This window comes from Pipistrellus hanaki (genome assembly GCF_964339955.1).
Source record: "Pipistrellus hanaki genome assembly, chromosome: 17".
Taxonomy (NCBI): Eukaryota; Metazoa; Chordata; class Mammalia; order Chiroptera; family Vespertilionidae; genus Pipistrellus; species Pipistrellus hanaki.
Genome location: NC_140519.1, coordinates 12,408,507 through 12,480,595, shown reverse-complemented (window position 1 = coordinate 12,480,595; position 72,089 = coordinate 12,408,507).

Sequence of the window (72,089 nt, the reverse complement as noted above, 5' to 3'; positions counted from 1 at the left end):
GGATAAAAAGAAAGAAAGAAAGAAAGAACCTGTTACTTTTGATTCAAAATTTGAGGAGGAGTGTGGAGTGAGATGAAGCAGGCACAGTAATTTGGGACCAACCGTACAGAGTTGCTAAACCAATCTAAGGTTTGGTCTCTGTCTTAATAATGATTAGATGCCAGTGAAGCACTTTAAGCAGAATCGGGTTCTGAGCAGATTTATGTTTCTCTTTTAAAATACATATATATATATTTTATTATTGATTTCAGAGATGAAGGGAGAGAAGTAGAAACATCAGTGATGAGAGAGAGAGAATTATTGATCTTCTGCCTCCTGCAGGCCCCCTACTAGAGAGTAAACCTGCAACCCAGGCATGTGCCCTGCTTGAGAACCAAATTGTGACCTCCTGGTTCAAAGGTCTACACTCAACCACTGAATCACAGGCGCAGGGCCAGATTTGTGTTTCTTAATAGATCTCTCTGTCTCCAGTTAGGAAAATGAATTTACATAGCAATAAAGCGAAGGAAGGACAAATAAGAAGCAACCACCATAACCTGGTAGAGAGAAGAAGATAGCTTCAGCCAACTTGTGATGAAAGCAGAGAAGTGCACACATACTGAAGACATTCGGGAGGTAAAATTGACAGGATTTTGTGAAGGATTAGATAAGAGGAATAGGAATAGGGAGAGATTGAGAATAATAATAATATTGTACATTAGCATGGCAATTTGCTAGTCACAAAACCTTTAATATTTCACTCAATTTTGATGCTCAGGAAGAACTGACAATTATTATTACTATCAGTTTTATGGAGGAGTAAACAGTGATCGAGAGATGCTAACTGATCTAACCAGGGTCCTTAAGCAGCTGTTAAAATTTGGAACTTGTACTTGAACTCAGGAATTCTCTCTTCAAGTTCAGGAAACTTTCTATTGAAAATGCATCCATCTGCCCTTTTATGAGAAGCTAGTCCCTGAAAAGGCCCTTGGATCACAACTGCATCCTAATTTATCTACTTACCTCTCAATTCTAATCTCTCTGGGCAAAGAGCCCAATTGATTTGGCAGGAACTTCAAAGCAAAGAAAGACAAGGCCACAAGCCACACAGCATTCAAAAATGAGAGGAAAGCAATACAAAGAAGAAAAAGAAAACAGAAAACCCTTCTGCTCCATGGTCAACTTTACAAGGAATCATAACTAGACGTGGTTAAATGGTACCAAAATGTCACCAAAGTTGTGGACTGATAACAACAGAAGTTTAACCCTCTCTAAGGCAGCAAGCTCAAACTCCTCTTACCCAAAGCATTAGCCTCAGGCATATGTGCCACTGAGTTTCTTATGCAGTGAAGGATACTATACATTATACACATGTTTACTATTTACTAGCACAATCGGCAGTAATTATTTTTGAAACAGTGAGAGAAAATTGGTGCACCTGGAGCTTGCATTTTTTTTAATTGAGGTAAAATTGTAGAATTGTACCTGTTAAACCTGGGTACATAGTCTCAAAGCCTCTGTGTTGTCTTATATGGAGTGATAGGGATAAATAAGTTTCAATTTAGGATTAGGCAGAGAAGGAAGGAGTTACTTGAGGTAATTTCAGCAATTCTGGGAATTTCTCCACCTAAAACACTTACAATCTAAGTTAATAAAGAAAATATTACCAGTGTGGTTGAAGTTACCACTAAATTCTCCCTTGATTTGATCCACCTGCCATCAAACACCTGCCTCTGTCTCTTGAACTTTTTTTTATTCTTTTGTGGGGGTTTTTAAATACTCATATCACATTCCTAAGCAATGCTATTTTATTTTTTTCTGAATTTTATTTTTTAAATTGTATATAATATACATAGTTTTCTATGATATGCTTTCTGAATTCAAAAGTAGTTTAAAATTACTTTGTTTATTTAAAAATATAAATCGTTGGAAAACTTCAGCATTGGCTGACTTTGGAATTGGTTAGTTATTGCTTCCAAAGCACCTCAGAACAGATCCTAACAAATCTGTGCCCTGTGACATTGGCCTTGAGAATCCACCAACCTAAAGGAATAAGACAACCCCTAGAATTATGATGAAGCTTAAGAAACTCTTACCCAGCCAGAAAGAAGCCTACACACTTTGTCCCCATCTAGTACAGGTCCTAGCCCAGTCATCTTGTCATCACCGAGGCTCTGGGTAGAGGAAGGACTAGACTCAGTCTTCATCCAGACATGTGAGAAGCTGCTGGACAAGGAACCACGTCTCCGAAAGCCTGCGCAGAACTGGGAGAAGAAACAGGAGTGGAAACAGGAGGGCTCCTGGGAGCTATCCTTGGTGCTGCCTCAATCAACTTGACTAACACTGACTTTGTCTTGGAGGGGCCCAGTAAGACTTCACTCTTGAGCTGACACAGGGGAAGTCTCAGGTCAAGCTGCTGGATCCAGTCCACCCCCAGCTCCAGCTCGGCAGGGGCTTGCACTGTGTTCTGAGCTCTGCATCCATCCCTGCCACCATGCCCTACCACTGCCTTACCGCACCACCTCTTCCCAGCACCCCCACGGATACCACAAAGCATGTCTCCAGGCACTGGCTAGTTATTTCCATTTGCATCTCTCCCTTCACTGCTAAAAAGAAAAGCTGTGTGATAGAATTCATTGTACACACGAGCAGGCCATGGATCAGATAACTCAGAGGTACACATCTCATGAGAGGCTACATCTGGCAGTATGCTTGTCTGACTTCAACGCTGTCACTATTCCTCTTATTTCTTTCCCTATAAACTGTGCTTCTTTCCAGAACCCCTGCACCTCGCTTAGGACAAGACACGTTACACTGAATTGTGCTATGACACCATTCAAGTGTTATCTTTGTTTAAAAAGTAGCTAAGATGGCCAGGACCGGTTTGGCTCAGTGGATAGAGCACCGGCTTGGGGACTGAAGGGTCCCAGGTTCGATTCCGGTCAAGGGCATGTGCCTTGGTTGCGGGCATATCCCCAGTCAAGGGCATGTGCCTTGGTTGCGGGCATATCCCTGGTGGGGTGTGTGCAAGAGGCAGCTGATCGATGACTCTCTCTCATCGATGTTTCTAACTCTCTGTCTCTCTCCCTTCCTCTCTGTACAAAATCAATAAAATATATTTTAAAAAATAAATAAATAAAAAGTAGCTAAGATGTACTGAGTGCTTTACATTTGCCCGGCACTGTTCTAAGCGTTTGCCTGTGATCTTCACAACAGCTTTATGAAGTAGGATGTTGCACTTCCCACAGTTTCAGAGGTCAGAACACTGGAGCGGACGGGGGTTTCAGACGTTAGGGTTTGGCCCTACACATTGAACCCCACGGACCATGTGTGCTACCCAGCCTTTCCTTGTCTTTACCCATTATCTTCAGTGACTGCTTCAGACAGGGCCCTTCTTCAGCACTCTTCATTTTATATTTTTAAAAGAATAGGGATGTGTTATAACTATGATATTGCTTTTTTTAAATTAACGTAGAAAGTAAAATAGCACCATCCATTTTCCTAATGGCCCCTTAAATGAAAAATTAATTATTAAATCAAATATTTTAATATTATAAATTAGCATAGGCAAAACGGTGAGACACCCAACCTCTGGTGATTAAAGTAAATTGAAATATGATAAGTATCAGATATGAAAGCACACTGAAAAATAGAAATGACAAATAATGTCGCAGTTGAAGATATTTCGCATACTCTTTCTGATCGTTTCCTTTTTCTTTTTTTAAATTGTTGTATTATTTTTAATGACTTAGAAGTAAATGAGAAAACGTCAGTCTTTTAAAAAGTCAGTTCACACGCACAATACCTACCTGGTAGGCTTCCTTCAGGCAGCGGGCACTCCTCAGGTTGTGCTCTTCCCTCCCTCCCTCCCTCTTTAGGCCCTCCATCACTGCCACATCCGTCTCAGCTTCCACAACACTCTCCAGGCAGCTGAATGGAAGGGCAGGAGCTCCCTCTGAAACTCCAGTTATTTCAGCTCTGAAATCAGCTGGAGAGAATGCTCTTCTCTGAGGTGGGAAACGCATCCCCTCCCCATGAGCCTGAAAAGCCCTCAGGTTGTGGCCAGGGCAGAGTTCAGCAGTTGAGCCTCAATAATGCTCTTTTGTCTTGTTTTTTTTTTTAAACCAGAGTGTACCTTTCACTTCCTTCACTGCCTGTGGCACAACTTATTCAAAAACAATATGGTGTATTAGAGAAGGCAAATAATAAGTATTATTATTAATATTAATAATTGAGTCACAGTGTACCCATACATAATCTGGGGGAGCACATGGCCTAGGTACCTTCAGGAAATGGGACTTCAATAAACATACTTCTTACACAGCTTCCTATATGACTTCATTTCTACGGTTTGCACTTCACTGCTCTGTTGTGTCTCTCCACCAAGAAACCTATACATCACACAGAGCGAAATATGCTCACAGTCCCTTTACTTGACAAAAAAAAAAAAAAAAAAAAAAAAAAAAAAAAAGGCAGCTGGTTTAAAAGAAAAAGTACTGAACCGAGATCCAAAGCTTAGAACCTGAGGCTCAGCCCTGCTCCTTTCTGGACTCAGATGCTGGGTGAGTTGCGCTTCCTCTCTGAAATTGTTTCCCACTAACGGGACCCCTCTGTCCACATCCCAAAGTCCTCCAGGTAACTAATTGAGCTAATTCATGAGAAAGCATTCTGGAAAATGGCTGTACAAAAAAGGGTTTTTTGTTTTGTTTTTTTTTTGCAACAAAAGGCTCAGAACTGTCCAAATAAATGTGCAGTTTTAATTTTTTTTTTTTTTACTGTGCAAAGCTACAGATTTTTACTTATCCTAAATTTACTTACCAGTAAATTATTTCATGACTGGCATTTCTTTGTATTTTATTGCCATTTAAAGCAGAGGTTTATCTGCAAATTACAAAGATTCCTAGAGTATCTTTAGACTTGTTATATTTGAGGAGTAGATAAAAACTAAAAAGTATGTGCTTAAGCTTGAAGTATGTCTTCCTTTTCTCCAGTGAATTATAATTTCAGTTTTAAGTACAGGCATTTTTTTTTTGTATGGAAAATATTAGCAAAGTGAAAATGCAAAGGCATGCTAAGTGGCATTGGTAGTTTTTAATCATACCACATCTTATCTGTTTGACTGTGGGTGTTAATCTAATTCAGAAAATCATTATCTAACCTGTTCTCTGTTCCCAATAATTCTGCCTTTTAAATAATTTAGCCCTTGTGCATTTTCTGGTAAGCTTTTGAATGCGTGACTACACAATTACAATGATATTATTTAAATCATAGCACATTTTTAAATTGATGGGTATATTTTACTTAGATATTTCACTTCAGTGCCTTTGGGACATACCTTTTCTAATAATTTTTTTTCCCTAAAACTCATGATATATACTGGTAAAAACATAAAGAACCTGCATGGAATTGGAGGCATCTAAGTATTTTCTGAGCACCCGTGATCCATGTGCTACATTAGAGTTGTAAATTAAGGTCTAGTGTGTTACACAGATCAACCTCCCATATCACAGCCTCCCTGCCCGAGTGAGGTGGGAGTCAGCCAGTAAATATATGTGGTCAGCCTCGGATTTGCCTCGCTGGGAGTTCACATGTATTCTTAACTGCCTTCAATTGTTCACGGATTCCTCAAATGAGAGGCATCAGCTTGAAGAATTATTCTTCGCCCCCCCCCCCCCCCCCCCGGGAATAGGCCAAACAACTATTTCATTCACTATGATAATCAGCTCTACCTTCAGCAACATAGAAGCCCAAATTTAATAGGCACCCGTGATTAGGTCTTAAGTCAGAGAGTCATCACTGTCCACTGTGGAAAATAATAAGAAAAAAATACGAATTGTAACGAATTTGCCTTCAGGAGGCCTTGTTAGACATAATGGGACCATAACTATTTCGGGATATGGTGAATAAATATTTTTCCTTCTCATTAGAGACATTTGTTGAGCCACCAATTTTCAGTGATAAGAAAGATTTCCTTTAACTCTTGCTGAAGCTGTCTTAGGTCATTTGTTTTGTCCATTTAGAGTATAATAGTCTCGAATGAAAAAAAGAACCACTTACCATAAAACACTTATTTAAATCTTTTTAAATGCTCAAAACCATCTAGAACTATTCAAAGCCATAGATAAATTTCATCTTATTCAAACCATCCACTGTCGAAATTACCTAAGGCTTTTCTCCAACCTAAACTTTTGCATTGAAATAAAGAATTGTGCGGGACATTATGGAAAATAACAAATCAACCCTTAAATCAGCAGCTGTGGTTGTGGACAGTAAATGATACAGTGGTTCCACTTTCTTGGAACTGAGCAGCAGAAGAAAATGAAGAAAGATACTACTGACAGGGCAAGGATGATGGCAGCAGGCGAGCGTTATGAATGATATGTTAAGTGATTGGCTCGGATGGAATCATGGGATTGCTGCTGCCTTTTGCAGAAGCTGATTTTCATTCTTATTGTTCACCTCCTAAGACTCCAACATACGGGAGAGGGGAGGGAGAGGAGGAGCTATATGCACTTGCATTCCCCATCCAGGTCCATACTTAGAAGTGGTCTGAATAGTGGCCCAGACTGAGAAAGTGATAGGAATAAATACCTACTGCCAAAAATATATATCTTGTTCCCAAGGTTATTAGTTTTAATATTCATGCATGCCCTCTGCATTCTTCTCTGTGAATTGAAGTGCCCTATTCCTTCTTATTTGATAAAACCAAAGACATATATATTCCTAACACCAAAATGAGTGAAATAATAATTCAGTGCTCAGTAATAATATATTGAAGATAATAACAAAGACGTGGTATAGTCTCTTTTGATGTGCCTAGAGATGCAGTCTATATATTTCTCTCTTCAGACCAGTAGACACTGCCTGAGTGATTCATTTGGTCTCCATGGTGTGGTGTGTGTGTGTGTGTGTGTGTGTGTGTGTGTGTGTCGGCAGGGTGAAGGTAAGCATAGGGGGGAGGGGCTAAAGATGGACCAGCAGTCAGAAAAAAAATGACTGGTACGTGATGCAGGGTGTCTGAAATGCTCGCATAAATTAAATACAAAGCTGGTGTCAAAGGGCTCATTTACTGAGATTTCCTTTAAACTAATTTTATTTCTGCATAAATGTCATTAACCCAGGGCTTTTTTAAACACCAATTCTTTTTTGCACCAATGCTGAAATTAATAGCATGAATAGTGTTATAATTTTTGTTATGAATTTTGAAAAATAAATACATAACCACCAATTCATATTATTCACTTTTTTTTCTTTGTAAAATCCAAATTAGGAAACTGGCAAAACCTATTTACTTAAAAATCATTTTTTTCCAGAGGGAAAATAGAACAATAGGCATCGCTGATGGAAAAAAGTCCGAGCAACTCAAAGTATGGCATTGCTGGCTCAGCAGCTGCTGTTCACAGGCTTGGATAGATAGCTGAGGATGGCCATGCTGACTGGGGAGAGGAAAATGTGGTCAATGGTTAATTAGTTTGCCAAATCTTAGACAAAAAGCCATCCTCTTTTAAATAAATAATTCAGCAGTTACCTTGGAAGGAGCATGGATAATTTTTGTAGTCAACCCATAATGTAAACATGAAAAGTAATTTTTTACTTGAAGCTGGACAAAAATTCTAGTTATAACATTGCCTTTAGAATCTGGACAAAAAGCCAGAAGAGGGTGATTTGAGGGAGATAGGGAAATGAGCAATCAGCAGACTGCGGTAATTACGATCCTTCTAAATTGACGACAGAGTTATATGCCTGTTAGTATTAGGGGGTCCCACAGATTTCATTTTCTAAGCCAGAGCCCAGCAGGCACGTTCGGTTAAAGGGGTGCCTGTGAATCCCCCTGTACCACTCAGCTCGCCCCCTGAGGGGAAACGCCACGTGCATTCAAATCAAACGTTTTCCTATCAAGTCCTCAACTAATGGCTTTCCTAGGAGACCCACGCCTGTCAGTCACCGACTTCCTATTTAGACATGTTAAAGCAGAATTTGTTGTTTATTTGTATTTCATTGAAGTGAGTCTGTTTTCTCACAGTGAATTTGTATTCCAACCCCAGGTTGTCAATACTGCTTAGCCAGGGCTTCTGTTTGGTTTGTTTTTCTCTGCGTGGAATGCAGAGACATGGTGCCGTTCTCGCCTGTTTCAACCCTTGTATAAATTTATGGGCAGCGAATTAACTAATTGTTTAAAGTCACCCATTCTAATGGCAGAAGCTCAAAAACACATTTCTTTCCCTGAAAGCTGCTGTGTCAAATCCACCACTCATGAATACACTGGAGCCACAGCCCAGCCTAAGTCCCCATGTGCATGGATAGGAAAGAAAAGGGTATCTACCTTTCATAATCAAAAGCAGGGCAGCCTTTTTAATTTAATTATTTTCAGTGTGATTTAAAGCCTATCTGGTCTCCTTAGAGAAAAACCCAGTGATGTCATGTCACTCATTGGACCAGTCACGCTCACTTTCTCTTGGTAGGGAGAAGAAAAAAAAGTGCCTGTATGTGTGTGTGTGTGTGTGTGTGTGTGTGTGTGCGCGCATGTGTATCTATATTCCTGTACTCACAACCTTCAAGTTAGTTTACTTGTGTTTAAGACTAAATGTAAGTATTACCCATTCCATAAAACAAGAGCAGTTATGTTTGATATGCACTTCAAAAGCCTAAAAGGCCAAAGAAAGCCCTTCCTTAATTATTGAAGAAGTGTCTGTAAAGGAAACATGAGCAAATAGCATTCATGCTTTCATCCTCAGTAACCTTTTATTGTCCTTTCCTTCAGATGGCCGAGTCCGTATATTTAATAAAGGCAGCAGCAACCATCAAAGAAGGCAGGGCTCTAATAAATGGTCCTGATTAAAGGCCCTGACAGGGTATGAACTTTGCATAAATTTTCTTATGGTGTCAGGCTAGGATACTGATTGAAAACTCATTAACATAATCACACATTTAGAGGAAATGCTGTAATGTATCAAAAACATTTCCCTTAGTGTAATAATTTTAAGGACATTAAAATGCAAATGATAATAAGGAGCTGTGTTTAGTGGTGTTCTGAAAGCCTGATTATTCAAATATTTAGGATGAAGTATGGGACCACGTTCAGTAATGTGTCTACATGAATTCAAAAATGTAATCTATAGATGGGCTCAAAAGTCTTGGGTCTAACCAACTATTTTTCCAGTTCAGAGACACACAGAATTAAACAAGAAAATAGGGCTTAAGGATTACAGAGAAATAATGAATATATATATATATATATATATATATATATATATATGCCATTATTTTCTTTAAATGCAAGCTGCCAGGATCATTTTTCACCAATGTTTAAAAAAAAAATATTGAAAAGCAGTTAGCATTTTTGTTTCAGTACGATGGTGCTTAGAAAAATATGCTGAAGCCTTCTCAGTGTCCCTTTCCCTGCTTTTACTAAAATGTGGATAAAGCAGGAGAGACTGTTGTGGGTTAGAGCAGTACCAACCCTTAATGCTAATCCTCAACAATAAGAGAAACACTGCCCTCCCCCCACCCAAATAGCCGTAATTATGTAAAGAATGACTGCTCCAGACTGATGACTTTCAATATGCTCCGGCCTAGCATCCTGGTATAAGAGGCCAGAAAGGTCAACAGTAATTCATAACTGCTATAAAATTGTGTCTCATCCTGGGGCCCCGGCAGGATGCTGACATTATCATGCGTCTTCTGCTGGTTTGTATATGTAAATTTGTGATAGGAAGTGCACTGCTTTTCCGTATCACACGCAGAGCATCAATCAGGCGGCGGAATACATCAGAGTATTTTCATTATGCCTAGTTATTTACTGCATCAGGAGAAATTACCCTGGCAAGCCAAGCAGCCTTCCCCGGGTAGCATGAGGCGACCAACCAGGTTGCAGCTCAGAAGTCTTGTAAACATCACAGGATTAATCTCGCAATCACAACCATCAATCTTTCCCAGTCCTGCCTGGGTGCGACTGTGGAGATTGGTAACCAGGCCGTGTAGATTTACATTTAACCCTGAGCCTCAAAAACTAGACGTCAGACCTAAGCTATGTATTGTGAAACACCTGCTTTTCTCTCCCTGCCCCCCCCCCCCAATCCCGGTTGAAGACAATAGATGAAAGTGTACTGTGAAGTACTTTTCAAATAGTGCTTAATTTGCCCCTTTTATGTGTAGAACATGCTTGGGAAACCAGAAGTTCCTTCTTTGTCAGGGGACTTTTTGTTTTCATTAACATCAGCTCTGGGGGGACAGAGCGATGGCTTTCTAGCCATCAAAACAGATGTGCTGGGTGGTGATGTGGACGCAGCAGGAGGCTCTGCAGAGCTGGGAGGTGGGACTCTGGCCAGGGGCTGGGGGACCTGCTCACATCCCTTGGGCCCTGGGCCCTGGGCCAGAAGAGGTTAAAGTCCTGGAGAGATATAGCTCCCCCTCTCCACGATGGTGATGAAGGGGCCTTGCTCACTCATAAGATGACACTGGGTTTGAAACAATAGCTTGCTTACCTGCCTGCCAAAGGAAGGAGACTGTCCCCCCGCCCTTTTCTCCCCTCCCAGCAGAAAGAGGGGGAGAAGGGGAAGACAGCGGGGCTAAATGAACATTCTATCATTTTAAGTTTAGCCACTGCACGGAACAGAGCCTGTTCTATTTAGATAATGCAAAAGATAATGTGCATTCATTTTTGAAAGTCAGGTGAAAACCACGGTGATAATGATCATTTTTCCATAGTCAAGAAACAATAAATATATAATGAGCAGGCCACGTATAGACTGCCTGGCAGTTTAATTTGAACTGTGACCTTTTATTATTATTATTTTTTTTTTTTGTTCAAAGCAGTTTTGCTGAACACATGGCAGTCTCGATTCTTTTTTTTTCCCCCTCTCAATGTCTCACTGGCTTGAATCGTTGTACAAAAGATGTAGTAACCGCAAAGGTAGGCCTTTCCTTCTCTTCTAATACCATTTTCAAATCTAGCAGTTTATGTCCATTCTGTATTTAAAAAATAGGTATTTCTTCTATATGCATTTATCCCTGGTGGTTTTAATCATCATCAAGTGTACTTGGCTAGGATTGTATGACTTCAGTAAAAAAACAAAAAACAAAAAACAAACAACAACAAAACAACAACAAGTGTCATATACTGAGAATTTCATAAGAGCTGTTCATCCCAACCCAAATGATCATTTCCTGTGACTTACTTGGTCTTATGACGTTTTGCTTAATAAAAAAATCCTGAAAAAAAAAAACTATGAATAAAATTATTTTTCTAAATAAATCATATGACCATGGGTGAGAAATTCATCTTCAAGGATTGCAATGACCTAAATATTAAGCCTCTTTGCTTCTCCATTGCGTTTCCTGGTGTGTGTGTCTGTGTGTGTGTGTGTGTGTGTGTGTTTTCTGGTTTTGTTGCTGTTGGTGGTAGTGGGGCATTCTGTTATCATTGTTGTTGATTTTTTTAAAAATATATTTTATTGATTTTTTACAGAGAGGAAGGGAGAGAGATAGAGAGCTAGAGACGTCGATGAGAGAGAAACATCGACTAGCTGTCTCTTGCACACCCCCTACTGGGGACGTGCCCGCAACCAAGGTACATGCCCTTGACCGGAATGGAACCTGGGACCTTTCAGTCCGCAGACTGACGCTCTACCACTGAGCCAAACCGGTTTTGGCTGTTGCTGATTTTTGTCTGTGCCCTGCTGAGGGTGACTGGCTGTAAGGTCGCTCATATCGCGTTGACGCTGACAGAGTTGCAGCTCTCCGGATTCTCCCTAAGGTTTGGGGTTCTGCATACGGGGTTCCAGACACAGGTGGGTGATGAACCTTAAGCTTTTCACACATTGTGAAGTGCGTGCATGGTTCTGGCTCTTGTGGTTTTTAACAAAATAGAGATGCTGCTCTCTTGTTCTTTAAGAGCGTGAGGTGTTGTTACGTGAAAAACAGTTATTTTGAAAAATCCTTCTAACACCTGTGTGATTGGCTGGGTTGTTCAGTGCAGGTCAGCTGGAGATGGAGTTGGTGGCGTGTGCAGCGGTTGGACCAATTTCTCGGACTACTTGCTTGAGTGTCTTGACAGATTTTGCTGGAGATTTGAAACAAGAAATAACTAGGATATGCCCATGGGAAAGAGGCTGGGGCCTCACAAAGATTAGGGCGGTGATGGGTGGGTTGGGAAATAGGAGGGCAGCAGTGGTTACTTCCTCAGCACGGGCATCATCAGGGAAATTGTGGACTTTAGGGTCAGGAAATATACACTTGATTCTACAGTGCTACTACTTCCCAGTCCACACCCTTAAACAAGTCGGTTCATTCATTCACTCAACAAACATCTGCTGGACTCTTCAGTACTCTACTAAGCTCTAGACAATAAGCTGGGAAGACAGAGTTAAAAATACATGGGTCTGCCCAGCATCAATCTATGACCCAGGAGGTCATGGTTTGATTGAGCCCAGGTTACAGGCTCAATCACCTAGGGGTGTGCAGGTGGTGGCCAATCCATGACTCTCTCTCATCATTGATGTTGCTATCTCTCTCTCCCTCTCTCTTCCTGTCTGAAATCAATCAATATATATATTTTAAAAAACACAGGGTCCTGGTCTTCAGAGAATGATAGCAGCTGGCTGTGTGCCAGGCACTACACAAATGTCTTATAGGCTTACTACATCTCACCCCGGGAGTGTCTATCCAGAGTGTGAAGGATGGGACTCCACCTTTGAGAAGTTAAACAAAGCGATGAGAGAGGCAAGACCTAAACACCGGTCTATCAGACACTGAAGTTACTGTTGAGGATGTTGTAGGGCACCTCGAAGAATTTTAACCTTTAACAAAGTTTTAGTGAGGCTCAACTGAAAAAGTGTATGTGACAGTGATATACACTGTAACATGCTTTACACATACCTGTTAACATAAAAATAACATATTTTTTCTCACATCACTTTCAGTTTTAATAATCCCCACTTGGATAACTAGGACCACCCTAAGTAAATGGTACCTACAGGCAGAAAAAGAAGATTCTATCTATATAAACAGAGACACTGCCTGGGACTCCCTATCGGTGTTTCTAAGCCAGTTGCACATGGCTCCTTAGTGATTATTAAACAAATACAAACCCTGGAAAGACATTTTTCTACATATGACAATCTTTGAAAAGAACAAGTCTACTATTTACATTAGACCTGGAACATCTTCAGTAGTTCCTTAGGCAATGTAGGGTTATACACCATATCAATAGCATTGATATATTATAGCACCTGCAGACCTTATAAATGTAAAACACTTCGCCTTCAACCAGAATCTCTGATTTAACATAAGGATGCCATTTTACATAGAATTCGCTTTCTACAATTTTTAGACTTTTATCCCTGACCAGGGCTTGAAAATCAAAACATATATGATTAATGAACCAAAATTAAAACAAATGAAGAAACCGTCCATTTCTCGGCTTTGCCTACTTTATATCACTCCTGCCATTTGCATTCGGCATACCTGTAACAGAACAATGGGATGTCATGGTCAAAGTAATCGAGTAAAATAAGAAGAACTGATCATATTCATTGTTAATGCAACAAATTTTGGTGTCTCATTTTTCAGTGTTTGTATGTAATTAGTAAATGCATGTCCCTAAAGTTTTTTATATGAGGAATGATATTAAATGAAAGAATTTTTAACTTAGATATTAACAACATAGCTAGTTAAAAGAAATAAAATGAAATACATAATTGTAGTTTTGTTATTTGATATGCATTCTCACAAGATAAAATTTGATTATTGGGAGCTTGCTAAAGGAACTTATTAAAGATTTAAGAATGAATGGTAGGTGAGAAATTCCATTCAAAATTAAAGAGAAAATATTTCAAAATTAAATAAAATATATTTTTATTGAGAAAAATAAAAATGACACTTGGAAAAAATTGAGAGTAATTTAACAGTTTCTAAAAGCATTTATGCCATAAAGGAATATCCCTGTTTTTTTAATGTCATATCAGATTTACCTCCAAAAAAGAATTTTTTTACTCTTTAATGCTGAAAAGTACATAAGTCCCCTGATTTCCTCCATTGACCTCTCTAAGAAATATTTTTATTAGAATACATTCTTCCAGTTAGCAAACTTTCATTTCTTCCTAGCGTTTCCAAATGATCAATCAGTAAATTGTATGCAAATATTGAAATAAAATTTTCACACTTATTTTCTAGATAGTATAAGTATGTGAAATGGGCCTTTATGTGTGTAATATTTAAAACTGTGTAATCAATAAAGTTCCCTATAGTGCAAATTGGAAAATTTTCATCAAAGTATAGGATATTTGTAAATGTCTTTCTTTAATTCAGTTCAATGTTAATTTCCTTTATTTTTTAGAAGCAAAATTGCAAAATTTGAGCCAGTTTTTCTCATGTTGATTGTAGGACCAGACATGCTTAAATACTTACCATGAACCATTCTTGTTCTGAAATTAGAGACTTGGTATTATATGCTACTGTTCTCACTTTGAGACACAGCCCCCGTACAGACATCTTAGAAGTGCGTAATGACAATGTTTTCAGAGATTGTATCATTCCAAATTAGTGACAAACATGAGATCTATTTTTCCTAACAAACTTGCTCAGGCATCATTTAAAGATTGATTAAGAACAAATCAGATTATGATTTAAGCTAATAATATTTAGTGACTTTTTAAATGAATACATGGGAGTTGCTCAAGTCATAGGAGGACATCAGAGTTTTGTCTAGAAATCTTCCTGTTTTGGCAACAACAATAACAAAACAACACAGTGTCACCGTACAGAAATGATGCTACCCACCCCAGAACAGAGTGCTGACCAAAACAAAAGCGGTTCAGTACCGGCTCTGAGAACTTATTTTTTAATCAAGTACAGCCACTTATTGTGTACATTTACTAAAATCATTACATCAGTCAGATACCACAAGACAAACGAAACAATGAACTAAATCCGCAACAGCTTTGCCGTTTGTGTGAGTTTTTACTACACAGCAAATACTTAATGTCAGTATGCTTTCAAAATTAAAAACACACCCGTACCCTTCTCTCACACTGAAAATCAGCCGTTTTAGTATGCATGTATTTGTTTAACGTTGCATCTTTTTTTCGAAAAAACTGATGTGTTAAGCGTGGCAAAATTCTATCTATAGGTGAAATGCATAAAAAATGTACAGATTACCTAAAACGCTGGAAGTTAATTATAGCCTGCTTTCCCTGACATGTCGGCTTGATTAAATTTGGAGTTTGGAGATGAATTGGCCCAAATTCATTAGTGTTCCCTGGGTGCAAATGTTGGTCAAGGTCAAGCAGAGCCAGCGGACTGTAATGTTAGAGGCGGGGGGTGGGGAAGGGCGTCCGAGGAAGGTAGATTTTTAAAAGGTCTGGGGCTGCAGCGAGAAACTTTGATACTTTTTAACTTAATAAATCTTGACAGCCTAATCATGGCTAAGCCTTTGCAGTGTTATTGGTACAGATGGCAAAGCTAGACGTATTTAAAGAGATCTCGGCATCCAGGGATAGGAGAGCACTGGATCCAAATGCGGAGCTGGGCTCCGGGAGAAAGTGAAAGAAAGCAGGATAAAGAGCTACACGGCATTTCCATCTCCTGACATCTCCAGCAGCCTCAGATACAAAATATGATAAGGCTCCCGCTGAGCTAATAAGCCCAACAAATGTCTGTGTCCGTGAAGTAGATGAAGTGGGATCAAGCAGAGGGGGCCGCTTTATGAAAATAAGCCAGCGCCCAGGGTCTAATGGCACTAGAGAAAGCTACAAGGTCAGGCTGATGACAGAGACACCAGTTAAGTGGAGACCCCATCAGTAAGAAAGGTTTGCCTGCTGGATCCCAGACAGGACCATTAAAATGAAATGAACTCTCTATTTAAAGAAGGGAAGAAAAAAAAAAATAAGAGAGTCAAACAAAAACCCTCTGGACAGATTTCATTTGTTTTCTTTAAAATATGTTAGCTGCTTTCTTTTGTTTACTCACGGGCTATGGACCCAGTGCAGAAACTAGAATATTGGGCTGGGATGGGGACTTGAGCCTGGACACACACACACACACACACACACACACACACACACACGCACCCCCGCCCTTGAAAAAGCTGTTGAATGTGTTGTTGGTTCTGCTCTGTAAGGTTAGTAGGTTGACAACCTACGCTTGGCATTGTTTGTTTCATCCCATTCCACATAAAGATGAACCCAGTAGAGACTACTTGCCGCCCCATGATCCCAAAGTTTTCCAAGGGTGAAAGATTGTAGATGACACAGATTCCTCGCCGAAACCGGTTTGGCTCAGTGGATAGAGCATCGGCCTGTGGACTGAAAGTAGATTCTTAAGTATTATCCAATATCCTTGGTTGCGGGCACATCCCCAGTGAGGGGTGTGCAGGAGGCAGCTGATCGATGTTTCTCTCTCATAGATGTTTCTAACTCTCTATCCCTTTCCCTTCCTCTCTGTAAAAAAAAAATCAATATTATTGATTTTTTTTTTTTTTTTAAGAAACAGATTCCTGCCGGGACCGGTTTGGCTCAATGGATAGGGCATCAGCTTGGGGACTGAAGGGTCCCGGGTTCGATTCCGGTCAAGGGCATGTACCTTGGTTGCGGGTATATCGCCAGTGGGGGGTGTGCAAGAGGCAGCTGATCGATGACTCTCTCTCATCGATGTTTCTGGCTCTCTATCTCTCTCCCTTCCTCTCTGTATAAAATCAATAAAATATATTAAAAAAAAAAAAAAGAAAAGAAACAGATTCCTCCTCAGCCTTTCCCTTTCTCTGTTTTCCTTTCAGTTGTCAGGTAATATATTTTTCAGAAAAATAAAGCCTTAATAGCAGTTGAAATTATAGAGCAATAGACCTGAGGCAGGTATCCTAAGAGGCCGCGGACGTGCCTGGCTTCCAGCAGCATGCAAACTGTACCTGGGCTGACAAACCTCCCAGTTTTTCTAAAGCTAACTCATTTTAGTTCTGGAATTCCTGAGTCCACAAACCCTCTTAGTGGTCACTGCAGTATCATCATGGCTGAGCTAGTATTTTGGCGGGCAAAGCTAGAGCCCACTGTTCGCGAGTCTGGCTGGGTCTGGTAGGCCAAGTATGAAAGGAGGAGGATTCGTCATTAGACAGACACGCCAAATAATCCAGGGCAAGAAACACTGCTAGGAGACTAGGTCATCCGATTGTCACTGATCTAATTAGCTTTATCATTCCCATCTCTTTGCATCGCATCTTGAAGCCACTACTACTACTACCACTCTCTCTCTCTCTCTCTCTCTCTCTCTCTCTCTCTCTCTCTCTCTCTCACACACACACACACACACACACACACACACGCACACACACACACTATAGAACAACTAAAATAATATCCATATACTGCAGTTTTTTATTGTTTGTTTGTTTTTTCCTGATGGTTCCAATGATCCACAGGGACTTTAAAACAAACCCTGAAAGGCCCACATAGCAGCTACTTCATATTTTTCAAGCCATTGTGCAGGCCAGCAGAAACACAGAGATCAGAAGTCAGCAACAGTGCTGTTCTTCAGGTTTATGGAAATGAAAACTAGCATATTGGATAATACTTAAGAATCCACCTTTTCAGCTTTAGGAATAGTTTTGCATAATCTTCAGGTGTCTCTTTTTTTTCTTGCGTAATAATTAGACTATGCTTGAAATTTCAAGAGTATGTCAAGTTGCTACATTAATTCTTAACAGATCATGTCAATTTCTTAATACCTGTGAAGTCTTGTTAAAAAGGTGAAAAACGTTTAAACATCATGTGAGGAGGTCCATTAAACATGTGAGAAAGCTTTGAAAATTCTGACAGCATTATCATGGAAGTTTGGATAGGATACACCTCTAGTATTTTTTTTTAATCCATCTTTAGTTTTAATTTTATACACATAGGTATATAATACTAGAGCTATCTCATCACATTTTTTTGTGTATGGCCCCTGAAATAGCATGCCATTGGTGTTAGAAATAAAACTTTATGACTGAGATAATTATGATGAAGGTGATGACTAGATGACAAATTTTCAATAGTTGCTTTTGACAGTTGTGAACGTTTTTCTCAAGCTATAATTAATATCTCTTAAAACATTTTCCCTGAGAGGAAAAAAAATCAAAGGAGGTAACTATTGCATTTCCTGTGTTTTTACTTTAGTTATTACTTTAAAAGGTTAAGCATCAGTGAAGCTGATTTCCAATTATGTCAGAAACACGTTCAAATAAATATTAAACTTCAAAAGCGGTGGCTGCTTACTTATGCTTCTAGAAATGAATTTCCAGTTCCAATTGTTCTTGCTGAAGCTGATGTCAGGATTGCTGACGAAGGACTTCCTGTGTTAGTGTGACATTGACTGGAGGATCTGTCAGTTTCCTACCAGCTGTGTGGTTGTGTGATAGGAGATCAGCCATGCAGGTTATCCAAGGAAGTAGGTAAGATCTGCAGGTCAGAGAAGGTGTAGACCCCTTAACCTTCCTCTTGACATTCTTATACCTTCCCCCTAACTCGTTCTGTGCAAAATAATTTTTTTTTCTTTTAAGAAAACAAATGTAGTAACTTCTACCTGGGATAAAGGGAGATTACTACCGACATCTCCACCAGTAGTATTAAGAAAGATAAAGAAAGACTTTAATAATTCAAGTGTTTAATAAGTAGAAAGCACCATGCAGATAGTACTATTAGCTTAGTTCAAAGAGATGCTATGAGTAGAAGTGATAAGCAAAAGTAATAACATTAAGAATTTGTTTGGTACACAGATCAGGGAGAATGTATAGTATTTAGAGTGCACTGGAAGTACACAGACTTTTCTGATATAATTTCCAGCTAGAAAACTGTACTCATCTTGTAGCTAGTATTGATTGAATGTATTCTTATTTAAAGATATATTTTACTGATGACAACTATAGGTATCCTTAATTTGGCTTTTATAGATACATATGAAATGAAACTTTAAGTTTATTTCTTCATTTCAAGACAATATGGACAAACAATGTAGCCCATTATTAGTTTGGCCAATTGTATTAAGTTCAAATCTGTAGTCTTAGAAACTTAGGATTCTCCTGTAGTATATTTTTTCCATTCAGCAGATGTGGGGAACATGTAATTAAATGTGCATCGCAGAGAATGCAGGAAATAACATGAGAGTGTTCAGGTGCTTACCCACAGGGATACATTCTGAGAAATGTGTTATTAGGTGATTTTGTTGTCGTTGTGCGAACATCCTGTATGTGCTTACACATATCTTGATGGTGTAGCCTACTGCATAATTAGGTATATGGTATAGCCGATTGCTCTGTAGGGGAGGAAAAATAATTTTCCTTTACCCTTCTAGGTTGTTGGCTGAGACATCCCTATAATAAAAGGCAGATTAACAGGAGAAAAACAAAGAAAAGTTTTAACATGTAGACCTTCTGTATGCATGGGAGAGATCCAGGAAAACTGAGTAACTCTTCAAAATGGCTGAAGCCCCCATCTTAAATCATACCTTCTGTTGAAAACAAAGGAAGCCATTGGAGATGGGGGTCAGTTATGGGAGGTTAGCAAAAAGAGCACAGGAAACCAGGGTAAGGTTGTTATGCTGATTTAAGTCACTGTCATCTGCACTGATAAGAGTTTCTAGAGATAAAGTCAAGCCCCACTTCCTTATACATGGAGATGTCCCTTACAAATGTAAATGTCTTTTACCAAGGGTAACTTCTACTTGGTTTTCAAAGCTTCTCTGAAGTCTGCTGTTTCTTAAAATGATCCTTATGTCAAAGAGTCATATTTTGGGGTGACAAATTCGATTCCCCTAGTTTACAAACTTAGGCAGCATGTTACAGTATGGAATACTTTAGACCAGCAGTCACCGACCTGTGGTCCGTGGACCACTGGTGACCCATGAGCTCCAAAAGGTTGGCCACCACTGCTTTAGACAGCTGCAAAACTGGTATGTATTTGTGTAATGCATTGTGCTAAGACATTAGCAGGGCTGTAACAGGGCAATAGAAATTTTTCAGCTCCATTTTAATCTTCTGAGACCACCCTCCTATTGTGGTCCATTGATGGAAATGTCTTGAGCAGAACAGGACTGTACACTAAAATCAAGCAAGAAAGGATAAACTTATACCTTATTGTTTGAATAAGTTTAAACACACCAATCTTCAGATTCCCCATATAGAAGAATTGTGGAAATACAAAATATAAATATTAGCAAGCTCCTTTAATGAAGGAGCTATTCGGTTTATAACTTCACATCACTAGCACCATAAGCATAAGTAAGCAAGATGAGCTCCTTGAAAAAAAATATCTCCCTCTCAAAATTAATTTTTTTTTAAATATCAGATTAACCATTTCTCCAGTTCCACAAACTTGTTAGCTTTTCCAACCCTCTCATCTTTGCCTGGTTAGACTCAGCCTTTTCATCCATTCTTATTTATCCCTAGTCCTCCTCCATCTTCTCTTCCTCTACTACCACCATCAATAATAATAATAATAATAATAATAATAATAATAATAATAATGTGTTTAATAATTGGCCTACTTTATATATATATATATATATATATATATATATATATATATATTGATTTTTTTACAGAGAGGAAGAGAGAGGAATAGAGAGTTAGAAACGTTGATAAGAGAGAAACATCGATCAGCTGCCTCCTGCACACTCCCCACTGGGGATGTGCCCGCAACCCAGGTACATGCCCTTGGCCGGAATCGAACCTGGGACCTTTCAGTCCGCAGGCTGATGCTCTAGCCATTGAGCCAAACCAGTTTTGGCTGGCCCACTTTATTATAAAGTTTATGGATATCTCTCCTCAGGATCAAAGAAGACAAAGAAAATCATCAGGCACACAATTTCTCTCTCTTGACTTAATTTCTTAGGAGGCCCTCCACATATGTCAGTAAAATGGTCAACACAGGCTCCTTGCATGCTATTAGCCCAATCTTCTTTTTCTGCTCACTTCCTAGCTGATTTCTTTAACTCCAGCCATTTTTCTCTTTAATTCATATTTCATATTGATAACATTTATCTCTTTTTAATATTTCTGGACTATAAAATGACTGTTCTTTCTATTGGGTTTAGCAAAATTAAATTTTTCAACTGAGGAAGGTCAGCTTTCAAGACTCAAGACATAAAAGACATAAACCAATGATAAGATTTTTTAAGAGGAAGGGGAGAGAGAAGGAGAGAGAGAGAGACAGAGAGAGAGACTGGTTTCTTGTTCCACTCTCTGCATTCATTGGTTGCCTCTTGTATGTGCCCTGACCACGGATCACACCTGCCACGCTGGTGTATGGAGATGATACTCTAACCAACTGAGCTACCCAGCCAAGGTGATAACAATATTTCCTAAAATACCTGTGGAATTTGCTTTTGGATTTTCTTTGGGGATTTTTAGCCTGATCAATAAGAAATATAATCTTACCTTTGATAATCAAACTTCATACTTTATTCATAACCCTATGACTCATGTTGCTCACTCACCTTCATAAGACTTTATTCCACTTTTTTTTTGGCTGTCTCCAAAAATGATTGATTTTTCAAAACATATATTCAATAATATTTGGTAAAATGTATTATCAAAAGAAACAATTTTTAAAAAAGCAGATAGAAAGACTTCTAAATTTAGGGAGAACATTAAGATAGGTATAAAGCTTTCCAAAATCACTATTGTCCAAAGGACAGCATGTAGTTAGATATATAAATTGTGGTATGTTAAGATAAAAAAAATAAGTCACAACTTTTTACATATTCATATTTTAAATATAAGTGTATCATACATATGCATGGGCATGCTTATATATAGATACACTTATACAAGGAGGCAAACCTTCTCTGTAAGTTAGAAAACATAAACTTCATTGTGACATATTTTCATTTTATCATCTGTCAACTAAAAATAGATGCCTTTAGCTAGAGATCCCTCTTTCCTCCATCTTTTTTAGTTTGGTCAGGCAGGAGACCCCTGCTTTGCCTGTCACATTCATACTGTGATTCAGGAAAGACTTGTCTTTTCCTGGTCTTATAATTTCAGCCCTCAAGAAATCCACTCATCGGTTCATCATTAGTTATACCTAAACTCCAGAAATACCTAGTGAAGTTTGGCACCCTAATGAAGGAAGAGAGATTACCAGTATGGGAGGATTTCTGGGCAGATGATGACCAGGATTTCTTACAGCCTTACTACAGGTCTCCACATTTAACCTGTGCTGACTTTTCACCTGAATCCAAATTCTGCAGCAGAAAACAGCAGGCTTTTAAGCAACAAGCAGTAGTTAAAACAAATACTGGCCACAGACTAAGAACTGAGCTTTTCACTCAGCAACATAAGAGTACTCTTCCTAGAGACATAATAGCCCTTCACTTTTTTGAAATCTTAATAGATGCAAAATATTCCAAATTGTTATAATATGCAAACAGAAAGAGCAAGACAAAAACATGCATAGCTCCCAAAAGCCTAACATAACATGCAGCATATTTATGGAGTGGCCTCATTAAACTTTCTGAAGTTATCTCTATTTTCATCTTGTTTATCATTTTACTACATGAACATAGTAAATCAAGTAGCAATAAAAGCTTATCAAGAAGTCAGGCCCTACTCCTGGACCCTCCACTCCCAGTATAAGTCCTCACTTCCATTCTGTGTGTGTGTGTGTGTGTGTGTGTGTGTGTGTGTGTGTGTTTTGAGTGGATTCTTTTAGGAATTACCTGGAATTACCTGTGAACTTTTAAATAATATGCTACTACCATTGCCTCTTGGTGCGTTTATTTTAGCCAATGTCTTCTAAAACCCTGTCATCAAAATTTACCTATTTTAGTTAAGTCAGTGGCCAGGGCTTGCATTATTCTAGTTATGTAAAAACTATTCACTTCAGAGCCAAGTAGGATACTCTGATTAAGTGTCCTTTCTGGGATAACCTTCCTTTTCCTGGAATAAATTAAACTTTGCTGTTTGCAGCTTCTGGCAGATGTTGCTTCATTCTGGAGCTGTGGGGAAATCACGGGCTTTGGAATTAGCAAAGTCCCATTTAATGTTGGCTGTGTTATTGTTTGTGACCTTTGGTAGGGCAGGTGGCTTTCAGGGCCTCACTAATCATTTTGTGGGGTGGGAAGGGTATGTGTAAATCAATAATTTCCTTGAAGAATATCTATGAGGAATAAAAATAAATAATGTCTGTGCACACATCTATTCATAGCCCCGTCCACAAAACATACCATGAGGTGGGTGAGCCTGGAACTATTGCCCCTGCTCAGAAGGAACTAGGGCTCAAGAGGTGCCAGCAGGAAAGGACTCAACCCCAGTTTTCTAATTCCCAGTCATGGGCTCTTAACACCAAGGCATGATGAGGCTTTGTTCAGCCAAATCATGAGAAGTAAATCTCTGCCACAAAATGATGCAACAACCCCTTTTTCTTAGGTAATTTGGATTACTGGTGGAGTGATCGTAAATTGTTTCTCTCTCTGTTTTCTCAAGTCCAGGAAGACCAACAGAGACAGTGTAAGAGATGTTAAAGATTGGTACAGAAAGTCACGTATTATCGAAGTCACCAGGATGGCATAGGTTGGCTACTTCATTTTCTCCCATCATCTACATATTTAAAAGCCCCCCTGTGGCCCTGAACTTGAAGTTGTAACCAAGCTGTTGTCCAAGCTTTGGTACTTCTCATCTTGTAAATTGTCATCAAATCAACATATTTTCAGTCTACATATCTTACCTAAAATAATAATTATTACAGACACTGGGAATATAAAAGAAGCAATTATTTATAAGTTGGGTAATGAGGTTATTAGTTTTGCTATAATCCTTTTTTGTTGTTGTTGTCGTTGTTTTCACCTTACCCTTGTCAATGGAATTATCAGAAGAAAAAAGAAAAAAAAAAACTTAGAGAGCTTTTATAAGCTACTAGAACCTCATTAGGCCATTCTGAAAATCTAATATGCACCAACCACTTTTTGAGAATTTACTAATCTATATAAACTTTAATAACTTTTTCTTGGCCTTAATAACTTTTTTTGGCCTGCTTCCCCCAAAAATATTTTCATAGCTTTCTTAACCAAGTAGTTATTCTCATGTTATATTTGTGTAAAAGTGAAATTAAGGAACTAATAAATAGTATAGCTGGAGTTCAAATATGGCACCTTTAATTCTAGGTTTGATAATTTCTGGATTCTACCACACGCACTTCGTCAGTGATATTTGAAATAGTGAGAAATAAGTTAAATTGCTTCACGCAAACAAATATATAGACCAGGAAGAATTCATCACCACATTAAAAACAGTAGTTTTGATGCTAGAATATTCTAGACTTTGATGCCTTTATAGAGAATTGCAAAATAAAAAACATTGACCTCTGATTCTTGAAGGTATTTGTGGATATGCCAACTAGACTGAACACATCCAATGATGAGCCACCAGTGTCTTCCAGAAAAATAGGTTGTGTCTTTGGACTTTGACTGTAAGAAAGTTCTTTTTTTTTTTTTTTTTAACATTGTAATGAAAGATGTCTTCCTGTCACATCCGGTATTTTATCAGTTTTCCCTCAGAAACAAAACATAATGAATCTAGTTGTTGACCACCCCCCCCCCCACCCAAGACAGCACTTTAAATATTCGAAAACATCTCTCATGTTTCCCCTAAAGTTTTCTCTTTTCCAGCCTAACTTCCCTCAATGTCTTCATCTGATGCTCTTATGATACATTTTACATTTTCTCACTCTTCTTTTCCCTTGTTCTGGATTGTTTTCCCGTTTGGCATTTAATCTGTTTTAAAATGTGTCACACTTAATGGAATCTGAAACTAAAAGGAAAGGCTTGCCAGTGTTACATAGAACATAACTATCATCTCCCTTGTTTTACACATTATGCCCACTCTATCATCACTAGTGTGTCCTAAGATAGCACGTGCATTTAGGAAAAGCAATCACGTACACAGTGTTGACCCATCGTCCTTACATCCATGTCCTCAAACACCTGCATTCTGGCCTCTTCATTTTTGACCTCCCCAGCTCCAGTGATCATTTCCTTCTTTCCATCACTGTCACTCATGGCCATGGCCACATCCTAGATGCTACCATCGCTGGAAAATGTAGCACAGTTGAAACCTCGGTATTAAACATTACATTCCATCACTGCACACAACCTTCATGTTAATGTGCTCTAAAGATCCTGCTGTTGCATTTTTTCAAAGTCCACCCATTTATCTTACCTCTTTTTTATACCCAGAAATCCACACCTTTCTTAACTCCCTTCACTGCCCAATTAGACCTCATGCTCTGTCATTTAGTCATTCCCTCCAAGAATCTTCAACTCCCTTCCTCTTCTCATCTTCTTTCACAATGTTCCCCTGGCCAATCCCAGCACTAGGAAAACCTACCATTTTCTTGAGCGTTGGTAACAGAGTAGCTGAAGTTCTCTGGGGAAAACCACCCAAGCTGAGGAGTTTACTTTAGGTTCATTTCCAAAGACCTCCGTTGGAGGCCAGGTTCTTCCACACAGTCATGCTGTGTTTCTTTATGAGGCTAGCTTTTAAACTGCCCATGAAGACTATTTCATGCCTTATCTTTTTTCTCAAACCTCACATAATATTTTTTTTTACCCCTTCAGACTATTGACATCATCTCATACTGTTTTAAGAAAATAGAAAAATCTGAAAACCCCTCGCTGTCCTACATCAAGCTACAAACCACAGTTTGTCTGGACTCCTCGTCTCTTTCTGACTATCTTCTAGCATTATGAATAATTTTCAGCATGCAGTTATCGCAACTTTCTCCATTTCTGCTGCGTTCATATAGAAATACTTTCGTGCTCTCAGTTTTTCCTTAAAAATCAGCAGTTCTTTTGACATCGTATTTTTTTCTCATCAGCACTCCAGTATGCCATGGTCCCCCTCGCAGAAACTTCTAGAAATATTTGACTAAATAGAATGTCTCCATTTCCTTTCCTTTCATTTTCTCTTCTATCTCTTACCTAATCTATTATCACACCTGATCTATACTTTATCTATTTTTACTTACTAATCTTATTTGCCCCTGAGTTTACTAAAACTACTTTTGTCAAGATCTTCCATCCTGTCCAAATTGTCCAATCCAACAGCATTTTGGTTCTTACCTGAATTCATCTGACTTCACTGACTTTTCCCTTTTTTATAAAAATGCTTTCTTCCCTGAACTTCTGGGACCCCAAACTCTTAGTCTTCACCATCCTCATTGGCAACTTTTTGGTTTTCATCACATCCTCTTTCCTTTTCCCAACCCGAAATAAGTTCCTACCTGCTTATCCCAAACCCATTTTTATCCTTTGACCAGACTCTCTCCTAAGATAGATCATATATTTGCAAGGCTTCAGATGTTATTTCTGTTGTGACTCTCATTTTGATGTTTCAAACTTTAACCCTTTCTCATGTGTAACAGACTCTTATGAAAATCTTGAATCTTTCCTAAGTCTTTTTCAGCCTAACTTATCTCTAGGAAAAGGCCCAACAATTTTTATAGTTTTTACAAACCATAACTTTGAAAAGACATTCTTAATCCTTCCTGTTACTCATTCTTACTTTCCACATGTAGTCCATTAGCCAATTTTGCCTGTGCGTCGTTTATCTTTTACTTGATTTTCCCTTCTTTGCCCTCCATCTCCAGCACTTTTGAAATCATGGATTATTTTGCTTATGTAATTACTAGAGGCCCTTTGCACGAAGAGATTTGTGCAATAGGCCTTCCTTCCCTTGGCTTCTACCATGGGTTATCCTGTGGCACCCAGGACCCAGGCCTTCACTCCGGCCGGAGTCCGCCTTCTTTGTCTTTGCTGCAGACTTAGGCCAGAGTCTGCCATCTTCCTCTTGGCTGCTTCCCTGCAGACTCCAATGGGAGTCTGCCATCTTCATCTTTGCTGCAGACTCCGAAGTCTGCAATCTTCATCTTCGCTGCAGCTGGAGTGCTGCTCCTATAGATCCTTTTACCCCCAGCCCTCCTTCTCATAGCAGGTGTCCTGCCCTGCCTGGCCACTCCTTGCCTGGAGCATCTTAGGAACTGCCATCTTTGTCCTTCGAATTTGCATATTCCCTCCTGATTGGCTGGTGGGTATAGTGAAGTGATGGTCAATTTGCATGTTTCTCTTTTATTACTATAAATTTACTTGTTAATTTTTTATCGCACCATTTAGGTAGATTATAAACTCAATGAAGGTAGAGAATGTGTTCTCTTCTTCATTGTTTCATCTGCAGCTCTTAACACAGTACCTGGCACATAAATAGTCCATGTTCAGTGAAACATGTCTAAAGAATATAATTTTCACTTAATACTTTTAAATTACCTTATTAACTATACACATTACCTTATTGCCTTCAAATTACCTTGTTTCCCATTATACATATTATTACAATAGCTTTTTTGATCTTTCTAAAGTAAAGTATATATAAATTTATATAAATTATTAAATTTTTTTGTTTATTTGGTCTGTCAGAAATTTTTTTTTAATATATTTTATTGATTTTTTACAGAGAGGAAGGGAAAGGGATAGAGAGCTAGAAACGTTGATGAGAGAGAAACATCGACCAGCCACCTCCTGCACAACCCCCACTGGGAATGTGCCCGCAGCTAATGTACATGCCCTTGACCGAAATCGAACCTGGGACCCTTCAGTCCACAGACCAACGTTCTAAGCCAAACCGGTTTCGGCTGGTCTGTCAAAATTTTGATGGTATCATAAAAAGATATTTGCTGTTTGATTTTCCACAATTGTGATCAGAATTCTACAATTTTCCCCTTCAAAATAAATAAAGTTTTTGATTTGGGAAGTCACATAGAAAGAACCTTTTAAACAAAGTCTGCCCATTAAAATACTTACCTCAAATGTGCCACAAGGTGTGTCTCTCAAGCTTGTCCACCAGGGCCTCTGTGAGAGATTTGACAGACATCTCATGCTGCAGTCATTTGATTTCCCAACGAACTCACTTGTTTCTGTTTTTTTTTTAATATACAAAATAAATCTATTACCAGATTATAGATACAAAATAATTAGCCATTTACATGCAATGAACATTAATACTTAAAAAAACGATTTTAACTATAATATTACATGCAATAAAAATTAATATTTCAAGAAAAAAAAGATTTTAAACATAATAATATTACCAAAATGGTACTAACATATAATAATCACAAAAGTTGTTGGAAATATTAAAAATATGCAAATAATAGGATTACTTCTATTATATTCTAAAATATTTTTTCCCTCTGGCTCTATTTTTGTTCATCAATTTATGTTTTTCATTATATTTCACAAATGAGTGAGATCATGTGATATTTATCTTTCTCTGACTGCCTTATTTCATTTAGCACAATGCTCTCCAGGTCCATCCATGCTGTTGCCATTGATAAGAGTTCCTTCTTTTTTATGGCAGCATAATATTCCATTGAATTTACTTGTTCTTAATAAATGTGTACTATGTACTATTGCTTTACAACTTTCTTTTCTTTCAGAGGGGACCCAATAATTTTGTGTGTGTGTGTGTGTGTGTGTGTGTTATTGTTGTTGTTGTTGTTGTTATTATTTTACTAATCTTTTCAGAATACTGCTAGAGATTACCACCAAAATAACCAATCACACACACCCACAAAAAAAAAAAAAACAAAGCACATCTTTTCATTTATCAAAATTCAAACATTCAATGGGAAAACTAAAAAGATATCAAAGATCGGTTCACACTGTAATTGAATTGTCACTTATGAAAATAGAAGGGTCCTTCCTACATTATCCATGCTACTTCTTGCCTTTCTAACACAGAGCTTCAAAAGTCCAGGTAGGTCAACAAATGTTGTAATATATTTTTGAAAAATTTTACAGTCCCTTTTACCAGTTCATTTTCATTCTTAATAAACATCACAGTCCTATTTTATATCAAGCTCAACTTCCTTGTGCTGACACGAATTGTAAGTCCAATTTCATTTGACTTTTTTCCTCTGTCATGTCACGGTTAGTGTGCTGCTAAGTGGGCTTAGAACAAATTGAAGTGTAGCTTAAATCTATAGCACAGAACCATTCCAAATAAATAAATACTCATAGGCTTGGCAACTATTATTGTTGTATTTCAGTCTTTTCTATGTCTAGACTAGACAACCCCACTTCATTAAACTTTCTATTAGTTTTTATTTCAAATTTGAATCATATCTTCTTCTCTGTCATTCCATCAGGAAGCACTGTTAATAAGGTAGAACTGGGAATAAGTAAATATTAGAACTTTTAAAACTTGAACAATCAAATTATACTGCCACGTATAAAATTCACAACTGTTAAAACTCTTTCTTAATCCTTGGACCACAACAGAGAAGTGGTGGCTCTCTCTCCCTTTTCCAGCCAAATAGCAATTTGAATTCTATGAAAGCACTGACCCTCCATAGTTTCTCTGACCCATAACTACTTGCCAGAGATGTTCAAGCTAATGAGCTTTGTGCACTCCCTCATTCATTACATCTGTCCTCTAATACTTCTTTCAGAGCACTTCGAAATCACTGGCATTATGGAAATGGGCATTATGGAAAAACCTAGACATATTTGTCAGATGTAGAAATACTCAAGAAATTACTAATAACTTAGAGTTGGTGGTAGAAGAAGAAGCACTGTGGTTTTTAAAGATTGTGTTGCATTTTATAAAACCTGAATTCTGTCTACAAAGATACTCTAGGACTTAGGGGTTTACTGATGAAAGTATCCTACAAAAGGAACTTGATAGTAAGGTTTTTATGGGGAGTTAGTCACATTTTACATGCTCTTATGTTAATGTGCATGAATCATGAAATAATTTTTTGTAATCTTATTTAAAATTAGAGGTCCAGTGCATTAAATTTGTGCATGGGGGGGGGAGGGGGTTTCCTCAGCGTAGCCTGCATCCTCTCCAATCTGGGACCCTTTGGAGATGTTCCTCTAACAATGAGGGACTGCTGGCTCCTAACCACTCACCTGCCTGGCTGCCTGATTACCCCTAACCACTCTGTCTGCCAGCCCTATAGCCCCCTAACCACTCCCCTGCCAGTCTGGTTGACACTAACTGCTCCCCTGCTGGCCCAATTACCCCCACCTACCCTCCCCTGTAGGCCTGGTCCCCCAAACTGCCCTCCCCTGCAGGACCGGTTACCCCCAACTCCCCTCCCTTGCCCCCAACTGCCTTCCCTGCAGGCCTGGTCCCCCACCCTGCCCTCCCCTACAGGCCTGGTCACCTCTGACTACTCTCTCTGCAGGCCTGGTCACCCCCAACTGCCTTCCCCTTCTGGCCATCTTGTGACAATGTGGAGGCAGCCATCTTGTGGTGGCCATCTTGTGATGATGCAGGGCAGCCATATTTTGATAATGTGGGGGTGACCATCTTGTGGTGGCCCTCTTATGATGAAGTGGGGGTGGCCATCTTCTGATGTGAGGGTATGAGGATCAATTTGCATATTACCTCTTTATTATATAGGATAATGTAGCAAAAAGTAAGGCAATTTTATTTTAATAACAATTTGGTGAGACTAGAAGTTTTCATTTAGAATCTATTGCTCCTGATGGAAAATTGCAGTAATAAGTATTTTAAAATTTAGTTTTTGGATTTTTTTTTTTTTTCATTTGCCATCATTAGAAAGTCTGTGTGAGGAAAAACTTGCAGGCATTCTAGGTTTTCCCCACAAAACTGCTAATGCCTCACCAGGAAAATGAGATGTTGGCTCATCAGATACCTTTCTGAGATTTTTTGGTACTTGGTTGATAAATATCACATACATGTGTGTAAATGTATATATGCATAAATCAGCAGTTTTATAAAACAGAAACAGTTAGATGTATTCCAGAAATAGGATGTAAGCTGAATATTTGTTTCAAAGCTTATAACAAAACTCTTGTGCAGATTTTATTTAAAACAAATTTTACATTTTCTCTTTAGAGTACCTATTCTTGATACAGTATTTGAAAAACACAAAGTAGATCCTTTTCATTGAAATGTGCAGCCTTAGATTACTGTCAGAAAATACCTAGTAAAGCATACCCTATGACAGTGGTAGGCAAACTCATTAGTCAACAGAGCCAAATATCAACAGTACAAAGATTGAAATTTATTTTGATAGTCAAATTTTTTAAACTTAAACTTCTTCTAACGCCACTTCTTCAAAATAAACTTGCCTAGGCCATGGTATTTTTTGGAAGAGCCACACTCAAGGAGCCAAAGAGCGCATGTGGGTTGAGAGTCACAGTTTGCTGACCATGGCCCTATGAGAACCTTTGTCAGCAACTGATGGTTTGGTAGAAAGAGTTTGCTTGTTTTTAATAGCATTTGTCTATTAAAGAGTCGCCTGAAAGTGACTCATACCTGTGTTACTGTGCAATAAAATAAACTTTCATAGGCTACCGTAGGGTTTTTGTGAAGCTGTCTCAGTTATTAGAGTTAGGGTGCTAGAGATGTAGTAATAATAGCCAGTGTTTATTGAGCAACTAGTATGCACCAGTCATTGTGCTTGGCATGCTGCTTACTTTGCCTCTGTTTAATCCCTACAACAATCTTGCAGGGTAGATACTATTTCTACATTTCACAGATGAAGGAATTGGGCCCCTGAGGACTTTGGTAATTGGCTAAGTTGGCATTAAGGGTCAGTTTCAGAGGCAAGATGCAAACACAGGTCTGTTGGATAGTAAAGAGTGTGCGTTTAAACACTGTGCTATGCATTCTTCCATTAAACAAGAGTCAAGGACTCACTGTCCACCTCAGCTTTGGAGGCAAGACCCATGTGTTACACATCTTTGTAACTCTAGGGTCAAGCACACAGACTAGCCAATAAAAGGTGCTTATGAGTGAATAATAAAGTGAATAGGACAACTACATAAACAGCTAAAAGTACAATTGTCTTCTCCCTCTCAGTCCAGAAGGACATGGTTGTATTTAAAATAGATGGCAGTGAACCTCACTCTTAATTTGCTCTATTCCTAGATGGGTTCCAACCTTCTTTATTGTAAACACTAGAAGTCCGATGCATGAAATTCGTGCAAGAGTAGGCCCTCCTTCCCCTGGCTGCCAGCACGGGCTTCCCTCTGGCACCTGAGACCCAGGAACTGGGCTTTCTTTACAGCCCTGGCTGCGTCTGGAAGGACGTCTGGTCTAATTAGCATATTATGCTTCTATTATTATAGATCTAATTAGCATATTATGCTTTTATTATTATAGATGTAAGGAAATGTTACCATGCACGTTATCAGCTGTTTTATCCTGGGGACCTTTGGATGCCATTGGAATAGGAATGAGATCTGAACTTTAAAAAAAATGATTATAAGACACTTAATTTATAAGGTTAGATCCCGAACCTGTATACATATTAATCAATGTATAAAATTGCAATTATGAGTTAAAAGCCTACAGGGACAAAGTTTTAGATGCAGAAATTCCCTATTTGAGACTCAGTTAAGAAATTCTCCTTCATTTTCCCCAGAAAGAACTTAGAACTTTTACCACAAGCTTGAGTCAACATTGATTGCTATTTACATAAACACACTAACACTTAGAGGCCCAATGCATGAAATTCATACAAGGGGCTTGGCTCTCACAATCCCAGCTTCGTCCAGAGGGTCATCTGGAAAGATGTCCGGAAGGACATCCAGAAGGGGTTTCGGCTGTATGACCTAATTAGCATACTATGCTTTTTTTATTATAGATAGTGAGAAATAAAAATTAGCAAAAATCCATAGTTCAAAGGGAAAAGTTCAAAAAAATAATTTCTTTTGTATAATTTTAATTCAGATCACTCATTATTGTTATCTTGATGTAGGCAGGAATTAATGTCCTACCAGAAAGTGATGGGATGGATTGTTTTCAATGATTTGATGTTTACTAAAGGACTTCCCTATGCTAGGATATTACCAAATTCTCTAATCCTCAACAACTCAGAAATGAATATTGTTGATCATGTTTTACAGAAGAATCAATGTCAACTCAGGGAATGTTGTCTATTTTGGAAACACACAGTCAAAATCAGGACTTGTTCTCAGTTGTACTTACAAAGTCATCATTTTTTTTTCTTTGCACAGGAGAAGTTTTAACTGAGGTCCCAGGCCACCTGGGCCAATGTAATAGATTCACACAAGGCTTCAGGGTAAACCTCCTAACATATAAGAAAGATGATATGTATGTATATGTACTTTCTTCCTTAAGAGTTCATAATCATTTTAAATAGATTACAAAGGGTTCTGGGACCCAAACCATTACCAGAACCCTTGTCTTTCCACGGCCATCTCCCTGTTTGCGAAGCTGGTGAGTGAATGAAAGAAAGGAATTTCAGAATCACCCCACCCACAGGCTGCAGTCTTAGCTGGGATTCAGAAGGCCGCACTAGCAGAGGTGAAAGCTTCACTGTGCAGAGTGAGAGGAGAGGATTTGCATTTATGGTGAGAGCAGAAGAAAGAGACTAGAGAGAGCCAGAGCCGGGAGGGAGCTATAGATGCCGGCAAAGACTCAGCTTCCTTCTGGCAGCAGGAGCGAGGAGGCAGTCAGAAAAGAGATGCAGGAGTGAGTGTTGTGAAAGGTACAAATCAAAGCACACAATGAGAAAGGAGTGTTGGGGAGCCAAGGCTCCTGTTGATGAGAACTTCCAGGAAAATTAGCAAAACCCTCAGGGACACATTAGAGCACTCACAATTTTACAGGTTGCAAGGAGATGTCAAGGGATGTAGACTTGAGGTATTGATCTGGCTTTTTCTTAATCAAATGAGAAGGGAAATGAATAGGATATCAAAGTTAAATTGCTGGGAGAGGAATTGAGGAAGTGTATATTGCAATTTGTGTATATTCGTCAATCATGAATATACACTTTTGTTTATTAAATTCATTGTCCTAAGTTACTGGAGTTAGTAGAAGTATTAGGGCAATAGGTATCAATAAGCTCTCAAGAAAAATATGATTCCTGCCCTAGCTGGTTTGCCTCAGTGGATAGAGCATCAGCCTGCAACTGAAAGGCCCCAGGTTCCATTCCGGTCAAGGGCACATGCCACGGTTGTGGGATCGAACCCCATTAGGTGGCATACAGAGGGCAGCCAATCAATGATCCTCTCTCATCATTGATGTTTCTATCTATCTCTCCTTCTCTCCCTTCCACTCTGAAATAAATGAAAATATATTTTAAAAAACACAATGATTCATAATAGACAAAGTGATTTTTCCAATATCACCGCATTGGACTCTTACAGCAAACCCTGAATGTCAGCCTTCATCTTATTATCACCCAAATAGGTACCATAGTCTTCCAGATCCAGGGCCGCATTAATAAATCTATTTCCTCTCAAGAGGAGATGCACTACACCAGTTTTCAGATCGATCCTAATTTGAGATGTAAAGTTCTTTCATGTTTCAGCTCCTTTGCCCACTGGCCTGACCGGTAAATCAACAATAAAACACCCTCGGACAACACTGGGGGATGCTTCAGTTCTCCCTAAGGCATTCGCCCTAAGGGGCATCGTTGGGATGAGGGTCTTGTGCTCAAGGTCCCTGCAGATGTACTAGTTTCATGTAACTCAGTCGTCTTCTGCATCGTCTCTAGTACACAAGGATTTATTAATTGTCTAGGTCCTGAATGACACTGCTTTACTCTTGTGAGCCCCCAGTTGGTTATGGGAAACCTGACTCTACCCTAAACCAGTATTGGGAATCCGGCTTCCTAGTTGTGGCTTTCTCTGCTGCTCACTGCCTACCTGTCTGGCCTCCTTGTTGCGCTTCTCCTGGAACCTCTTTCTTCAGTGGTCTGTTGCAGACCATTCGATAGACCAACTCTAGTAACTGTCCCCACACTTTTGCCCAGCAGCCTGGACTCTCCACTGGGCGTCAGTATCTTTATCCGTTTTTCCAACGCTCAGGCTGCTGGGCAGCTAACAATTGAAAAGGAAGATGGGAAAGTGAGTTGGGGAGATGGTGCTGAAGTGTAGTCCAGCCAAAGTTAAAGAAGAGAGGCTTGCCCGGCCATCATGGCTAAGTGGTAGAGTGTCCACTGTGAACCATGAGGTCACAGATTTCCAGATTGCAGGCTCAATCCCCAATAGGGGGCGTGCAGAAGGCAGGCCAGCCATGATTCTCTCTCATCATTGATGTTTCTCTCTCTTTCCCTTCCTCTTTCTCTCTGAAATCAATAAAAATATATTAAAAGAAAAAAAAAAAGAAGAAAAGAAAAAGGAAGAGAGGCTTAAAATGAATATTTGGAAATATACCCTGCTGAGCATAACTTCCTGATGGCATTGGCACAATTAATTTGCTTGTTGAACTCCCTTTTCATAGAACACTAGAGGCACAGCGCATGATTAAATCATGTCTGTGTAGGGTCCCCTAGGCCGCGCCTGAAATCAGGGCCACGTCTGCCATCATGACACCTGGCACACTCTGCCAAAGCTGCTGGTGCCCCAGGGAGAGGGGAGGGCAGGACCCCATATTCTACCGCACACGCGGGCAGGACCCCAGACCCATTGCGCTGGTGGAACCCCAAACCCCGCCTCGGCTGCCTCAGCCTCTCCAGCTCATTTGTGCCTGGCTGGTCCCCATTCCTCTCTCCCCAGGGTTGAGTGTCTGAGGTGTTGGCTTCTCCTAACCATTTGGCTCTTAAATGGTTCAGCTTTTATCTTCTGCCTCAATTCCTCTCCCAGCTTGTGCCCTTCCCCCCTGCACCGCCTCTCCCCCCCTCCTCCCCACCCCCCCACCCCCCCCTCCCGCCGCCAGCCCCCTGCCCTCCCTCCATGGCAATAGCACCTCCGCTGGGCACCTGGGCACCTGTGCCATGCTCCCCACCCCCATCTCCCTGGTGCCTGCCTTGCTGCTATCTGAGCCTGTGGACCATGAGACCAAGAGGTGCTCCCGTGGTGACCGGTCTTTGGTCGTTACACTGTTATGACCACTGGCTTTTTATATGTATAGATAATAGGAAACTTGACCATGGTCAGTGTCTAAGTTAATACAAACTGCGAAGGTTGAACAAGTCATTATTTGTATTATTTATTTGCATATTTTATTTTATTTTTGGACAAACAGCTTGTTCATGAAATGTACAAAAGTAATGTTATGTGTTGTTGTTTTTTTTAATAGAAAAACAATTTTTTCTTTGCGTAAATTTTCTCCTTCAGCCTAGAGATAGTCCCATGACTGCCATCTCCTCCCTTCATTTCTCTGTCGGTGCTGGAGCCCCGAGGCCGGCCGTCTCTAGGTCAGACGGAGAAAATAGGGAAAAAACTGCTGTTTCCTGACAACATCTACTGTCGGAACACAGGAATTTGTAACCCTGGTAGTTAAGGATTTATAGAATAGTTCATAAAACATATTATAAGTTATGCTTCAACTGGGACTGTAGCCAGAAGTGAGTTGTTGTCTACCTAATTAGTTAGCCTAAGTCATTTTTAATACTTGCGCCAAATTATTGCACATACTATTCAACTATTAATATGACTAAACTCGAGTGGTCTATAAATTCTTCTCTAAAATTGTTCATGGACTTCATAGCTTTTTTCTCCCTGTGGACTGAGAGGTTTTATTCCGTGGTTTCCATTTGCCAAAATTCAGAGGGCTAACATTATGTTAGGGCTTATTGTTGTTTGGTTGTTTACCCACTTTTAACTTTGAAAGAAAAGCAAGATTTTTTTTCCTATCGATCATCAAGAACACCAGTGTAAGTATCCAAAGTTATATTTTTGGAGGCAATTTTTTAAATTGTACTTACAATTGAACTTACTTCCATTTACTTTCCTTACCTGAGGTGAAATGAAATTGTTATTCCCACTTGGAATATATCAAGTTTTTAATAATCCCCATGAAAATGAACTTTCTAAGATTATCTTTTTATCAATAGTTAAATTATGTTATGTTTTTAATTGGACTCTAAGTCACAGCCTCTAGCTTCCCAGGAATGTAATGGTGTTGAATTAATTTAAAGAGGCTCAGAGGAACCAGATAGGGAAGGCTGTCACCGTGATAATGTAGTTTTATGATTAGATCATGGAAAACATTGCAGAATTCTGAAGAGACTTTTTTTTTTAACCCTTCTCTTTTGAAAGAGCTTGCATTCATTTTGTCTCAAAAGATATGCATCATTGGAGAGATTTCTAAACCTGTAGAAAATTCAATGAAGTAAATATCACAATACAAATAACAGAAACACACATTACAACACACAATGGTGTAGAAATTAAAGTAACAACACACACACACACAACACACACACACACACACACACACACCAGCAGTGCATACAATAAGCTATAAGTATCGATTGGAATGCAGTGTTATTTGACAACTTTCCTATATGCTTTGCATAATAAGTAACAAAGATATTTTAGAGTGGGTAAATTACTTTATTTGAGTATTGTAATTATTTGACTAGTTTAAATATTGAATTTGTAGTAAATAATTCTGGTGTTTTTATGTTGAGAATTTTAATTATTCTCTCATGCAAGAATTCTCTCAGAAAACAGAGAAAGTAATATTTGTGAGCATGTGACTGCTGAAAAGGCAAAAACTGTACGGACACTGAAGAAATTCATCCCAGGTCTCAGACAAAAGCAAGATCTTTGGGCCTATCAAAGTACTTTGCATTGGCATGCACAGGTAGAAATGAATTGATAGAAATGAATTTTTTAAATATATATATCTATCTCCCCATTGACCCCATCATCTCCTATCCTGCTCCTTCCCAAGGCCTTCACTGCACTATTGTCTCTTTGTTTAAAAATAGTTGTGGAAAACTAGATAGAAGGCACATGGGATCTCTCTGTATTATTTCTTACAATTAAATATGAATCTATAATTCTTTTGAGAGGAAACTTTTAGAAGTTGTTATATAATGCTAATAACGTTTTTACCATCTGTATGTCACTCAATGCATCGTCATGTACTGAAGTATTTAAGATACGCTGTATGTACTTGACAGTGTGAGAGATCCTGCTCTAATTCTGTGATTATGTTGGCATTTTGGGGTAATGACTCAAAGCAACTCAGTATTAATTTTTAATGATGGTGGTGGTGGGGGAGTTCTACATGGAGCTAGAAGGCTACTTTACTACATTTGTTAAATTAATTCATGATGTTAGATTATTTGCAAACTGTAAGAAAGTGGAGGGGAAAGCCTTCTTTAAATACATCCGTCACAAGAGCCGGGTAGAGAACGCGGCTCTTTTATTTGATGGGATGAGAAAGCTAATAATGTATGACAGTAAAAAGGCAGAGGCTTTTAGCGCTTTTTTTAACCTTACAAAAAAGGTCAACTCTGATCTGGAAATGAGAACAGCCAACACATGGGGAAGAAGGGCAAAGAGCCAAGTGCAAAGCGGAGGGAGCTGGTGACGAACACACTCAGATGGAGATGCAGTCCCTGGTACTGTGACCTCAAGATTCCGAAGGCGTGGGCTCATCAGCTCTTGACTGACTTGGAGCTTTTTTTGGGGGGGAGAGTGGAGGAGAAAGGGAATGAGGAGACAGACAAATAAAAGATTGGCAAAGTTTCCAAGATCAGAAAAAAAAAGACAACATTTTAATTTAAACACAGAACAAGACAGACAATTCTGCAACTAAGCGGGTTAGTTTCATTTTTTTAATGAAGAAAGAACTAGTTTATTATTTCTGCTTCCAATTCAATGGTGACTGTACTGAATCTGTGGAAGTATTTGATTGGTGTTTACTGATGCCTCCTCTGGGCCCAGCGCTGATGTAGGGTAGACGCAAACTCTGAGAGGAAAAGGAACTTGCCTGAGATAAGCCAGACAGTAAGTGCTGAATTGGATTTGAATCCAGACCTGCTAGCTCCAAAGCCTGCCCTTCCCATCAGAGAAACCAGCCCTGAGAGCTCTTGCTTTTGTTAGGGCATTTAACTAATTAAAACAATGTCAAATTCACTTAAAATTGAAAAGCAAGTTTATTTTTTTTAATTCCAAAACAAATAGCTTGATTTAAAATTCATCCTGTCATATGGTATGAGCCCCGCAAGAAGACATGTCCATGAATCATCATGTTATATTAAAAAAAAAAATGTGACAGAGGTGGTGTCCTGTAGTTCAAAATAAGTGTAGGACCCCTGCCCTGCCATTGACTAGCTGACCATGGGCAAATTTCACCATCTCCCTGAGCTTCAGCTTCATCTTACAATAAGGGCGATAATATTTGTTCTTCCTTCAAGACTGTTAAGAATTCATGAGATATGCCCTAGCTGATTGGGCTCAGTGGATAGAGTGTCGGCCTGCAGACTGAAGGATCCCATGTTCAATTCCAGTCAAGGGTACATGCCTGGGTTGCAGGCTCAATCACTAGTAGGGAGAATGCAGAAGGCAACCATTCAATGATTCTCTCTCATCATTGATGTTTCTATCTCTTGCTCCCTCTCCCTCTCCCTTCCTCTCTGAAATCAATAAAAATATATTTTTAAAAAGAATTCATGAGAGTGTGTGTATATATATATATATATATATATATATATATATATATGCCTAAGCAACCATCCAACTGGTAGCAATGATGTACAATGACCGCCAGGGGGTAGATGCTCAACGCAGGAGCTGCCAAGTGACAGCAACTTTGCAGAGTGCCCTCTGGCACTCTGAGACCCTTCAGGGATGTCAGACTGCCAGTTTCAGACCGATCCCTGCAGGCTAGGCCAAGGGACTCCACCTGCCAGAGGGACCCAGTTCACTCTACAGATGTCCTTCGAGCCCTGGCATCACCCAGGTGCAGCCAGCTGGGGAGGGACCCTGAGAGGTTGTCTCCAGGGCATGTCCCACCTGTCTTGCCCAGTCCCTCGTGCTGATCACCTTCTAATTAATTTACTTTCTATGTGCACAAATCTGTGCACCGGGCCTCTAATTAATATATGTATGATATTTAGCACAGTGTCTAACAGGTAATGTGTTCAATAAGTATGTTCAAATAATCTCTATGATTAATATAAGTTAACGATATTATACCTGTTGAACAAATAGGTATTATCTTTGGCAACTAGTTAATTGATATAAAGTTTTGTAAATATTGCTTTGAGATATACTCATTTTTTTAAATCAATGCAATATCTAACTCTAAGTACCTAGCCCTGTACTATTTAGATATTTTGATTTCAATTTGCTAGAAATAATCAGTACCTTTAAAGGCACGTGGCTGCCCTGGCTGCTATGGCTCAATTGGTTGAGCATTGTCCCATGCACGAAAGGTGGCAGGTTTGATTCCCTGCTTGATCTCCAACAGAGGTCACGCACGAGGCAGCCAATCAATGTTTCTCTCTCACGTCTATGTCTCTCTCTCTCCTTCTCCTTTCCTCTCTCTCTAAAATCAATAAAAATGTTTTTAAAAATAAAGGTAGATGGCTTTCCACCTATCACACTATTACTCACTTTTATTGAAAGTAAGATTTCTCTTATTCACTGCAAGCCCTCTACCCCATGATATCTCTCTCCTTCTCTATCCAGCTATTTGCTTCTCACCCTGTATTCTCTATCTTTGAAAGTGCCAGCAACAATCCGAGAAATGGAGAAAACTCTAGACTTCTCCTTATTCTTACCACTGATACTTACTCTTCCCATTGGTGTAGCCATGGTCTCAGCTTTAGGCCCTGTCACTTTTCGTGTCATTTTCCATGCAGACAACTGCTGTCCCTGTCTGAGGCACTCAGCTCATTCTCTCAGGTGACCAGAGGGCTCACTCTCAAAGGCCAGTCTGGTCATGCCACGCCTCTGCTTAGGTCTTCACACACTCCATTGTTCTGAAGATAAAATCCAAATCCCTCAGTATAATACAAAAGACTTCATGAAGGACCTTATCTTCTGCCACTGATTAATTCATAATTTTTTACACTGTCTCTACCATCTTCTGCTCTGCTGCTTCGACCAGATTTCCCCATCTCAATTGTCAACTACAGCTAATCCTTCAAATCTCATAGCTCACCTCCACCAGCAAAGCTCTCAAACTTTCCCACACGTGGGTTAGATGCACTTCCTAGCACGGCCATATATTTTTCTTGTCACATCTACTTTCATGTCCCATATGCTTCTATACATGGCAGCAATTGAAAAATATATACCGGTGTGTGTATCTATATGTGTGTGTGTGTGTGTGTGTGTGTGTGTGTGTGTGTGTGTATAATTGATTTTTTTTATAGAGGGTAAGGGAGAGGGATAGAGAGTTAGAAACATTGATGAGAGAGAAGCATCGATCAGCTGCCTCCTGCACACCTGCTACTGGGAATGGCCCTCAACCAAAATACATGCCCTTGACTGGAATCGAACATGGGACCCTTGAGTCCGCAGGCCCTTGCTCTATCCACTGGGCCAAACCAGTTGAGCAGTGGTTGGCAAACTCATTAGTCAACAGAACCAAATATCAACAGTACAATGATTGAAATTTATTTTGAGGGTCAAATTTTTAAAACTTAAACTTCTTCTAATGACACTTCTTTAAAACAGACTCGCCCAGGCCGTGGTATTTTGTGGAAGAGCCACACTCAAGGGGCCAAAGAGCCACATGTGGCTCTCGAGCTGCAGTTTACTGACCATGGGGTTAGGACAGCAATTTAAAGTTCTATCAGAATGTATCACTCTCCTGCTTCCAACAGTCCCACCATTCCAGTGGTTTCCTATTCCAAAGAGAATAGACACCAGAATCCTTCTTTGGCCTCCAGAGCCCTACCTGGGCATGCCCAGACCCTCTCAAATTCTTGGATTACCATTTCAACCCATTCCACCAACACCATGATTCATGCTCTTATCCAAACCCTCTGCCCCATGAGAACCCCTCTGTCTGTGCATGCAGCTGGCTGCTTCTTTCCCTGTATTCGCTATCCTTCAAAACTCATAGATCACCTTCCCCCCGCCTTCCTCCATTTGCCATCCTCACTGCCTTGAAAACTTGCACCTGAACTTTCACATGGCTGACACTGTCTCATCATTTATGTCATCGTGGAGCTGCACCTTTTCAGTGGTCTCCCTGAGCAGCTCTCTAAGATCGCTTGCTATTCCCATTCACCCTCTTCATGGTGCTTATCACTATGTAATCTGATTGTTCCTTTCCATTCTCCTGTATGTTTTTTTTTTAATTTATATATTTATTTATATCATCACCCAAGGACATGCTTAGAAAGAGAAAAGGAGAGAGAGAGAGAGAGAGAGAGAGAGAGAGAGAGAGAGAGACAGAGAGAGAGAGAAATATCACTGTGAGAGACAAACATCAATTGGTTGCCTTCTGTATGTGCCCTGACTAAGGGGTTGAACCCGAAACCCAGGTATATGCCCTGACTGGAATCAAACTGGCAATCTTTTGGTGCACAGGGTGACACTCAACCAACTGAGCCACTCCAACTGGGCTCCCCTTCTTCTTAAAGTCCTTTTAAGAATTTTTTTAAAATAAATCTTTATTGTTCACATTATTACAAATGTTCCTCTTTCCCTCCTCCCCCAATTGCTCCCTTCCACCAGGTTCCCACCCCACCCTCTGCCCTTTCCCCACCCCCCTATTGTCCTGATCCATAGGTGTACAGTTTTTGTTCAGGCTCTTCCCGCACCCCCACTCCTCTTTTCCCCAAGAATCATCAGTCCACTCCCCTTCCATACCTCTAATTCTATTATATTCACCAGTTTATATTGTTCATCAGGTTTTTTAATTCCCTTGGCTTCTAGTTTCACTTGTTGATAGTTTCGTATTTGTTGATCATAATTTTTATCTTTATTTTCTTCCTCTTCCTGAAGAACACCTTTCAGCAATTCATATAATTCTGGTTTGGTGGTGATGAACTCCTTTAGCTTTTTTATTTTTATTTGTGAAGCTCTTTATCTGACCTTCGATTCTGAGTGATAGCTTTGCTGTGTAGAGTATTTTTGGCTGTAGATTCTTGTTATTCATCACCTTGAATATTTCTTGCCATTCTTGTCTGGCCTGCATGGTTTCTGTTGAGAAATCAGCTGACAATCGTATGGGTGCTCCTTTGTAGGTAACTACCTGCTTTGCTCCCTCTGTTTTTAATATTCTCTCTTTGTCTTTTGCTCTTGGAATTTTAATTACGATGTGTCTTGGTGTGGTCCTCTTTGGATTCCTCTTGTTTTGCTATCGATCTCCCCACTAGAGTACAAGCTGTATGTCATTTTGTTCACTTCTGTATATCAGTGTCCAAAAACGTGGTAAACATATAGAAGTTCATCTACTTCACTATTTTATCCCCAAATAGAAGTTAAATAAGTGCTTTTTGAAATCAATTGTCATCCTTAATCATGTCAAATCTGTTCATTGCTTATTGATGGAACATGTCCACTAAAACTATGAAAGGTTTTCAAATGATAAAGTAGGACCTATATGTAGAAGTTTAAACAATGAGATTAACAATTTGCCAAATCAAGATCATTAGATTTTAAAATCAAAGGCTGAAAGTAGGTATTATTTATGGCTAGCTGTTCCCCACATCTGCCCCTCCATTTATGCCTTAGAAATCTTTGTAGCTGGACAGTGGCTGCCTACTCAGGGACTATATTTCTTATGCTCCTGTGCAGCAAGGCCTGGGTAGATGACTTCTTTCTAGTCACTGGAAGGTGAGCAGTGGGCTGGATCCTGCTGAGCCATGCTGTGTAGAGCCACAGGTTTGTCTCCCACACTCTTTGCCTCCTGCCTCCAGCAGGAAGCAGGTGATGGTGATGAGAACCCACCTGAAGGCAGCAACACAGCAGAAAGAGCCCAGCCCTGACTCACCACACACCGGAGACACCTGTGTCCACCTCGAGATGACAGAGGGTGCATCCGCTCATGCGCATTCCATCTGAGCCAACATCCATTTCATCTCCTCTTTATGCCCACATTTCAGCCTGCTCACCTTAAGTAACCCCACAGTCAACATGCTAACTTTCATCAGGTCTCCCAGTATTTCTGGAAGAGCTCTAAATTTTCCATTGATCAGCTTGGGCTTATGATGTGCATGTTTATTCTTCTTCTTGACAGAGGGCCAATTCTGAAATGCTTATAAATATTTCCTTAATCTGAAGGCAGAGGTTCATGTCAGGGAAAAGGGAAAACAACTATTATAAACAGCAGTAAAAGGGCATTAGCCGAAATCAACATGAAAGAGAACACACAGCCAGCGTTTCTGTGGATTCGTTTGCATGTGAAGCCTGCCTCTTCTCTGCCTAATGACTGACTGTAGCAAATAGCCATAGCCAGTAAAATAAATTAACTCATACATTGTTTGTACTTTTGCAAAGTATAAGTTATGCTTTTAATACAAGAATATTTTTTAAAATATTTTTAATGATTTCACAAGTTTTTGTGTGTGTTTTCCAATGAGCCTTGGGTTCTACTGGATAATCAAATTTGCCATCCCTGTGATGAGAACTCTTCACTTAGTACTTTTTTTGAGAATAAAGGGGTGGGGAAAGAAAAATTAAATGAATCTGCTAGGACCTTTTTTTAACTTGAAATAAACCTAATAGTGTATTCTTAGATAATGTGTTTATATAATTTTAATTCTTCTTGGATCTATTATTCAAAATATCTGCTGTAAGCAATTCAAAGCCACAAATATTATCTCTGTCATATATTATTACTCTCTAGTAAGAAAATACTGATGTTCCCTTTTTTGGTTCTTTGTTTGGTTTGGGGCAGGGCAGAGGGAGAGGGATTTAGAGACAGGAATCCTGAGATAGGATAAGCACAGGCCCCCATGGTACATATTGTCCTGATAAACCATCTCCATTCTTAGCTCCCTCCCTGTCTCCTTCCTCACTCTACCAGGAAACTCTGCGGAAACTTACATTCCCAAGTCAAACACACCACATTACATAGGAATTTTGAAATAGTATTGGTAAGAAAAATCGCAATTAACAATTTGTTGTTTACCCTATTCAATTCTAGTTGTTTTATGTCTGTGTGTGTTTTTTCTTGTTGTTATTTGTCCTAAGTTCCTAGGTCATGTCAGGGAACCAAAATTATTTTGTTTTCTATTTCTTCAAACTAAGTATAATTTCAAAACTATACTCAGTATAAAATTTTCCCAATAACAAAATTATTTAAAGTCCCATGGAGTTTATTATAATTGCTTTTAATTTACATCTGAATGTCCGTTGCTCTGGGAAATTACAGCACTCTCATATTATAATATATATTTATTATTAACCAATGCTAAGTATTTTAATTGATGCTATTTCAAATTATAATTGCTACCTGAATCTATTCATGGAATTTAGATTGTTTTTAAATCTAAAATTGATCTTCATTATTACATTGAATTGTTGTCATACATCTGTGATTTTTTTAATTGCAAATAAGTTACTGAATGAGTATTATAAGGACAATTTAGCAATTACAGAAATTGCTTCTTAAAACTCCAAAGGAGATTTGTTTGCCTTAGAGGATCAAAACTGTATAATTCTATACTGACACATATTTATGCGGAGATTACATACTGTATATCATCTGTATGTGTGAGTTGGAATAAATTACCAGCTGCCTGACACAAGTGATACTTAAATGGACACAAGTAGTGATGGTCAGAAGGTGTGACTTACTTCATATGAATATAGCAGTCTACTTGAAGGAGGAAAATGTTCCAAGTCTCACCGTTGGCTCTCAGAAAGATACAACTTGTTCTTGTCCACAGGGGACATGGTTACAACCTTTGGTGCTTCAGGTATAGTCCCCAAACATGTATTTTCTGGCAATCCCCATGTCACTACTCCACTCCCAGGCAGCTGGGCATCACCAAAAAATCCGGAACCATAGAAAATGGGACTTTGCTAGTAGGTTTATATCGCCTAATTTAACTGATGGTTTGACACACTTAGCAGACTCCTGTTCCAGAGAACATCTCCTGTGCTTTGTCTTAGACTTCCAGAATTCTCCTCAGGTTCCTAACCCTTTAAAATCCCCCTGTTCTCAACGAAGATGAAGACCACTTAGTGAGAGCCTTGTACAGGACTCTAGGAAACAGCCCTACACCCTTGCTCTCTGGCTCCTTTTCCCGTGGGTTCAGAGACAGGAGGCCAGACCATGCTCACTCCCTAGCCTTTCATTCATTCAGGCACAGTTGTGTGTTTACTTCCCACTAAACTATGAGCCAAGCCCTCAGTTGGGTTAAGGATGAATAAGACCTGATCCAAAACTTGAGAATTTTACTCTCTATGGAGAGAAACTTGCAAGTAAGTAATGGTGATTCAATGTAGCAGTCTTAAAAATAGGTATAACCACCACACACATACACAAAAAGTATAACCAGGTAAGAAAATGGGAAATGCAAAGGGGAAACTAAAATTAACTTTGTCAGGTTGGAAAGAAAACAATGCAGGGAGAATTATTTTTAATGTCGCAATGCTTGACTTTAAAAACTATCTAGAATTTGGGCATGAGGAAAAAATGAAGGTGGTGAGGAGAGGTAGATTTAAATCATTTATTGATTTATTGATTTATTTTAGATATCCATATATTTTTTATAATAAATCTTTGTTGTTCAGTTTATTACAGGTGTTCCTCTTTCCCCCTTCTTCCCCCATAGCTCTCCTCCACCTGATTCCCAACTCCACCCCATCCCTTACCCCCGCCCCTGTCTTCATCCATAGGTGTAAGATTTTTGTCCAATATCTTCCCTCACCCCTCAGGCTCCCTTCCCCCTGAGAATTGTTAGTCCAATCCCTTTCTATGTCCCTGATTCTATTATGTTTACCAGTCCCTTTTGTTCTTCAGATTTTTTATTCACTTGATTTTTAGATTTACTTGTCGGTAGGTTTGTATTTTATGTCTTTTTGTTGTTTGTAACTTTCACCTTTACTTTTCTTCTTCTTCTTCCTCTCCTTAAAGAATACCCTTCAGTATTTCATGTAATCCTGGTTTGGTGTTGATGAACTCCTTTAACTTTTTCTTGTCTGTGAAGCTCTTTATCTGCCCTTCAATTCTGAATGATGGCTTTGCTGGGTAGGGTAATCTTGGTTGTAGGTTCTTGTTGTTCATCATTTTGAATATTTCTTGCCACTCCCTTCTGGCCTGCCTAGTTTCTGTTGAGAAATTAGCTGAGAGTCGTATGGGTACTCCCTTGTAGGTAACTAGCTGTTTTTCTCTTGCTACTTGTAAGATTCTCTCTTTGTCTTTTGCCCTTGGCATTTTAATTATGATGTTTCTTGGTGTGTTCCTCCTTGGATTCCTCTTGTTTGGGGTTATGTATGCTTCCTGAACTTGTAATTCTATTTCTTTTACCAGGTAGGGAAAGTTTTCTGTCATTATTTCTTCCATTAAGCCTTCAATATCCTGCTCGCTCTCCTTTGGCACCCCAAACATCCGGATGTTGGTACACTTTAAGCAGTCCCGGAGGCTCCTTACACTATCCTCAAACTTTTGGATTCTTCTTTCTTTCTGCTTCTCTGGTTGGGTGATTTTTTCTTCCTTATATTCCAGATCTTTGGTTTGATTCTTGGGGTACGTTGATCTATAATTGAGTTTCTGTATATTCTTTATTTCAGAGAATGTATGCTTAATTTCTGACTGGTCCTTTTCCATTTTTTTGGTATTCTCTTTAAGCTCCTTGAAGGTCTCACCAAGCTTCTTGGAGGTCTCATCAAGTTACTCAAAGGTTTTTAGAAGATTCTTAAATAATCTTATAAATGGGATTCTGAACTCTGTGTCGTCCAGTAGTTTACTCTCCTCCATCTCTCCCATTCGTGACATGCTTCTGTGTCTCCTCCCTGTGTTGATGGAGTGGCTTTGTGTGGTAGGTGACCTATCAGCCTCCCCAATCACCTGGGGTGGTCGCTTTTGTTGTATCCCTTTGTGGGCTGAGTGCAAAGTCTTGGTCTAATTAAGCCTTGTTTGCTGTTGGTACTCTGGGAGGAATTGATCTCCAGGCCAATTATCTGTGAGGACCTGCTCTGTCTATAAAGGAAGAACTGCTGCGCCAGAGACTCGGTTTGTTTCAGTGGGGCTTTGGTGCTGACTGAGTCCATCTCCCAAAGGTGTCACTTATGGGTGTGAGTGGTTGAAATTGACCACTAGGAACACTGGCTTCTGGATCTCCAATGGGATTCAGTTCAGGAGCTACAGTGAGAACTACAGTTTTTTCCTGTTTGCTTGGATCTTGCGGGGGGAGGAGGGGGGGAGTGTGTGTGTGTGTTTTGCTGGAGCTGCAGTTTATATATGGTTAAGCTGCCTCAATACAGGCCATTCATATGTAAAAGTAGCTTTGTGATGCCTGGGCAGGTCTATAGAATCTGCAGGTGGGGCCTCAGAGCAGGGTCTCAGGATGTCACTAGGTTGGGGCTGGCTAACAGCAGTGGCTGTCAGGGCCCTGAGCATTTCCGAGTCCCTGCTTCCCTGCGATCCAGCGCAGTATACAATGATTGCTGCGCGCACCTCTGCAAGAGTTGCCCTCACTTCGCCTGATGGCCCAGCTTCTCCCCGCAGGTGTATGGGTCCCCCACGTGATCCCAGAAACTGGATTTCAAAGTGATAGGGAGCTTGTTTCCTTTCGGGTTGAAAAGAAAAGCCAGCTGCGCACCCAGTCGCCAGCCTCCAGCCCAATTGGCCACCAGCCCTAGTAGCCACCAGCCAGATTCTCGATTCGCGATTCGCGTGCCTCCGTACCTAGGCTCCTCAGATTTTCAGCGCTCGCGCTCCCCTCTCTTTCAGCCAGCCTTCCCGTGGTTTTGGATGATAGATGTCCTTTGTATTAGTTTTAATTTTTTAAAATTGTTGTGCGAGCGGCAGACCAGCTGTTCACCTTCGCCACCATCTTGGTCTTTTTTTTTTTTTTTTTTTTCCAATTTAAATCATTTTAGGTAAAAGAAGTCAGAAGATGCAAACAACCTGCATACTTGGGAAATATTAGCTGAGTGGGGTCTGGGCAGATGAGAAAAGTGGTTGTGCTATTGTCCATTATAGTGTCTCTCTTTATAGTGTATGTCTTTCCTAACTCCTCATTTCGTGCAAGATGGGGCCTCATGGGCAGTCTTCGTGCCACCGCTCACACCAACACCCTTTATCTCTTTTCCTTTCCTACATCTTCACGTACCAAGCCACTCCCTAATTCTGCAGCAACCGAGGGGCCTCTCTTCATTCTGCCTCGTTCCGGGCCGCTAAGCGTTGTTGGAGAAAATTAAATCTCGGTGCTGATTGCTTTCATTACGTTGTCATGATGTCCCACCTCCGCTGGGCTCTCACCGACACCGGCAATCCCTGCGCTCCTCTCTCCACAGCCAGTCCCCATTGCACGGCATCTGTTCCAAATCTGTGTAATTTTCTCAAGTCTACTTTAATTAAAAACACTCTGCACACGGCTTCCCAGGCTCTCCAAGATGTGGCTCCTTCCCACCCCGGGTCCCCTCCAGGGCTCTGCTCCCTCTGGCTGCTCTCGCCTCCGGCCGCCCTGATACTTTTCATTTCTGTCCTGTCCTTTTGGACCTTCTCTTCAAGGCGGTTTGAAGTCTTCCTTTTGTTTCTCTAACGAAACCCTCATTCTTCAAAGTTACATCGTTGATGTGCCTTTCCTGGCCTCCTGTATTAGCTTAGATCCCGCCGTGACATTTTTAATATTCTGCACATTTTTAACAATCTGTCCAAGGCCAGCCTTTCTCTTTAGCTGGCTGACTATGAACAGATAGTGACACTATTGCCTCCTTTAACTAACATGTCTCCAGCACATGGTACAATGCCTGGGCCTTGAGAACTCCTCCATGCCTACTGTACATTACCTGGAATTACAGTGGTGCCATTCACCATCATACATGTTCATTCTACCCACAGACTGTGGTGGCCTGGGATGTCTTGGTTATACAGGGTCTGTGACGGTATAAAAGGTACATCACACCTGAGGTTGTACATATTGACGATGAGTTGGGGCAGAAAAGCTTCTCAGCCTGGATATAAGGCCTTAAAAGATATAAAAGGGTCTATGGACACATGGCTCTCTTACTCTTAACCCTGATGGAATCAAGATGTTTTGTTCAGCCTTAACTGGTTTGGCTCAGTGGATAGAGCGTTGGCCTGCAGACTAAAGGGTCCCAGGTTCGATTCTGGTCAAGGGCATGTACCTTGGTTGTGGGCACATTCCCAGTAGGGAGTGTGTAGGAGGCAGCTGAATCGATGTTTCTCTCTCATTGACATTTCTAACTCTTTATCCCTCTCCATCTCCATTCCCCTCTGTAAAAAAAATCAATAAAATATATGTATTTTTAAAAAGGATGTTTTGCTCAAAACCAAACCAAGAACTAGGAAATTAAATACATGCAAAAATAAGGTGCCAGCCCTTGCGGTAAAGGTGTTGATAACTCAGATGTCATGTACTTTGGGGATGAACTGGACAAGTCCACTTTTGAGGATTGTAGAAGGTGGGATACTTTTAATCTTACCTCAGTCTCATTCTCTAAGCCGATTCCCATGGCCATCCTCTCCTGTTTGATGTCTTCTATCTGAGGACTGAGGTTTCCCTTTTGCTGCAAACCTGGTGAACAGTATACTGGGAGCCAAAATTGCTGAGCTTGAGTGCAGGACAGTGAGTCAGAAGCAAAAAGAACCAAGGTAAGCAGGCAAGTCAGCAGCTATCTCTGGTCCAGGCCACATTCAAAGAGATCTGACTCATCCATTCACTCCCTTATTCATTCAAAGTGGGAAGAACAGGGAAGAGGTACAACTCTGAAAGGGTCGAGGGGAGGTGACTGGGATATTGAGCTGTGCCATGGAGAGAATTTTGTCCTGTGAAATGGAAAGAAAAGCACAAATATAATAGTTTCCAGCCCCTGGGAAACATGACTGCTTGGGGTTCATGTCCTCATCTTTCTCCCATAACTCCAGTGCCACTGCCACTTACTGTCTGCAGACCCAATGAAAGAGCTGGATCTGTTCTCAAGTTCCTGAAAAGCACAGACTTGACCCCCAGTGGTCCAGGAGGCATCGTATGTTGAGCTGGGCCATGGCTTCATAAAATGAGCTGAGTGGCTGAGTCCTGCATCACAGACTCGCCCCTCCAGCTTAAGGGGGGTCAGCTTGGTCCGTATGGAGTAGCCTGAGAAGAGGGGGAGACAGGCTCCCAAGGAAAGATGGCATCCTTTTATGAAAAATGAAGGGAAGAAGCTTGAAGAGGCAGCGATAGTAAATGCCCACCATGAAGGTGTTCTAAGGGAAGGGATTTGTGATACTGGCCTGAGTCAGAGAGAAAGAGGCCATGATGTTTCTCTGTATCAGTCAGGATGTCTGTGTTGTCATCATTGTTATGAGATCCAGAAAGGCGACGTAAGGTGGCTCAGAAAGGAAACCATCGGCTTTCATAGCACAGCCGTAGAAGAGGGGTGCTGGCCTCCTGGAGCAGGTTCAGGGATAAGAGTGCTTGTCAGGACTTTCTACTCTCCACCTCTTTCTCTTCTCTGGTTGGTTAGTTTCATTTCCTTCTGCCATTGAACTTTCTTCACCTAGTCACTAGGTCCTAGGGGTAAACACGGCTTCCTGGACCCCTATCCTTATGTCATCCAAAGGAACAGAGCATTTTATTGTCATGTTTAGCCTGGAGAATCTGAGGAAAAAACAATTTAGCCAGCTTGAATAACTTTTTCATATATATATTACATATATGTGTAATATATATATATATGTATATATATGTATATATATGTATATATATGTATATATATGTATATATATGTATATATATATGATTTTTATATATATGATTTATATATATATATATATATGATTTTTTTAAAGAGAGGAAGAGAGAGAGATAGAGAGTTAGAAACATCAATGAGAGGGAAACATCGATCAGCTGCCTCTTGCACACCCCCTACATGCCCTTGCTGGAATTGAACCCGGGACCTTTCAGTCCGCAGGCGACACTCTATCCACTGAGCCAAATCGGTTTTGGCTTGTTTCTCTCTTGACCGATGAGGAAAGCAGAGCCTAGGAGCAGAAGCAGAGCTGCTTGCAGAATAAAGGTGACGTCCCCAGCATGTTCTTAGACTACTTGTGCCATAGACTCCGCAGGCAGTCTGGTAAATCCTAACCACCCTAAGAATAATGCGTTTGCATCCCTCAAGTGCAACATAGAGGGTTGCCAAGGAACTTTAGGCTACTTCAATAGCTATCAAAATGTCTAAAAACTAATTTATGATATACTAACCTATGTGCTTCATTAGGAATGCATTAAATACTATGATACGATAACAGACCCAATTCCTACCTCATATAATTTTGAGGTGCTGATGAGCATAAATGACATCTGCCGTGTGTATAATGTGATGGGAAAATATCTGTGATTTATTTTGGTAACGTCACAGGCACTTTCACTGTTACTGTGGTTTGTTGTCTCCATTCAAATTTGAACAAAGGCATGAATTGTACTTTGAAGTTAGTGGAAGTGAAGCTGTAAATGTTTTCCCACTCAGGTTGTCAGTTCCTTTGAACCCCATTCAGGATTGCTCCAGGGTCCGTGGTCTGCAGGAGCTGGCGCACTAGATGGTCGGTGAGGTAACAATGCAAAAGAACCTTAATTAAAAATGGATTTCAGGAGTTGCTGGATCAGGCTGCCCACCCTCACCTGGATACTTTTATACCAGGGGCAGTACTAAAATTTGTTTTCGTAATAAAGGACACCTCACTAATATTATAATTGCTGCAACTTTGGGAATTGTGTTGGGTTGTGGTGCCTTCTTTGACCTTCCTGTTTCTTATATGTCTCACCTGAAGAGTGAGAGGATAGGTGAGGCCACTGTATGGAGAGGAGGTGCTTTCTCAGATCTAAACCTTGACTGGAGTTGAAAAGTCTTAAGTGGTGGTGCCAAGGCTAATGTATAACCCTGAGCCTGAGCACCAGAGCTTACTCTGTCAAAAGAACGTGCTTCTTCGGGGAAAGAGGAAAGGTTTCCCTGCTCTGGATGGAAACCAGGGGTGTGGAACCGGTCTAGAGCCATGTGGACAAAGTCCTCAGGATGTACATCTAGAGCTGGACCAACCTTGGTGAGAATTGACTATAAGAGTCAGGAATATCTACTTCAAGAACCCAATGCCCTTTTAAATGTTTCCTTATTTATCTCTTTTTTTTTTTCCTTTCAGAGTAATTTAAATTATTTTAAGACTGAAGCCTTCTTCAGTTATACTAAAAAATAATAAATAAATAAATAAATAAATAAATAAATAAATAAATAAGAGCCACGGGAACAATCTATGATTGGGACACAATTTTTGCAGAGCAGTGAGAAATGCACCTGAGGAAACTGGCATTGGAGGCCACAGTAATTTATGTGGCAGGAGTGGTCCAGGAAATAAATTAAGACTCCTTGATCAGCCACTCCTTGCTAATTGGCAGTCTCTTCCTAGTGTTAAATCTTGGCCCTTTTGAGTGGGTTTCAATAAGAAAACATTTAGCAAAGCATTAGTCAGATTACAGTGCACTCAGATGGGGACAAAGCCAAAAAATCCAATCCAATAAAAACTGAGTAACTATTGTGGGTCAGACATGATGGAAGGCATCGTACACATGTCATCTTATTTAATCCTCCCCGGACCTTGTGAAATTGCCACCGTCATTTTACAAGTGAGGAAACTGAAACTCAGAGAAGGTGACTCATTTATTGAACATCACACAGCGGATAAGCAGCAGAACAGAGTGGGATGCTGGGATGCCTGGCCACAAACCTAGTATTTCTCTTTTCTACTGAAGAGCCTTTGCCAAAAACGCATACTTGTTTTCCCAATTATTTCCAGTACCCATTGGCCAGCTTCCCTGGGCCCCAGGCAACTTGCCAAAAGAGAAAAAAAGTGCCCAATCTTAGAAACCTGGAAATGGACCTTATGTGACCTCAAGGCACATGTGCTTGTCATGCTTTTTGCAAAAAAAAAAAAAAAAAAGAGTCAAAATTATTCCAAAGAAAGAACAAAAGTTTACAATTTTATATGTCCTTAGTTGAGTTATATTCAAAAACAGTATTTTAAACAATGATCCTAATTATTGAATTAGACTGAGATCAGCAGAAAAGCGTTATCTATTTTAACTCTACTGTCACACTGGGAGCCACAAATGGAACGTATGTAAAATATCAATTTTCACAATACAAATATTTATCAGTGGGGAGCGTGGGCGAGGGCAGACAATGTAAGCTTTATTTTTGTTGAGTTTCAGACTGACAGAACTATTGCCAGATAGTTATGGCATATTGGCACCCACTCTCAAATTAATCCAGACATTTAGACCTTCAAAGCAGGCCACTGTTTTTTTGGACGATGGCAGCAATTAATAAATCAATCTTATCACACCGAGTGATTGATTAGCACTTCTCACAAAATGTATAGCAAATGTCTCTGCTATTCAGAGGAAACACACTTATTCGTGGATCTCTTAATTTGAATTTTCTCCAATTATAAACAGATTCCCCCTTCTACCTAACACCCCCAAACCCTTCCACCCGGCCAAATCTAAGTTCACTTAATATTCTATGGGTAGAAAATGTTTAAGACTAACAAAATACCCACAGTCTGTAACCTCTATTGGGAAGGGCCTTGATTACAGAAAAATTACACAAAAATGTGTCTTTAAAAGGCATTGGACAGACATAAAGATCTAACCTTTGGAGCTGAAGAATACTTAATATTCTCCCCATGATCACGCAGGGGGAAATTCTCTGCTATGGAATAGCTATTTTCCTGTTAAGCAGGCTATTTCATCAATGATTTATTCCCGAGATGTAATAGGTCGTTTAAAACGGAGGTTTAAAAGTTGGGCCTTTTTGTTTAATTTTCTCACAGGCGGTTGGTAATTATCATGGTCCTGCCGTTCCTCTGGAATGCCGTGGAGGGTCAAATGCCAGTGGAACCCTGCTTTATAGGGTAATTAAGACAGTCGACATGGTTATTAAATACATCATGCTAAACTAAACTGGAATGCTGTGAAATAAAACCCAAAATCATAAATAAAATGCGGGCATGCCAGCAAGGGGCTACGTGTGAAAACTTGGGGCTCTGTGCCCTCGGAAATGGCCCGTTCCCACTCAAACGCCCCAAGATCTGGCCGCCTCAGGCCTCTGAGTCTGCCCCTTAGAGAGTGAAACTGAAATAAAAGCTGCTGCTCCACATACACCGGAACCTCTGACTCCCACTATTTCATAGTACACGAGACAATGTAAAAATGCTCTGAATGTCTGCAAAGAACCAAAGCTGGAAAACGTATGATACACTAAGTCGCCCAAGGTGAAGTTGGAAGGACTAGCAAATGAGTGTTAGGTAATTTGTTGTTGTTGTTGTTTCATTTAAAATGCATTTTTTATATTATTGATAGTATTACAGATATCTCTCATGGTCCCCTTTCTCCCCCTCTTCCTCACCTCTCCTCCCTTCCCCCACCCGCCATCTTCACTACCCTATTGCCTGTGTCTGTGGGTTATGCATGTAAGTATATATATATATATTCTTTGTCGTATCTCTTCTCATCCCTCCAACCCCACATCGAGATTTTTAAAAAACAAAACATCATCAAGACTCATTCCCTTTGTGAGGCCTTTGCAATGCCTGTTGGGAGCTGAGGGTCCATGCTGCCTGGCAGAATTTCATCTGTAACGGGCATCAGCCCACAGTATAATGACGGCTTCAAAGAAACCAGGGGCAGGCTCTCCGAAGGCTTGTTGACGCTGATGATTCTAAACAGTGGTGATAGGTACATATTGTCAGCGGCAGAGATATGAGCCTTCCAAAGATGTGTCTGTCTTGTGGTCATACGCGTTCACACTCAAGAGCCGGGTTTTGGTAATTTCATTTTCTTCCCAGAAAATGTGATGAGTATACAAAAATGCCGGCAAACGGCTGGCCAAAATGAGAACAGGCTAACATACAATCTTTCCAACCTATAATATCCTGCCTACAAGAGATTTTTAAATTATTCTTCCCTTGTGAACTGCCTGGAAGGGTTTCACCCCTATATGCATGTTTCCAAGCAAATGCAGCGGTTTACTAGGCAAAGGAAAAGCACTCGTCTTAAACGGGAAATAAATATTTCTAATTCTAGCTGTAAAACTAGAAGCCAAAATGTGTAGTTGACAGGCACAGAGCCAGCTGACTTCAGATCACTAGCCTTTTCCTTAAAACCAGTCTTCCTATTTCCACATGGAACACATTTTGAGTTAACAATGTGTAGTTTGGCAAAGGGATTGGCTTTTTTTTTTTTTTTTTGGCATAGAACAGTTGTCTGGGGTTGTTTTTTTTTTGTGTTTTTTTTTTTCAAATTGTATTTTCTGCCTACTCCTCCGTACAATGTATATCAACATTATTTGGAACTTTTTAAACTGTTGTTACATCGGGAATGTTTTAGGTAATGACTGTTTTTTTTACCTTCACCTAAATAAGAAAACAGACACTTCCCATATTCATACGTTTGTGCTTACGCCTCCTGTAATTCTTAACATCGCTTCAGTGTGCCTCGGCATGGGTATCCAGCGGTGACTTTACTATATGGCATATTTCAGGAAATCAGGCTCCTCCACAAAGTCCTTTAGATTTTTCTTTGATGAGTATTTTTTACACAGGGTTTATTGACAAGGTACAATCGGGAAATAAATCTGGCTGTTTCCTTCTCTTCTCTCTGTCAGAGTCTTAAAATTGAGTCATTCTATTCACGGTGTATTTATAGCACTGGAAACAGGAGAGTGGAATGCGGCCCATTCAGACGTTTGCAGGCTATTTCCCCGCTGCTGGCTCCCGCCACAGAGAAGTCAGAGGAGCAGAAATGCAAATGTTCAGACACTGGTTCCACGTGAAAGGGGCCAGGCCGCTGCACCAGCTACCGAGACGGGACCAGATAGGACGGCTGCCGCCTCCACATAAAGAAGACCATTAAGGAGAAGTTGTTTATTTCTGCTTCTGCAAAAATCATAAACACCAACCCTGGGCCTGACAGCGCAAGCTGTGTCCTGCAGTAAATTCTAGGACTTTGCCGGCCATCCTAAGCCGCCCAGTAAAAGTTACTGTAGCTGAATCCCCTATACATTTCACGAAATAATCCCAGTCAGAAGATGGTTTCATATTCACACACAGCGGGGTGTGCAACTGCCCATAGATCACAGGCAGACTCTGAAACGTCTATTTTATCAAACCTGTGCATATTTAACCGTGACCCTTCGCCAGACAATAGGCCCTCATATGCTTTGCAGCTCCGCAGACACCCAGGAATTTTGTTTGGAAGTGATAGCTACCGTCTATGTAATATTTAGGGCCTATTCACGAAGCCTCTGGCAGGAAATAAAAGGGTTTTCTCCACTAACATATGCTAAAGAAGGATGTGGTCCTGGGCTGACTCCTCCTCCCCTGATTTTCTGCAAATAGCGCAACATAAGAGCCGGTTGTTTCTGGCTGCCCCGCTGCCTGTCGTGGCTGTCAGGCGAAATCCCATGAATTATTGCTCTTCCAGATGTAAGAGATTTTCGGGCCGCCTTAAACGGCCTGTGGTTTGTGGTCCTGGAGAGAGGAGAGAAACGAGATTAAGCTCCGTCTCATCAGTGCAATCTGAAAAGATCACACAGAGGACTAATAATCAGACTTCTCTCCCAGAGCCAGACGTGAGAGCCATGTGTTCCTGTTTCAAGGTGATGTCACATTAAGCTTGTTGGAAGACAGTGATTAAGGTCAAGCAATATTTGAGGGAGATCAGAAAAAAAAAATATATTTTCAAAGTGTTCAGCCCTCTTCTGATGCTTCCTTGTTGCCTGTGCTTCGAGGCGAAGAGCTGATCGTTTTCACGGGTGGCGAAGAATGGGACGAGGATTTAGTCCTGCGATTCGAAGTTGTCAGCGTTTCTCAGCACAAGGTTAATGTGAGAAAAATTAGAAATGTTCCCATAAAATTACAGCTCGACTGTTGGTTGTAATTTAGAGGATGCATTCATCACCGTCAAAAAAAAAATCAAGTGTCACTTTTGGTTATCTCTAAAGGTCAATTTTGAAGTTTAGATTCTTTTTTTTTTATTCTATGAACATGTCATATGGGTCTGGAAATATTCATTAAAAAATCAGCAGGTGATAGTTATGCTTTCTGATATGTAGAGTCTCTTTTTAAAGACATGTTGGTTCATTTTCTGCCTCAGAAAATGCACTCCTGTATCCCCCCACAAGTGGTAAATATTAGCAGATTCAATAACCCCGGTTACCAATATTTAAAGGTTTTCATAACTATTTCCAGAATGACTCAGAAAATAAATCACACCCACCCCTCATATGTACAGTTTGAGTCCTCTGGGAGAAAACTTATAACTCATTACATTTCTATTCCCTTTGATCAAATACTATATACAGCACCTGGATATTATAATTCTAAATAATAGTTATGACACAAACTAGGATAATGCTTAAAAACCTAAGAATTTGAATATGGTTACTATTAGCTCTTATCATTTATGGCAAGGAGAAATGGTGATGGGGTTTTGTGGCATTTTTGCTAGAGTTCCATTAGCAAAATATTAATTATAGATCAAGAAAACATGTTTTTAAAGAAACACCTGGAAATAATCAACAAATATATATGTCTTAGATCAGAACGTAATTGCCCCAATTCAACCTGTATAACTTATTTTTTTTTTTAAGATGTAGCCTGTTTAAGTAATGGGGTAGGCTACCAGATGTAAAACCGCCCAGGCCAGCCTCTCTTTTCACTTCAGCTCAGGCACCTCACAAAGGTTCTCTAATGGGGAGGGGGGGATCCCAATGAAACAGTGATGAAAACCACAGGTACAAGTGGCTTACATGAAAGCATTTATTGCTTTTCATGCGTTGCATTATAGTGGAGTGGGGGGGAAAAAAAGAAAAAAAAGCCCTTCTTTGGAAATGCACTAATTATTCTACACTGGTTTGCCTCAAAGTCATTTTTACTAGGTATGCAAGTGAAAGATCACAGCTGAAAAAAAAAAGAAAAAAGAAAAAAAAAGGATCGTCATAACTTGGGTAGGCTCACAGGGTCTTATGTTCTGTGTGAAGTTGTCTTGAACTGAAACCTATGCTCCTTGAAGATTAAGGGATTGAAAAGCAAAGGCTGAGGCTCCTGTAATTTAAGCCCAGAGATTCCCTGGCACAAAGGTGCAAAGTGGACTAAGCCCAAATGACCCACTCCTCGTTCCGTGAAGAATAATTTTCCTTTAGAAAGTTTTACACTATTAACATTCCAGGGGTGTTATCATCTTTAAAGCAAGAGGTCCTCTCCTGGCTTTTACTGTGTGTGCACTGAGTGCCTGCAGGCATCGAGCAAGTGGACATGGTTTTAAATTACGACATATCATACCCCTGAACAACCCTTTGTATATCAGAAATAAGAAAAAAATTAAAAATTCATCACCATCATCAATGACTTGCATTTTCTCACTTGAGTTTATATTTTATTACTTACATATTTTGTGGAGTTTTGTTGTACTGTTGCTTTTTGTTTAGATTCTAGGGGGAAAAATGCTGATTTCCAAGTCAGTAAAATGTGAAAGTGTTATTTATCCTTTGCATAGCAAAAATCATTTTTCTGAGCAGTGGAAAGCCACTTAATTGTAGGCATCTATTTTCTTACATGCAAGTTCAATCAAAATGACAGCTCAAGGAGGGCTTCACTCATTCACAGACTCAGTCATTCATTCAACAGCTATGAAGCACCTACTGTGTGTCATACAGCTAGGGACATCAGCTGCGATGGTGTAATAATACACATAACCCAGCCTTCTTGTCTAGTGGGACACACACCAATTAAATTAAAAATCAACTAGCTGTTTAAACTACGATTGTTATTCCTGCTACACAAGAGATACATAAGGGTCATAAAAAGATGGAATTCACATGAAACTGATTTTTGCAGATACTTGTGGTTGTAATCAGTGATTTACTCCAAGTAACTAAAAGCTTTATTTCTATAGTTTCTTTAAACACACACACACACACACACACACACACACAACCCACCTTTAACTATAAACAAAAGATTTGGAAAGGCTCAAATTTATGTGTCCGAATTCTGGGTTTCATATTTAGTTTCCCACGTTAGGTAGGAAAACTAGTGAGTGTCAGAAGATAGTGTTTCCAGAATAAGCCATTTCTAAATGGTTCTTACTGATTACATCCAATCCCCCTTTGAAAAGCCATATGGAGACAATAGATCATCTTAAAATATCTTAAAACATAAAACCAAAAATCCTGAAGTTTAGCTTTTGATACTTCATCAGATCACATCAATCTTCTTACTCCAATCCTGCTCAGATTTTCAGCCCATATTTCTAATCTCCTCTTTAAAGACAAAGTGTAGCATCATTTTCTTACCTCTAATTTGATAATGGTTCAGATGTCTCATATCTTGATCCTTTCCATCTCTTTTCTTTAATTGAATGTACCAGGGTGACACTGGTTAACAAAACCGTACGTTCAAGTGTGCAACTCAACAAAACATCATCTGCACCCTGCATCGTTCATTCACCCCCTTTTGCCCACTTTCATCTCTCCCTTCTCCCTGCCCCTCTGGCTATTACCATACTGTTGTCCATGTCTATGAGTCATATATATATATATATATTTTTTATTAATCCCTTCAATATTTTAGATTTTACTTTTTTTCAGATTGTTATTCTATTTAGCTAATTTTTTATGCCATTTACATTTCATGTCTTCACTGAAGACCCATTGAGTAATGATTTGGTTAACTTTAACCATGTTGGTCAAACCAAATAGTATCAAGTATTCAGATCATCTATGTACATAGTTCAGATAGGCTTATTCACTTTTCTTTTGAACAACTCAGCTCAGTTTCCCTCAAGTATTTTCAGGTTCTGGTATCTTCCAGCCACTCTTATCGTACTGCTCTTGAATTTGAACTCTTCACCTTTATTGAGTTGATCTTCACTCAACTTTCACATCAAATTACTCATGACATAAAAGTTTTCAAGTATTCTCCCTCTAATTCCAAAGGACTTACTGATTTTCAGATTTACAGAGTGAAATGCCAGCTTTCTGAACATAAATGATGGTTAAAGAGAACATTATAATGAGAGAATTTTGGGAGCAGTATTTGTTTTAGAGGTTACATCTCCAGGTTTAAAACAATGTTTATTGTATAACACTTGCAAAAATATAGAAAAAAAGTTAAGTAAATGAAAATAACATGTAATCCAATCAAAGTGAGCTTTTTTAAAAAAATATCCTCAGGGGGAAAAAATCTTTTTCTTTTGTTAATTTTAAAAAGTAACATGTAAATGAAAGCACTACTTAAGGAGAATAATGAAGATGCTTAATCACAATATTAACTTCTATTAAAGGCTTTTCTCAAGTCAAACTTATACCTTTCATTATTGAAATTTTAGATTTTTTGAATATTTTTATAGGAATCGTTTAACTTCCCCTCCCTCATTGTTTCTGAAATTTATGCATGAGTAGGGTACCTAAGCCTGGCTTGCAATCAGGGCCTATTGGGGCCTTCCAGCTGCCAGCCAGGGCCTTCTTTCCCCGGTTGCTGGCTGCTGACTGGGGCCTTACTTCTTTCCGCACCACCTTCTGGTGATCAGCACATGTCATAGCAAGCAATCAAACTCTCAGTCTCCAGGTCAAACTCCCAAAGTCATATATATATATATATATATATATATATATATATATATATATATACACACACACACACACACACACACACACACACACACACACATATATATATATATATATTAGCGGCCCAGTGCACAAATTTGTGCACCAGTGGGTCCCTTGGCCTGGCCTGCAGGATTGGGTCAAAACCAGCTCTCCAACATACCCAGAGGGGTCCTAGATTGCAAGAGAGTACAGGCCAGGCTGAGGGACCCCGCTGGTGCACAATTGAGACCAGGGAGGTTGGCTAGCCGGGGAGGGATGAGGAAGGGCTCCGGAGTGTGTCTAGCTCATCTTGCTCAGTCCTGATTGGCCGGATCCTAGCATCTTCCCCCCTGGTGGTCAGTGTACGTCATAGCGAGCAGTTGAGTGGCCTTAGAATATCATTAGCATATTACGCTTTGATTGTTTGAAAGGCCAACTGGTCAACCCGACACTTAGCATATTAGGCTTTTATTATGTAGGATAGATTTTAGTAATTCTAGTCCATACCTTACTGTGGATATTAAGTTAGCTTTTATAGCAAATGGTAATACATGCTAATATCACTATGCACAAGTGCTACTACCTACTGCATCAAGTTCTTTCTTTCCTGCAAAGTAATGGAAGTCAATAATACTGTAATGACTATGTACAGGTGGGCTCTGGAATATCAGAGGGAACACCTTGTGAAGAATATGATTGTCTAACCACTATGCTCTGCACCTGCAACTAATACAAAATAATATTAAATGCAAACTGTAATTGAAAAAAAAAATTGTTACCAAAAAAAGCTAAAAGTATGAATCTTGAAAGTATTCCAGTATCTCAAATTTGCATGTGATGTTGGAAGGAAGGGATGACTCTCTACTGAGTTTATGGGTTTCTATCTGTAAAGGCTACTTTGGCCAACGCTTCCCATTTATAACATTAAAATCCTATCTTGAAGGTTCAGACACCCTCTCTAGCCGTAGAAGTAATTCCATTTCTATACCCCATGTGCCTCTTGAGGCGAGATCTGCCAGTAATGCTTAATTGGGTAGGAGATAGTGGAGAGTACCAGTTTATCATACAGCCAACTGCCACAGAACTTTCTCGCTTATCTGAGGTTGGGCTGTGTCTGGGTTCAGAGATGAAAGGTCAGTTCTTTATCCACTAAGTCCCCTAGACATTCCAAAATCCCCAGTACATTACAAATTTGAACAGTTTAAGCTCTCTTAAATAAAGAATCTCATCTTCCTGTAAAGTATACAGAGTATATAGATACAGTGGAGGAGAAACACATGAAAGGTCACAGCTATGACCTTTTAACATCAATAGTTTTATTTATAGCCAGGTTCTTAGTCTATGGGGCTTAATATAAAAGCATGAAGAAAGACAAAGGTAACTGGTTAGCTTTATAATAACTATCTGGCTATACAAAATTTGTCTTTTTACTATTGAAGGGAGAATAAAAATGATAAATAATTAACGTGACAGCTATTTTAAAGTACAGAATAACATAACTCAATAATTTTTAAATGAGCATGTTGCATTTCTTCTAGATACCCTGAAATAATCTACCAGATTTTAAAGGAATAGGTTTATTTCATCATGTGTGTTTTATTTTTATTCCTATCTGCTTCCTTGTCACCTGTTTGGTATCTTGCCATATTTAAAATTACACATGGGAGCCTGGCCAGCATGGCTCAGTGGTCGAGTGTCAATCTATGAACCAGGAGGTCATGGTTTGAGTTCCAGTCAGAGCATATCCCTGGGGTGTGGACTCAATCCCCAGTGTGGGTATGCCAGAGGCAGCCGATTAATGATTCTCTCTCATCATTGATGTTTCTATCTCCCCCTCTTCCTTCCTCTCTAAAATCAATAAAAATATATTTTAAAATTTTATATATATATATATATATATATATATATATATATATATATATATGCCAAGCGACCAGAAAGACAGGAATGACCAGTCGCTATGAAATGCACTGTGGCCAGCCAATTGGCTTGATCAGGGGCAGGGCCAGCCAGCCAACCTCCCATGTGCCCTCTCACCTGCTGGACCGTCCCCAATCATGCCAATCAAGGTGGGCTGGCTGGACCCCACCCATGCATGAATTCATGCTCCGGACCTCTAGTAATAAAATAAAATTATACATGGGAGAGTTGTAGATTATAGCAGTCAAAACCCTTTTTCCTGGAATTTTAGTAGTTTAGCACATTTTGCAAACACAGACATATGCATTCATTTCAAAATAGTTCTCTAGCACTTTGAAGAAATGCCCACAGGTGCACTGGGAGAAGTTCAAAGAGGTGGGGAAACCCAGAGTGAAAGTAAAGTGTGAGACAAGGCTGGAAAGTAGGCCACACGGGCTCCGTGTGACAAGCTGAAGAGGATGACAATCTATGGGGAGGCTGGGGAAGATTTTCTAGAGTAGAGAGCCTGCACTCAGTTCCCTACTGCATCCTGAGAGAGTAACAGGAAGTTACTTTGGACTCTCCTTCCATTATCTCCAGAGAAGAGGACCACTCTGCTTTCAAGCCCATGGGTGGGGAGATAATCAGAGCCTAAGAAATTGCTGTTTTTCTCTCTCTCTCTTTTTCTCTCTCTCTCTAGATGTACCTCTCTGCACACCCTTACTGGGAGAAAGCCTTTCACTGCTATGGTGCTCTTTGTTCAGTTTCTTATCATTTGTTAATTTCATTCATGCTAATGTAATAATGGAAACTAACAGGTAACCTTTCGTTTAAAACTGGACCTTCCGAGACTATGTCTTTACCCCAAAGAGGTGACTGCATTTGTCAGAATTTCTAGTGCTCTCGTATCTGTGTATAGATTTGTCACCATGCTCCTCGGATTCTGTTTTAAGGAGAAGGTGGTCATTGGGACTCTGTGTTCTAGTTCTGGATTCTACCTCTGCACACACAGCTGCCCCTCCTTGTGTGAGAGAGGAATCTCTGTGAATGACATCTGGCACTTTTAGAGACCGACCCCCACACCTCCCACACTTCTTGTTTTCTAATTAAAAAGATACCTTCTTAGTCATTAAATAAATAAACAGGATCAGAATTGATAGAAGCTCAAATTCTGGAGTTGGCAGACCTAGATTGGATTTCCAGTCACAGGCCCATTTGAAGCCTCATTTCCTCCAAATGAAGATAACACAGAATCTGGGTGTGGTCATTATGAGGCTATAATGGGTTCACTTCTGTAAATTACAAGGCTGGTTTATAGTACACATTCACTTAATCTCAATTATAATTAGTATTATTGAATTAAATGTCATTTGTATTATGGCAAAATAAGAAAAGTCAAGGTTGTTAACATATTCAGGTGATCCATTACAGTCTATAGCTGATTATTCTCCTTTTTGTATTCATTTTACATGTCTAATATTTATCAGTAAATAGATTGAGAGAGAAGTCTAAGATATATGTAGAATAAACAATGATAATATATTACTAGTAAGATTCATTTCCTTTAACTATAATCTCCTCAGGGTCTCTGGAATGTGACTATTTTAACCTCCCTGAGTAGGGAAAGGGGAAAAAACCTGCCCACATTTTTTATGATTGGAGATTTGTGTCAGATTGTATTAGAGAATCATGCTGGTATCATACAGAATCAGAAATGGGATAGTTATATCTCCTTTCTCATATCCTGTCCACTTGGGTCGCTGAGAGGCATGGCCAGCCTGAAAACCCTCACAGGCCCCTCACCCAGACCTCCCCACACCTCAAGGGAACACCCACCCTGATCCAGGACACACTTCAGGGCAAGTGAGGCAGCCCCCACCCATGCACCAGGCCTCGATCCTATCTAATTCTATCTCATAAAAGAATAATATGCAAATTAACCATCACTCCAACACACAATATGGCTGCCCCATGTGGTCAAAGATGACTGACCCCATGTGGACACAAGATGGCCTGCAGGGGAGGGCAGTTAGGAATGACCAGGCCTTCAGGGAAGGGCAGTTAGGGGCAATCATGCTGGCAGGGGAGCAGTTAGGCATCAATCAGGCTGGCAGGGGAGTGATTAAGGGGTGATCAAGCTGGCAGGCAGAAGTGGTTAGGGGCAATCAGGAAGGCAGGCAAGTGAGCAGTTGGGAGCCAGCAGTCCTGGATTGTGAGAGGGATGTCCCAGATTGGAGAGGGTGCCAGCTGGGCTGAGGGACACAACACCCAGTGCATGAATTTCCTGCACTGGGCCTCTAGTATATATATATATATATATTGAGAGAGAGAGAGAGAGAGAGAGAGAGAGAGAGAGAGAGAGAGAGAGATTGTATGTTGTAGAAAGCAGGTGGTATTGACTCTTAGGGATTGGGAGGAAGCTCAGAGTGCTTAGTTTGTAAAAGACAAAAAAAAATCATTGCGTCACACACTTTTCTCATATATACTATACTCGCATCAAATTTTTAAAAATGTTATGCATTTCTTTTTTTTTTTGAATAGAGCAGATATTTTACATAGAATAGGAACTCACATTCCTGAGTCTCAACAAATATTTTAAAATTTGAATTATAATTTAAACTTGTAAGCAATTAAAATTTAAAATTATCTTAACTTTTTTTACAACCATGAAAATAATTTTTATTCTTGTAAATGAGTTTGTATTGATTATTCAGTTATGCTTTTATTTGTAATAATATCATTCTATTCAAGCCTCTAAGATTGTTCCCACATATGCAAGAGATATTATATTCCCATAGTCACCCTAAAGAGTACTTCCTGGACTGGCCAGTGTTGTTCAATGGTTAGAGTGTTGGCCTGCGCACCAGTGGTTTAGAGAGGATTTTGGGTTCAATTCCCGATCAAAGGCATGTACCTGGGTTGCAGGTTCAATCCCCAGCCCTGGTCCAGGCCCATGTGGGAGACAATCAGTCAATGCACATCAATGTTTCTCTCTCTGTTTCCCTCTCTCCCCTCCCTAGTCCCTTCTACTCTCTTTAAAAAAGAACCAATGGAAAAAATATACTCACTCCTTGGGTGAGGATTAATTTTTTTTAAAAAATAGGAGCACTTCCCACCAGAAAAGTCAGCACACCAGCTGCTCTGAAATTTCCATTTGGGTCTCTTATATTTTGTGCCTACCAACAGCTTATTTAATGATGTCTTGAGCAAACAAGCAATTGCATTCACTGTATTCTCTTGGTATTAAACTGTATGAACATCCTTCATTTTTTTTTCATGAAAATGTCATTTCTGTGTATGATTTACTTTTTTTAAATGCTCAATTTCTGCTGCTGAATATAAAATGCATCTAACTCATGGGGAAAAAAATATATAGCACCAAGCTAAGCCGATCCTAAAAATTGTTTTAAAATTAATTCCATAGATATCATGTAATTTCCCCAATAAATATACTGCCAAACTACACATAGCAAATAGTACTAAATTTACTCCTATCTGTAGAATTTAATCCTATTGAAAGCATACTCCCTTGAATTTTCCTTAGATTTCATGCCTTCCCAAAGTGTGGTACGCGTACCCCTATGGGTACGGGAAGAGTTTGGTGGGGGTACGCGTTGCACCGGAGTTTGGTGGGGATATGCACTGCACCGTGGTAGGCTGCGCCTAATTCTACATTCTCATGAGTACGAGGGGTACTCAGCATTACGAAAATTATAGAAGGGCTACACATATGTCAAAAGTTTGGGAAACACTGTAAGCTTACCACATTTTGGACTCCTCTCTCTATCCTTATTAACTAAGATGATTCTGTAACATGTATTAATTTCTGGAAAGCTCTTGTTCATTCTTTTAAGTTCAACCCCAGAACTTACTCTCTCTTTCTACGCATACACTTTCTCAATGTAAACAAATTTGTCAGGTTTTTTTTTTGTTTTATTTTTTTTAATGTTTTTATTGATTTCAGAGAGATGATGAGAGGTGGAGAGAGATAGAAACATCAATGATAAGAGAGAATCATTGATCAGCTATGTCCTGCACACCTCCTACTTGGGATAAAGACCACAGCCTGGCATTTGCCCTGACTGGGAATGGAACCATGATTTCCTGGTTCATAGGTCAGTGCTCAACAATGGAGCAACAATGGCAGGCATATTGTCACCATTTTAATAACATGGCTCTTAGCACTTGCTTCCAAATCCAAGAGCCAGCCAGAAATCTTAACTTACAGGCTCCATCCATTTCCCACCGATCTCATAAGAAGCCCGTTCATCTTTGAAGGCTTCTTTCCAATCTCTCTGCTGTTCCTATTGGCTTGTGGCAGGTTGCCCTGCTTTCATTCCTATGGCTCTATGATAAATCTGGATAACCAGGAAAACAAAACTTGACTTAAAGTGTTTTTAGCTGGTTGTCTTATCATCATCTGAATATTGTTTGTATCAGTGTTTATATTTTCTCCTCCATTTCAGTATCATTTCATTACATTTTCTCTTTTTTCCTTAATAACCTTTGCCAGAGGATTTTCCACTGTTTGGTTTTACTTCTGGTTTTGACTTTTTTTTTTCCTTCCTTTTTTGTCTAGTCATGATACAATTTTCAATTTTACTTAAGAAGTGTATTTTTTCTTTGCTTTCCTCATTTTCCCTCTTTCACTCATTTTACTTCCTTCTGCAGAGGAAAATTTTAAATGACGTAACACTAAAATACAAAGTTAACATGATTCCTCCTTTTACAATGTATACATATAACTAACCACCACATTTTACACTTTAAATATCTAATAATTTTGTCAGTTATACCTCAATAGACATAACAAAATAAAATGAAAGCATTGAAAAAGTGAACATAGTTTAAACATACTAAAAAATAATACTTCATGTCAAGAGCAGGTGTGTGTGTGTGTGTGTGTGTGTGTGTGTGTGTGTGTTTAATTTTATTAGTAGGTATGTGGGCTTTATCACATTGAATCATGCTAATTGATTGATCTGCAATGAACCTATATGTAGATGGTCTTCCGTTATATAATTTGAAGAGCAACAAAAATAAGCCTTCCCCAAAAGATATCTTCTCTGGTACCTTTGGCCATTGCTTTCCATTCCCATGCAAATTAACATCCAACTGTAAGATTCTTGGTAACTGGATACCAATAGTGGTTGTTCTTCTCAGCTAAGGTCCTCTAACTTCAGCATCCATAACAATGGCTGAGAAAGCTGCTTCTTAGCAGACAAAGGTCTAACCTGGGGCCTAAGAATCTCCAATTTAAACAACTATTCCAGTAGATTGGGAGAGCAGTCATCCTCAAACCTCTCTCTGGAAAGTACTGCTTTCGGGATGCAAGGCGAGCCATTCATTTCCCTGGAGCTCTCTCCTTGTTTGCTCCTGGGCACCTGACTTTCTATTGGTTGATGATCTAAGACTAAGGACAGGAAAACCTCAGAGAAAGAAGGCATTAGAGTGATGACCCAGGAGGGAGCAGTTTTGAAGGCGACACACCAAGAAGGATGCAAGTCACTTGATTCTCAGGCAGCAGTGTCCCATAGAATTGTGGGCAACGATGGAAATGCTTCCTATGCACATTCCCCCAACCAGGGGCCACTGGTCATGTGGCATCTGAGCACTACCTTGTTTCCCCGAAAATAAGACATCCTCCGAAAATAAGACCTACTTACAGGTTTCCTTCTGAGTAAAATATAAGGCATCCCCCGAAAATAAGCATACACCCCCCCCCCCAGGCTAAACATGAGAGTTTGGTCCACTGATTCTGAAAGAAATGGAGTCACAAGAAATTCACCAGGAAATTCCGGAATTGGATTATTATGATGTTCCAGAAGATGATGACATGACTGTCATTGAATAAATGAGTAAATTCTTGATACTGTAGGATTCACAGTTTGTCTGGTTTGTGTTGACAACTACCATACTACCATACCGTATATGGTAATAAATTTCCTTTATTTTCACTTAACAATAAATGTGTACCGTATTCTTCTTCATGGAAAAATAAGACATACCCTGAAAATAAGACCTAACGCATCTTTGGGAGCAAAAATTAATATGAGACTGTCTTATTTTTGGGGAAACAGGGTAGAAGTGTGGCTGCTCCATCCAAGTACCTGAAATTTCAGTTTTATTTCATTCAAATTCATTTTAACTTCAGTGTACACTGCCACATGTGATAGTGGCTATCCCATCTGACAGCACAGGGCTGCGTTTTGTCACAAGCAGACATGGGGATTTAGCAAAAAGAAAATTGGTATTAAATTAAACAATTTCTAGTTCAGCTTTGTTATTTGGGATCACAGTATCAAGTCTTGATATCATGCTACCCAGGAGAGTTGTAAAATTGGTAAAATGTATTTACTAATAGTCTCTCTCTCATTCTGCCAGTCAAATAAATTCCCTTCAATACAGAAACCATTGAAGTATATTTTCTAGAAATCTTAGTGACAGTTTGGAAAATGATAGGTAGAAGGAAAATATTGGTGGTAAATTTCCTCAGTATACTCTTCAAAGTCTTTCAAGCTAAATTTTCAGTGGACATTGAAAGTTTTGTTATGAGCTAGAAAATGAAAAGAGATTTTTGAGTAAGGTAACGTTATTTTGATGGCTAACACAGACACTGCCCAATGACAAGGAGTGTGTTCTGGGCCTTATATGCATTATTTAATTTAACCTAAATAACGCCAGGAGGAACACATTGCTCGTAATCACATTTTGAGATGAGGACATAGAAAATCAGGGAAGTTAAGTAACCAGCCTAAAGTTGCACAGCCAATCAAGTTGAAACAAGGCTGGAGACAATGTCAGCTTGCCTACTGATCATTATGCTATGCCTCCTCTTTCTATTTAATCTTAGAGCGTCGGGTTTGACAAAAAACTTTCCTCAGATGTCTTATAATTTAAAAAGTTATTTCTACTGTACCATAATTAAGCTAATAGCATTTACAATAACAATAATTGCTCTTGAATACTAATACTCTGTAAATATGGTGATTTCCACCACAAGCAGGTCCTTCCACTCTATTAAGCACCTTGATAAGTAGGGGTTTGTGATGATGGTCTGAGATAGATTTGGGAGCTTGAGAGCTGAGGAAAGCTGACCTTCAAGAGTGGGAAGAGCCCTAGCCAGTTTGTCTCAGTGGATAGAGCACTGGTCCACTCACTGAAGGGTCCCAGGTTCAATTCCAGTCAAGGGCACGTCCCTCAGTTGCAGGCTCTATTCCTGGGTCTGGTCGGGGCCATGTGGGGCGCAACCAATCGATGTGTCTCCCCCTCTTCCTTCTACACTCTCCAAAAATCAAAAGAAAAATATGATCGGTGAGGATTAACAAAACAAAACAAAAGAGTGGGGGAAAACTAGAGTTCTTGATGGCAATTCTGAGATGGGAAATGAAGAGGAGAGATGGGATTGGAGAGCGGAGGGAGAAGAGAGAAGGGCCGTTTTTGAGTTTTACGAGGAGGGATTCAACATGGATTAAAGGCCAGTGGTGGCCCAGGAACATTTTAAAATCAGAAATAGCTCGTGTCCAATTTACTTCTTTTGCTGCAATAAAAACCCTTCCTCCTCTCCACCTGTCTCCCTTTAAAACATTTTTAAATTTTACTAAACTCACTAATGTTTGTGAGTGTTTTTTGCTTGTTTGTTTTGTTAAGAAAACATAGCTTCAATTCTATGCTAGCTCAGAAACCTCTCTCCCTGACCCATCTTCCACTCGAGTAATCCACAGAGTATCTTATCTCAGGTTTCTGAGCTAGCATTTTTCAGTGTATTAACTATTTTTCCCAGGATTTTAGCATCTATGAATTATACATGTTTTCAAATTTTTCGTCTAGGTTATGGATAATAATGCTCATAGGACAAAGCAAATGGTACTGTTTTCTAATATGAAACTTTCCTAAGTTTATGTTAACCAATATTTTACTGGTCAGGAAAATGTAGGCAAAACAAAGCATCTGGAATTCAGTGGAGCAGAAGGATTTCTCATGCACAAGATGCCATAAAGACTGAATATTGTAATACTGGGTAGAATTGGGATGCTTCTGAGACAGTGTCTGATTTAGTGCCCATACCAACCCTCTGTAGTAAACTAGGAAGATATCATTGTCCCCATTTTACAGAAGAGCATAAAGGAGGACACACAAATAAGTAATTCACATCTTTGCTTCAATAATTGCAAATCCTTATTTTAATTGCCCATTCTAGAAAGTTACCTAGGAGATAAAAAGTTTGTTAGTTATTATATTTATTTTCTCTGCATTAAAAAAAATCACAATTAGTTCATTTCACAGATATTTATTGAGCATCTACTTATGCCTGACATGGTCCTAGATATTTAAAAAAAAAAAAAAAAAAGCATCAAACAGAGGTCTGGGCTTCTGTGGATATTTTGGTGGGATTGAAAGAAAACAAACAAACAATAAATAATATGGCAAGTGATGATACTTACTGGAAAAGAACAATTACGTAGGAAAATGGAACATGTGGTTAATGAATGGTAAAGGGGGTACTGTCTTGGATGAGAGCGGATGGGAAAACTCTCTGAGAAGCTGCCATCTGCGCAGAGGCCTGCGGAAGCTGAGTACCTCTGAGGAAACTGCATCCCAGGCTGTGGGATCCGCAAGTTCCATGGTGTGAGCGGGAAGTATGCTTGGCTTGTTTAAGGAACAGGAACAAAGGTGAGACTAGAATGGTTGTGGTGTGGTGGTAAGTAGGTCAGATGGGTGAGAGA